We start from the raw sequence: 72,089 nt of genomic DNA, 5'->3' as shown, positions 1-72,089 counted from the left end.
TCTTATTACCTCTATATACCGCTCGAATGTTTGGTATTTTTGAAAGCCTTTCCACCTGGTCTTTCATGAGGGCAATCAACGGACAGCAAACGATTACAGTAACACACGATTATAGCGATCACGCTTATAATGAATTGACGCTTACAGCGAAGTGAATTTCATTCACCAAGTCTCTATATCATGTTGTAAACTTGACGGATATAACGAATTACGCTTATAACGAAGTTAAATTGGCCGTCCCTGGGACTTCGTTATAAGCGTGTTTTACTATATCTTCTTTGGCTCTCTCCCCACCGCTCTCTGTTGCGGAATCGCAATCTGGTACGGTAAACTCTTCCCGTACTATGTGGTAACATGGCAAAACAATCCTTGTCGTCCAAAATGCACCTTAAAGCTGACGTGAATTCATAAAAGCATTTGGTCGCCATATTAGTTTCGATCGCTCCTCTACTGCCACTGGGGTATATATACCGGTTGAGAAAGTTACGGTCGGTTGCTTTCCGATCGAGGCATTCGCGTTGCACGGACTTCTAAATGCATGAACTACACATTGTAGTTAAATGTAGTAATAAAGAATAAAGAAAACAATAATCAATGAAATACAAAATATATTTAATCTTTGAAAGGATGTCAAAGGTATGCGTAGTATTTTGCACAGACAGTGCTGCCTTACTTCGCATGCACATCGAACACGTGTGTCATTCATACAGAGTGCATAACGTCTGCATCTTCTTGAAAACCCCGGCGACACTACATCCATGACAGTAGCTGAATGATAGTAAATCCAAGAAAGTAACAAAGTTTCCATACGTTCCTACAAAACCTCACCGTTTCTAAAATCCATGCGATAATTGACATTGCTCGATCTGCCACAGTGTGTGGTTTGCGCATGTGCGATGTTATAACATACACAGAAAAACGGTCTACAATTATCGAGGAATTTTCGAAATATCTGCGCATGGATTTCAGTATTTCTTGTTTCGTCGTTAATTGGATATATCTTGCCAGAGAAGTGTTTGTCGTATTTTTTTTGTTCAAAACGCGTTTTTACAAGTCTTTTCGTCCAGGGTAACGTGTTCGGATGTATGAAATTCCTGAATGTTTATTAAAATTCTTTCTTTCATTAGGGCCCCGCAAGAATTTGCGGGTGCCCTATAGTAATCACTCTGTCCGTCCGTCCTTCTGTCCGTCCGTCCGTCTGTCACTCTTCTGTCCACAAATTTCCTGTTTTTTTCTAATAACTTTTTTTATGGTTGCCCAATCAAGTTCAAATTTGGTATGGTAGTTCAGTAGGCAGAAATACATATTTTGATGCTAAGTTTGGTTCTCTATGTCTTCTGGTTTGGAGCTGGGGTAGTGGGGTAGATTCCTAACTATGCACAAGAAAAATGGGCAAAGAGAGATAACTGCTGAGAATGAATGGGCAAAGAGAGATAACTGCTGAGAATGTTACCATTGTATACATGGAAGGCTGTGCAATATTTTTCCTTTGGGATTAATTAACCTTCCACAGGAAGAAAATCCTAAGCTTTATCTTTATCTGTCACATTGAGATTAATTACTGCACTGCCTGTGTCTGCAAATGAACTTTGTTTTGAAGTTAAGGTCAATTTTGAATGATGTGTAGTATTGTGTACATTTTTTGAAATATGGATTTAAAATATAATATTCATATTTTATTTTGCTTAAAATACCGTACACAATGATTTATAATAATTTTATTGAATAGAGGCAAAGCCTAGGTATCATTGCATTGGTATCAATTCTTTGTTTTTTTAACAAATTTTATTTCATCCCATGTTAACCCACTTTATCCCGTGGATATGACTCATTGGATATTTTTTTGATATCCCACAGTTGTGACTTTACAATGGGATTTGCCTAGGCATAATGAAGTAAAATAATGTAGAGTTTTATAAACAGTGTAAACATTGATTGCGGTGTATAAAATATGGGATAAATAGAATCTCATGATTTGTAGTATAATATGATTTTTATCCAACTTGTGTGTTTTATCCCCTCACTAAGGCTCAAGAAAAAAACACTTTAATTGTTGGATGAAAATCATATCCAACTACAAATCACGAGATCCTATATATTCCAGTTCTTTACATCTTCTGCCGGGCATTTATTTTTCATCATTGTTAATATAAAGAGGATGGAATTCAATTTTTTTTTCACTTCTCTATATTAATTGTCATAGCGGGGCCCTTCCTGACTGGTCAGTTTTCTAGTTCTTACTGTAATTGGTAAACATTTTCTTTACATACATGTAAATGTAACAAAATCAATATCCAATTACCTATTTAGTATTTACCTTCTCTACTATAGCCCTAGCTTTTTGGCCTCTAGAGGAATCCGAAACACACACACACCAATAATTAAAATAAATAAACGTACATGTATATATTGTTTACCCTGATGTGATTGTCATTTCACATCATTAAGTAACACATTTATAATTGAACATGTATAAGAATATAAAATGAACATGATATTTTTAAAAAATGATTTCTTTTTCAATTCAGTATTTAGCATATTTGACAAATGGTGAGATTCAAGAGAGCTATGGGAATTCTGAAAACATGCATACAAGGGTGACATAGATCCCATGAAGTTATGCTGCAGAATGAAACCTCAGTGATCTGATTGTTGCTGTTTTTCTTACTAAAGCTTGCAAAGGAATAAACAGTTCCAAGCACACGAATTATGAAAGTGATTGATATCATATGACATGGTAAATTATGACAATCTTGATGATCATCTGCCGATATGGATAGTCACTACATTTCAGGAACACAATATCGTTTATGGATTGAACATTTTTTCTGGAGTCATTACTTAATTAATGCATGTGTGGTACAGCCAATGTCGCACTGGTGTGAAAGTTGATGGGGTCAGTTCTTTGATACCTTGATTACTAAAGACACTTACTCTCTATGGAAGAGCTACTCAGGACTGTGTTTTCAGCAATTTCGGGTAGTTCAAAAAGTTAACAAAGTGAAACATAAAAGTGACAGCAATTTTAAGTTAAAATTCATTGTTCCTTTTTTTAGCGAACATGAGCTGAAAGCTTGAGTGAACTCAGCTATTCTGATCACTTTTTGTTTGGCGTCCGTCTGTCTGTCAGCTGTTACATTTTTAACCGGGTTATTAAAATGGTGAAAATGGCGGGCGGGCGGGCGGCTGCCAAAAGGGTACCCTCATTGTACGGATAACTCCTCCTTCAGTTTTCAAGACAGGAAGTTGTTCTTTTGCAGATCAATTGTACATATATCAGAGGTGTGCATATTGCAAGGATTTTGATTTATGATAATTTTTGAAAAAATACCAGCTATTGAACTTGGTCATTTTTTGGCAAAATTTTGCATATAGGGTAACCTCATTGTACGGATAACTCCTCCTTCAGTTCTCAAGATAGGAATTTGTTCTTTTGCAGATAAATTGTACTTATATCAGAGGTGTGCATATTGCTAGGATTTTGATTTTTGATAATTTTTGAAAAAAATACCAGATTTTGAACTTGGTCATTTTTTTGCAAAATTTTGCATATAGGGTACCCTCATTGTACGGATAACTCCTCCTACAGTTTTTAAGATAGGAAATTTTTCTTTTGCTGATCAATTGTACATATATCAGAGGTGTGCATATTGCTAGGATTTTGATTTCTGATAATTTATGAAAAAAATACCAGCTATTGAACTTGGTCATTTTTTTTGGCAAAATATTGCATATAGGGTACCCTCATTGTACGGATAACTACTCCTACAGTTCTCAAGATAGGAAGTTGTTCTTTTGCAGATCAATTGTACATATATCAGAGGTGTGCATATTGCTAGGATTTTGATTTCTGATAATTTATGAAAAAAATACCAGCTTTTGAACTTGGTCATTTTTTGGCTAAATGTTGTATATAGGGTACTCCATTTCACTGGATACGTGTTGACATGGATTATGGATACAATTCACATTAAAAAAAACCCGGTTTGCTGTCACATTGACAGCTTTTCTCTTGTTCGACTTCTTTTCCCAAACCACTGTGCCAATATCAACCTAACTTTGGACAAATCATCCTTATTTAGGTGAAGTGATTTAAGTTTATTAAAACGAAGGACCACACCTTCCCTCAAAGGGAGATATTTAAGGTGGTATGGGACTCTTCCATGTTGTGACGTATTGTTTATCGACATAAACAATAAAATAAAGTGTAATTATATAAGTAGTTTCTTTCCAAAAATGGTTACCTAACTCCGTAGTGCAGTGAGTTAGAGGCTTTACTTCGAACCTGTAAGTCATGAGTTCGAATCCCGCTGGGGTTTTTACAATTTTTACCTTTTCAAATATTTTTAAAAGCTATTTTTGGTTAAATATTGTAAAATTTGAAAATTCTAAACTGGTGAAAGTTTTTCAATTATATAGTACTTTAATCCACATTTATATCGACAGATGTCCCATACCACCTTAAGAATTTTTAAAATTTGTTGGTACATGTTTCTTTTAAAAATCCTCTTCTCAAAAACCATTGGACCAGATAAGGTGATACAGAATGTACTTGTGTGAAAGCATCCTCAGGTAGTGTAGATTCAAGTTTGTTCAAATCATGGTCCCTCGGGGTAGGGTGGGGCCACAACTTTTTGTGCAAGATCTACTGTACTTATTTGTCAACATATTTTGAATTTGATATTGTACACTAAGTGCTTATTTGAAAAGCTTTTGTCGCTCAGGTGATGGGTGTGACCTCTGGGCCTTTTGTTTAATGATTTAGAAATCTGTGATATTTTCATTAGAACTATTATACTATTTCACCCAACTGTATAAACTTTATAGATAAAAAGTTGTTTTAGATTATGAAATATTTAATTATCTGATGTGTAATTTACTAATGCATGCACTATACAATTATAACAAGGAGAAAAATATGCAAAAATTTAAGATTTTTTGGGATGAACATTAGTCAGTGGTGGTTATGTTTGTTAATAATGTAATGTGTGAATGTTAGAATTCACCTTCATTGAAATGAAGTATCAATTGTTTTATCAATAAAAAAACATTTTATTATGAAATTGAGTTTTAGTCATCTTTAGAAAAGGGGTTAACGTTGTGATTAATATGTGGTAATGAATGATGAACTATGTCATTATAAATTATTAAACAAATATTGTCCCATTAAATCCTCCAAATTCTTAATCTACATTGTCTCACTCCACCCAGCTGAACTTGGGTATTGGCATATGCTGGGGTGGACTGGTGTTCCATTCAGGGAAAGTGTATGACTCCCATCCATTTAGCACCATGCACAGATACTTGGGATAAGCACCGGCTGTTTAGCCGTCATGGTTCGGACAAGGATTTAACTAACAACCCATCCACCCCCACCCAATCCAACCCCCAAAACTGCTTGTTAATTTTGTTAATTAAGTTTTTTTTTTTTTTTTTTTCATTTAAATTATATGGTAATTTTTTTTTTAAATATCACAGGACTTCTTTTCTTTACGGAGCAATAAGTGTTAAAAACAAATAATCACTGAAATTCATGAGTTTTTGTGCATAAATTAATATATGAATTTAATTTTTACTGCAAATTCAGATTTTGGTCATTAATTTTCTATCTGCAGTTTTTTCTTTGAATTCATTGTGTTCTACACTCATTTTAATACCAAATAAAAGAAGCATACATATGCATACAGTACATAAATATTCTATTCAAAAGGTACTGGTATATAACATTTCCTTAAATCTTTTCTTTTAATATGAAAAAAAACCTTTTTATCTCAAAATTGAAGTTTTCGTCATTTTTTTGGTAAAGATTTTGTTTTCATATGAATTGTTTTATTTTATTGTTGTAGGAATCACGATATTATCTGATATAATTTTGAAAAGACGAGATATTTAAAAAAATCCCGAAATTAGTGATTTTTTGGCTTTTTTCATATGTTTGACCTCAAAATGACAAAAATGTAATTTTTCATTAAAAATATGGCTGTAATAGGGTTAACAGATCATAATTTACTAAAAAAAAATAACCATGAAATGTTTTCAATGCATTGGGAAAATTTTAGGTCTTAATGCTCCTTCTTCTTAGTGATTTTTTGGCTTTTTTCCTATTTTTGCCCTCAAATTGACAGAAATGTAATTTTTCATTAAAAATATGGCTGAAATAGGGTTAACAGATCATAATTTACTAAAAATTACCATGAAATGTTTTCAATGCATTGTGCAAATTTTAGGTCTTAATGCCCCTTGTTCTTTGACCCCCGGGTATTCTACAGAGTCACTTTTCGTCGTTACACCGGGTATATCGAATCAGTATTAGTTAAAACTACGAAAATTATTTGATACTATAAGCAATTTTCTTTTATTCCTAGAAATGCACTAAATCAGTTAAACAGTAGTCATATGCAAACACACTAATTATTTATCAGTATGTAATGTAATCAGCGTACTACATGTCATGCATGGATCGGGGGGGGGGGGGGGGGGGCGTCTGGTCGCCATCAACTTTTATTTATTTAAGGTAGACCCAGCCTTTAAGAAATTTGTGTCAAAATTTGTTTTTCTTTGAAACAACTTTAAAACTTATTAAAAAGACCGAAATATTTATACATTTGCACGTTTGTTTTAAAGGCTTTTTACAGCAATCAAACATTGAGAAGTAATTAATATATATACAAGAAAGGCAAAAATGTAAAATGTCCCATACTTTAGAAACATGCAATATGTCCTTTGTATGCACTTGTTCTTTTTATTGGTCAGTTTGGACTAATTGGTCATAGATTTTATTAGTCAAAATGAAAATATGTTAGTCTGAGACTAACAAACTAACGTTTATGTCAAATCCGCCCCAATATAAACATTTTTATTTATATTCCTACTGTACCATACATGTTTAAAATTGGTTCCTTAAAGTAGAAAATTAACCAATTTGACCTACATGGCACCCAACGGAAACTAACTTGAGGAAAATGCATTGCATTCAATGCAAACATCAAACCTTTTCACAAACATAGTTACTTCACTTAATTACATACAGATCTTTTGAAAAATGTGATTTAATGACAGTAAAATAAAAAGAAAAGTGATTAAAACCTGTCTTTGCCTTGCTCATGAAAAGGTTGTGAAGTTCGTGACTATTTCCTCGAGTCACTTGTGCATCACCATGGGACAAGACAACGGAAAAAAAATCACATCTATGAAAAATTTGGGTCAGCACTTATAAGTAAAGTAGAATTGTTCGAAAAAGTGGAGTCAAACTTCTTTTTTCCTCAAACCTAAAAACAAACTCAAACGTCAATCTTGCTATAATTTCTCTATTAAGAAAAAAGATAGGTTATGTCTTACAAATTGAGTGAGAACTTCAATATTTATAATAACAATATTCAAGATGCAATTCAAGAACTTTTTTTTAAAACTTGTAGGCAACAATTAACGTCAAACTTGTTGGTTTCATTGAACATCCAAAACAAATAAGAAAAGCTATCCTTGCCGATGACACTAAAAGCATGAAGATATCTTTCTGGAATGAAAAGAGTGATAATGTAACAACAGGAGAAAGTTATTCTATCAGCGGCCTTGTTGTGAGAAGTTTTGAAGGAGCACTTGTTTTAAACACCACTACAGACACTACTTGCAAACGCATTCCCCCTATTAAAATTATCCATGATGCCAAAACCTTGTTTAATGAAAAAACACATAATGTATATATACAACAAATTCATGTCAGTGATCTTCGCCGCTGCCAGGCCTGTCACAAAAAAATAGAAGTAAATACTGAACACGTTACTGTCAGATGCTCAGCTTGTATGACCAAACAGAAAACAACAGAGTTGAAGAAATCACTCACTGCATCTCCTACCATTCAAGACGAACAGAACAATGTTTCAAAATTTTTTGTTCCACATGTTCTGAATGACTTCCTACAGTCATGCAACAAAGAAAGCCTCATTAATGAGGCTGATGACCTTGAAGACTTTTTCCTAGAAATAAAAAACATCAAGATAACCCACGGAAATGACAATGATGCCGTCACAAATATCAAAAAAGTTAATTAAGTACAACTTCCGGTCGGAACGTTTTTGTCTGCCTACAAAATTCCTTAAATTGTTCCATAACATGAGTACATGTATTAAGTTTCAGGTGTTGCAGTAATCATATCTTGGGTTTGCTCAAAGTGACGGTACTCAGTGATTGTTTGAAATGTTCAATTATGATCAGTTTTTTATTCTTGTTGCATTTTTATTGCACGATCTATTGGACCGTCACATTTAAATGAACATATTGTTAAAATATATCAGGACATGTAGAATATTCAGGTTAACACATTTGTTGTAGTAATAATACTTTTTGATCAATGTACTAACTGTCTGTATTGCTGTAAGAGTTCGATTACACCAGTACAGTTCGCACATTCAGGTTAACATATTTGTTATAGTAATACATTATAATACTTTTGAATCAATGTACTAATGGTGTGTATTGCTGTAAGAGTTCAATTACGTCAGTACAGTTAGCACATTCAGGTTAACATATTTGTTGTAGTAAAAATACTTTTTGATCAATGTACTAAATTTGTGTATTGCTGTAAGAGTTCGATTATATCAGTATAGGTAGCACATTCAGGTTAACATATTTGTAGTAGTAATAATACTATTTGATGAATGTATTAAATCTTTGTATTGCTGTAAGAGTTCGATTATATCAGTACAGGTAGCACATTCAGCTTAACACTTTTGTTGGATCAGTATGTGTAATGCAATAACTTTTGGTAATTAAAAAAATGAAGAAAAAAAATTGCTCTTTAATTTTCTTTGATGGTACTTCTCAAAAAGGACATTGGTTGGTACAGAAGTTGGTCATTATCTTTAAACTGAACACATATCACCAATATCTTTAAGCTGAACACAGATCACCAATATCTTTAAGCTGAACACAGATCACCAATATCTTTAAGCTGAACACAGATTACCAATATCTTTAAGCTGAACACAGATCACCAATATCTTTAAGCTGAACACAGATCACCAATATCTTTAAACTGAACACAGATCACAAATATCTTTAAGCAGAACACAGATCACCAATATCTTTAAGCTGAACACAGATCACCAATATCTTTAAGCTGAACACAGATCACCAATATCTTTAAACTGAACACAGATCACCAATATCTTTAAACTGAACACAGATCACCAATATCTTTAAACTGAACACAGATCACCAATATCTTTAAACTGAACACAGATCACCAAGTTGAAGGATAAGGTTCAACTGGACACTGAAAGATCTTGCCTACCTAAAATAACTTAGGAATTCTTTTCTTTAAAAAATTCATCCTTGTTACATGTTAATCATTTTGGAGTAGATGAGCACTGTAGGTACACATGTAATATAATTGCAAGTTTAAGGGACAAACTAAACATTCATGTAGGAATAAACCTACTACTCAATACTTTTTCACTTGACATATTTCAATTAAACTATGTACATAAAGACTAGATTAACCCTTGCATGGTTAAAGTTACTGAAGAAAAAAGTATTGCTTCAACCAAAAAAAAAATTAACCCATGTCCTTCATGTCATTATAAATATTCAATTTTTCTACAATCCAAACCTCATTCTACTAATTACAAACGTACTTTAGTTATTGGAAAATTCTTTCACGATACTTATGTTACGTAAAAGGCCAATGGGCCTCTTGTTTATTAAAGCTCTTGGGATCAGAGTGGGTAACCAATGTTGCTCAGGTGAGCGATGTGGCCCATGGGCCTTTGTTAAAGATTGACTTATAATTAAAACGAACGCTTGCTGATAATATATGTACATAAATAAGTCAGCTGATGCTAACAGCTTACATGTATATACATGCATATGTATCTTTTTGCATTGAACTATTCTGGACTGTTTTGGCTTAGTTAAAATAAATGCTTAAATGATGCAGTTATGTACCAGGGGAAAGCACAGAGTCTCCCACGAATCTTTTTTTTCAGTACTAAATCGTACATCGGAAGTTTTCCTATTCGACGATATCTCATAAATATGCTTAGCAGCGTTGAGTAGAAGGGAACAAAAAAAATAATACAAAGAAAGGATTTTTAAACTTAGTCTTAACAGAAAATTTTTGGAAATTTCTAGAATAGCGATTTCTTTACTTCCGAAAAGAAAATGTGCGTAGTGTCGATTTGCGTCCTTCGTTAAAAATTTTACATTATTAACTTTGAATCTACAAGGTACATGTACCCTTTCTTAATGTGAATCAGCTCTATGGAAATAAAAAAGGCAACTCTAGCCATGTGGACATGTTTTAATCAAAGTACTTGTTTTATGCGAGCAATCCATCTGCTGTTTATGTGTATAACTTTCCAGCAGAAACATTCATGTTTTGGACAAAGCAAAGAACCCGTAAGACATTGCAAATTTGCATCTCCTGCCAAGTTAGCAGCATTGTCTTCAGTAATGGCAACTACGTTTTCTTTGCTACCAAATGAGATAAGACATTTTATTTTATCTTCAAAGATATTGTAAATCCAGTCCGAGACTCATACCCTGCCTTACTTTGTAGAACTTTGTTTCCTAGAGTCCAGTCTTTAATGAAGTGAGCTGTTGTAAATTCAAAGTAGAACGCCACTCAGTTGGAACAAATTGTCATTCCGAGGAAGTCATGATGTTGAGAAAATATTTGTACAAATTTAATTGTAGTTTCCTAATTTTACGCGAGAACTTTATTCCGCGATTCAAGCCATCTTTTAGGGATAGAACGGTTTTAGAAAGGCACCACATCCTCTGCCAAAGGAACATACATCGGCTTCTTGAATTTGTCAATATGCAAAAATGTCTGCAATTTTCATTTAGCATCATTCTTTTCGATTATTGCATTTAACTTCAAGATTTTGGCGCGTATGCTTAGGCTGTGTCCCAGTTTTAAGTGTTGTGAGGGAGTCTTGTAAGAGTTGTCTTTTTCGTCGTGGCCAGCTAACGTTTTGATTCCAAGAATAAGTGTGTCCTAGTTGTCTGGATTTAGTGCAGACTTAATTGAGGTGATTTCAGTGTAATCTTTCCTATTAAAACATAGAACTTACAATTAAACAGTTTTCTTTTTTCAACAAGATTGCAAAGATATTAATTTAGGGCATCATGTAACAATTACAATGAAAATTTAAGAAAAAGTGGCCAAAACAAGAAAAAAAGGAAAATTATCCGGATTTTGTTCTTCAATAACAAATTTAACTATCATATACTAGTGCGTACCAGTATCAAGCACACCAAAAACATTTTTAATTCCTTCATTTTTTAGAAATCCACCTTTCCTGATTGGGTAAGTAAGAACAAAATATAACTAGTGGGTATTGTTTTTTTATACAAAAAAACACATGTCTCCCCTTCTCCCCAAGGATTGTAATATGGGGCAAATTTAATAAGTGAAAAAGAATGAAGTCAGCTATATGTTAGATATCATCCATATATGATACAGTTTAGAAAATGAATTAACTTGAGACACAAGATTGGTCAAGGTAAAAAATTATGGAGGCGTGCACTCCTTCTCAATACCATCTACCTATGTTCCAAGTTTGAAGCCTTAATGTCAAAAGGTATCCAAGTTACCACCCAGACAAAATTTAATTATTTTTTCTTAATTTGACCTTGAGTAAAACAAGGTCAAGGTCAAATGTTTATCAATAGTACACCTCAGTGTATTATAATTGTTCTTTGTGTAAAGTTTGAAGTCCTTCTGTCAAAGAATATTTAGGAGGTGAACAATGAAGTTTTTTCTAATTTGACCTTGAAATGAAATTTTTAGGTCAAGGTAAAAATTTTTGGTAAGGTTGAACTGGACTATATACCATCTATGTATGATACAAGTTAAAAGATTGTATGATTAAGGAGTCTTGTGTTATGGTCCGGACTATATTTTTTATAAAATGCTTGACCTTGAAGAAGATAATAGGTCAAGGTCAAAAATTTTGATGGCGTGCACTTCTTCTCAATACCATCTAGCTATGTTCCAAGTTTGAAGTCTTAATGTCAAAAGGTATCTAAGTTACCACCCAGACAAAATTTAATTATTTTTTCTCAAGTTGACCTTGAGTAAAACAAGGTCAAGGTCAAATGTTTATCAAAAGTACACCTCAGTGTATTATAATTGTTCTTTGTGTAAAGTTTGAAGTCCTTCTGTCAAAGAATATTTAGGAGGTGAACAATGAAGTTTTTTCTAATTTGACCTTGAAATGAAATTTTTAGGTCAAGGTAAAAAATTTTGGTAAGGTTGAACTGGACTATATACCATCTATGTATGATACAAGTTAAAAGATTGTATGATTAAGGAGTCTTGTGTTATGGTCCGGACTATATTTTTTATAAAACTCTTGACCTTGAAGAAGATAATAGGTCAAGGTCAAAATTTTGATGGCGTGCACTTCTTCTCAATACCATCTAGCTATGTTCCAAATTTGAAGTCTTAATGTCAAAAGGTATCTAAGTTACCACCCAGACAAAACTTAATTATTTTTTCTCAAGTTGACCTTGAGTAAAACAAGGTCAAGGTCAAATGTTTATCAATAGTACACCTCAGTGTATTATAATTGATCTTTGTTTAAAGTTTGAAGTCCTTCTGTCAAAGAATATTTAGGAGGTGAACAATGAAGTTTTTTCTGATTTGACCTTGAAATAAAATTTTAAGGTCAAGGTCAAAAATTTTGGTAAGGTTGAACTGGACTATATACCATTTATCTATGATACAAGTTAAAAGTTTGTATGTTTAAGGAATCTTGTGTTATAGTCCAAACTCTATTTTTTTATAAAACGCTTGACCTTGAAAAAGAAAATAGGTCAAGGTCAAAAATTTTGGTGGCGTGCACTCCTTCTTAATACCATCTACCTATGTTCCAAGTTTGAAGTCTCAATGTCAAAGGGTATTTAAGTTACGGCTTGGACAAATTTGGATGAAGAAGAATAAGAAGAATATGAAGAATAAGAAGAATAAGAAGAAGAAGAAGAAGAAGAATAAGAAAGTCGACAAAAACAATATGTCTCCCCTTTGAAAGGGGAGACATAATTAAGTGCTCTGTATTGATTTAGGAGACACTCAAGCCGCACATATTTTTGTAGAGTTTTTTGATGGTGTTTGAATGGCAGAAAAGCAGTGAAGAAAGATATGACAATTTTATTTTATTTGAAGATGATTTTATTTCATCATAGAGATAGGTTTGAATTTGTGGACCATATCAAAGGAAACAGAAAAATATTGGGCCCAGTAATATGCCTGTAATAAGTATATTACTAAAGTTTCCAAAATTTAGAGTTACCAAATCTTCTAAAAAGAATAGGTGTTTTAGAAATTCAGTTAATTCTTCGCGGGCATGAACAGACAACTCTAGATAAGCGATTGTGTAAAATTCTTCTGATCGATATTACATCACAATAAGCAGCATGATGTCAAAGTTTGTATAGTTGAGCAATATGGCACATGGGCCTCTTGTTTTTATTTTGCATTTGAGCTTGCTCACTGTTTTATCCATTTTAAAAATATTTTTGCTTTTCAGAAATGGCAGTCTTGATGCATTACAACTTCATTTTTCAGGTGGTCGTAGAGGCAATGTAACATTAAACCGTATATTGCAGTTTGTTACCGGAGCAGATGAGGAACCAATACTTCGATATGCACTGCCCCCATCTTTATGTTTTGTCTTGTCTGCAACTTCATTTCTACCTACCTCCAACACTTGCATCAATAAGTTAAACCTTTGCATTCTAGAGAAACTTGAGGACATTCCAACTACTGATGTTTGATTTTTATGATTATTCTTTTCGCAACAGTTACTTTCGATTGAATTATGGGGTGGGGTATGGTAGGTTAATTGAAATAAAAGGTATAAAAGTCATCTTGTTTTATTTTATGATCTATGAAAATCTTGAACGTTAACAAACGTGGGTCCTAACAGTCTTGCACGTTTTCCGTATCAGGTTATGCAGCTCTTTAATGATCTTAGACCGGAAGTGACGGCCGATCATGGTTTTACCTGATCACCCCTAGGAATTCAAAAATATATTATTCCTGAGAATTTTAATGATCTATCTTTAATCGTTTTTGAAAAAAAGGGAAGTATAAATCACTTTAAAAAAAACCTGAACATAACGGTTGACCAGAAGTGACGTCATCAACAAAAATGCACGTGATAAAAGATCTCGAATTTTTGTACTATTCGTGAAAATTTCTTAAGAATCCGCTGTAGCATATTTGAGTTTCAAGAAAAATGTCAAAGCTGCTTTGTCCGATTTTATATCAAGTTTAATGCACGCTTTTGAACGATGGCTATCCTTAGTATATGTATAATAATAGACATTGCAGTAGTTTTAACCGTCAAGTATGCCAAATTTCAATGAAGAAAAATACATACAAAATTTGCTAACAAAACAAACGACATTAAATGGTACCGCGTTATTTCGCCTCATGTTAAATTTCACCACTGACGACAAGATGGGTATGGTTGTATTACGAATTTGACATCGATTTAAATAAAGGTCGAAATGATCAGACAAATTACAAATAAACATGTGTACGTTTTGTTCGCTAATATTTTTTAAGTCTGCTTACTTTACAATCGATGCATAGCATGCGGGTTGAATAACCCCAATCATTTGGGGGACGGAACCAAGCGGTTTCATTTTCTAAACATCCCCGTGATGCATTTTGGTTTGTCTTTTCGCTTGCCCAAAAAGAAACTATTTTTATTTACTTTGAATATTTCTAACTTTGAAAGGAGACTGATTCTGCTGGTGTAAATAGATAAATGATTTGTATGAAAAAAAAATTGATACTGTGATAACAAAAAAATCGGACAAAGCAGCTTAAAAAAAAGAAAAATAATGATAATAGTGAAAAATATAGAAAAAGAAACCTTACAAAAAAAAAAAAAAAATTGGGTCTTCCGTTGGAAACGGAAGGCCATAATAATAGCTATAATATAAGCAAAAAAAATTAAGCTAGTTAACGCACTAAACACCAGCAGTATTGTTATAGTCTTTTTGAACGGAAAATACAATTTTTGAAAAATAAAAGGAAAGGAAAAACAGTCTGCTCGAACTTCAAAAAAACTTTTTTTTTATGAAGATAATCTTTTACAATATTTTAATATCTTACTTGAAAAATAGACTTTAATTTGCAAGCAATATGTTTGTCTAAATGCATTGATTTTACAAAAAAAAAGTTTTGATAAGATATTGCAATGAGATAGTGTATATCCATTTTACCTCAAACTTTGTTAAGGTGTGGAAGAGTAGCAACGCTGTTTGTTGAAGTCAACACCGGTCTCACCAATCTGAATTTGAAATCAAATATGAATATATTATGTACGCTTGTACATACTCAAAAAGACACCGACGTACAATGTACATTATTTATACATTTACACTTTTTACTTGTACCGGGCCAAGGCAGAGTCTCGTGCAGTTAGCCAACGAGGATACTTCAGCCATAGTAAATGTAGTCGGGAAAAAGAGATATGTCTTTATTTTCTTCTCATCCTCTGTTAACTCAAACAGGGTGTCCATGATCTACAAAACAATATTCAAATAAACTACACAATATTCCTATAATTCATATAGATATACATAGTGGGAGTTAGTATTTGTGTTTATTTTGGTATGTTTTTGTTTAAAATATAAGGACGTAAATTAAAAACAAAACCCAAAAAAGCAACTTACGATTGAGTCCGCCTAAGTTCGTTGCCAAAGGTGGGGTTGCACGTGGCATTTACGAGCCTATAATGCCTCCCCGGCTTCAGGGACTCGATAGGCGTTTTCTTAAACGTAGAAATGTTTTTGGTTGTTGTCTCCCCCTGGACAATAGCCGGAACGTAGTATTTTAAACTTCTTCCAGACTTTTCATAACGGCTTATAATTGTCCTTATAGTATGTTCATGAAGAATATACACTCTGACATTCTGAAATGCTTTGAATAAATAGAAAGAAATATTCATTTATTGATACTGTTTGGATGTAAATTATGCTTTCTCAGGCAAACAAAGTCACCAAAAGACAACAGCACGTATTAACAACAACTCTTACTTTTTTGTAGCCTGATCCTCCATACTTTCGTTTCTTCAGGAAGCCGGAATGAATTTAACAGATTTATGGTGCAATATATATACATGTAAAAAGTGCTGACTTGGCAGTTCTTAACCTTAAACTGTTAAGGGTTTTATTTTTATTGGCCAGTTGAATAAAACAGTAGTTTTTGATTGGTTGTTACCAATCGCTCTATTAGTTGTGTTCGAATGGATCTTTGTGAATGACATTCATGCTCCGCGTGCTTACGTGGAAAAGTGCTGAGTAGACACTTGTAGACCTGAACATTTTGTTTCTTTGCTTGAGTAAACGCGATGAATGAATTTGCAACATAAATGACCGCTGTAGCGGGCTATTTATTCCCACTGATTTCTATGAAATCTAAGAATGCAATACACATATTTATGTACATATAACATTGACATATTAACATTGTTTTGTAATATTTTACATATCCACTATATGTTATTAAAATTAAAAGCACAATGACCATATTTTTAAGTTACAAACAAATTCCTTCATGAACAAACATTGCATGATAATAGGATAGATATACAGTCACCATGGCGCATTTAGTTAAGCGTCGCCTCTGTAATATAAGGGTCGTGGGTTCGAGTTCCGTTCGGCGTGTTCACATACTATTATTTAAATTGTGAGTGTAAAGTCAATTTTATGAATTTGTAACTGTTTAAAAAAAGAAACGAATAAAAATCTAAAATAAAAGAAATCCTTAAAATAAGTATGCAAGTTTATTAGTAAAAAAATAATTCAGGGATGAGGGGACTTTTTTCGGAAAAAGTTCGGATGTTACGCCAACATTTTTCAACTATTGAACTTGATTGAGTGCGCATCTTTCAAAGAAGATGGTAGGTAGATGACATGTGGATTGTCATTCCGACACTTAATTATTTTTATATTTTAGTATGGCGGGGCTTGATGGAAAGAAAATACTTGTTAGATTGTGAAAGGTGTAAGATGTACTTAACTCACGATCCATTTATTTTCCCATTAAAAGATCGGATTGCAGACGATGATTATCTGTCAAAGTGTCATACCCCGCGATTTAATTTACGGAACACGAGGTCACACTTTTTTAGTTGATGCATCGCATCAAAAAGTGGGGGGAAAAGGAATAAACAGTAGAAAGTTAACATATAAAGAAGAGAATACCTTGTGTTTTGTTATAAAAATACCTGCATATTTTTCAACTCGATTTACCATTCGAATTTCATCATCGATTTTTTGGTAACAAGATGATGCACGTGGGGGCCAAATTCCGATAAAACATTCACACCTTGATTTTCATACACCTTACCAAATGTATGAGTTCTACTTTTTAAAATTTAATGCAGAATATATATTAATTATTTTTATAAATTATTATGCAGAAAAATATAATATAATACCACACCTAGGGCCCCAAAAAGGAATTGGTAAGTGTAATATTAATTAATATAATAATTTCAGGAAGGGGAAAGGGGTAATCTGATCTCATAGTAAATATATCCAATATTTTCACTATTTATAAGTTATCTCTCTTTTCTCAGTAAACCAAGAAGACTTAACCGGGGAGAGGACAGTTCCCTTCAGTGGGAACTGTCGCCCATTGGGTTAGATTTTATTTTTATTTATTTTTTATCGCTCACAAGTCTTTTTAATTTAAATATTAAATAAAACAAAAAACTAATTCCAATTATTTCATAAAACTTATAAATATTAATATACTGTTTTACAGTGCAGACTCCAGCATCATCATCAATTCGTCGTAGGTTTTAATCTTCTTTTGTTTCGTATAGACTATCAATTTTCATATTCTAAAAGAATTCAACTAAGGGAAAAAATTGGGGTTGTTTTTCACTAAGATTTTATTTTTTTTTCTCAGTTCGGAAGTTCTAGCAATTCCCTTGTAAGTTTTTTTTTACACTACCTAAATTATCTAAAAAAAAAAAAATCCTTATTATTTTTAATACTCGCTCTTGTTTCTAATATAAAACTTTTCCTTTGTTTTTTTATTTCATTGCAACGATAGAGACCTCTCAGAGTCCGACGAGATCCCTGTGTAAGTTCATTCACTTAAATTGTATATATTGTCTCTCATTTCATAATTGTTTTGTAGTATTCGTAACGACTTTTTACAACAATTTATATTTCAGATCACAGGACTGCGTGGACGAAGAAAAGAATTAACTATTGTACAATTTAATGTTAATAAATTATCAATGTGATCTTTTAAAAAATGTGTTTTTCCCTTTATCATATATCAATGATTCCATTACGAGAAGATTGGTAAACTTTACTAGGAGGGTTAAACCTCTATAATTTTACGACTTGTGGACGGATCACTACGCAACATTCATGCACGGATCTAGAAAAGGAGGAGGAGGGGACGAGTCAGAGATACCCTTCAAAATTCCATTTTTTTAAAAATTATATTATAAAATTTCCAAAAATACACCTCGAATCCCCTGGTATTTCAAATAACTGTCAGACACCCCCCCCCCCCACCTCCTTTCGATTTTTTTTCTTGGATCCGCGCATGACATTCCTTCCTGTTCATTTTTAAAAAAAAGAAAATACTGAAATCATGTAAAAACAAATTTAATTATTTAAAAAAAACAATCTTCTTGGAAGACCTTGCCGATTGGCCCCATGTACTCTGTCCTAGGTCTGAAATTAAAAAGAAGAAAGATATATAAATATATATATATATAATTGGTTTTGAAAAAAATGAAAATTAAAAATACAGTTCGACATATTTTGAAAGAGAAATGTTAAGAGCTTGTTCATATTTTCATGTAAAAAAAAATACATTGGTATGAGAGAGAGAGAGAGAGAGAGAGAGAGAGAGAGAGAGAGAGAGAGAACGTTAAACATTGAATTACCTCTTTGCTGAGAGGAGATTTATTGAGCATATTTTTGTTAGTTGTGCCCATTCATTAGCTATGTGGAATCAGTTTAGTATTCACATTTATAATACTACTTCAGAAAGAGTTTGTTTCAATATATCAAATGTCCTCTTCTAGATACAAACATGGTTGTGATTTTCCTTATTTTATATGGAAAACTGTTCATTTTTTATTGCTCTAAACAAAACAAACTTCCATGTTTATCTGCTTTATAATATTACTTAAAAGTGAAATATGAAATTGAAAAATGTATATCTTATAAAAATTCTGAAATTAAAATATGGGACTCGTATACTTTCTTTTCTGTACGTTGTATCAACTATATTCCTCAAGCTATCTATTGTATATTCTTGTTGAGATTGTATGAGTGTGTGTATGAATGTCTATGTGAAGAATTTATAAATTGCAAATAAAAAAAATAATTGGTGAGAAATAGGAAGGTAGATGCTGCTTATAAAAGTTCGGAAGTGATGCTGGGCAAATTTTTAATTTGACTTTCTTAAAATTACCTTCAAACGTCTCCTCGCCACTGGTCAATTTGCATATTTGTTGCAGAAATAATACTGTCCACAGGCGGCATGTGAAAAGTTGCGCATTTCCCCAATGAACTCTAATGTGATTTCTTTTCTCTGACTATTAGGTGATGTAAGTATGTCTGTGTACTAGAATGAAATGCATGTATGTTTATTTAATGGAATGTATGGATCTCTTTGATAAAACTGTGCTTTTATACTGCAAGAAAAATTACATGGGTGTAAAATTAAGGCCATATATAATTAATATTTAGATTCTCATCTTGATTTGCAAAAAAATATGGGGCATATGGGCGGATTTTACCTTTTTCACTGTTCATGATCTATAAATAACAACTGTTCAATTTTTTTATGTTGTTGATACTACTTTGAGTACACAAACCCAGTTATAATATTTTATTTTCATTTTATGTCTACTTAACTGTTAATTCATGAAGATATTTGTATCTTTATGATAACAAACATGACTGGAATCCAAACGATAATCCATATGGTCAAATACCAAATAACTTGCAATTCACCACAGCTTGAATGACTTGTTCAGGTGTAAGTTGACTTTGACCTGTTGACAATTTTCTCAAGTTTACAAATTTTTTCAAGTAAAGGTTGGTGCGAATACTGTTGCGAAAAGTGCTTTCGCGCATTTCAACGACCTTTCATAAAGTATATAGGTATCTTATCATATACTAGGCCATAACATAACAAAGATAAAAAATCATGAATCGTGAAAGATCATTTTTTAAATTAAGTAATTATATAGAGGAGCATATCTAAAATTCTTTATATTAACTTAGACTGAACATTTTAAATTTCATTTTAAATTTCATTTTTCATTTTTTTTCTTTATGTTCAGAAAGGTTAATTTGGGTATTGTTAATGTCTGGCCAAAATTAAAAGTCATATATTGAGCACGATACAGAGTTTTTATGTGGTATGGTAGACCTCCATCTTTGTAAGAAAGCTCGAATACCGCGGTTCGCGTTTTCAAAATATACTTCACCGCATTCTTGATAGTCTTTTCCCATTTCAATGTCATTATAGGAAATTTTGGAACTCAGCATTACATGTTTGGCATGCTCCTCGTCCTGTCCCTCTGTGCACTTGTCAGCCCAAGTGCAATAGAGCCTACCATGGATATCATCATTCAAAGAATCAATTATGGTGTAATTTTCAAGGAAGAATCGAAACTTTTGTTAGCCAAGGAAAATTGGTTGCACACTTTTCATGTTGAACTACCAAAACGTGTTCAATTGTCCAAGGTACCTTTTTGCAATGTACAAAATAGAGTAGGAGAATCTTCTTGTACTTTACTTGATAATATGGTTAACTTTATCCATGGTCTACATGAAGAAACCTTAGCTCATCTTAATCAAACCCTTTTGAACATTCGAACCATGATCCCTCAAACCCAGATTTTAAAAAAAAGGCAAGCTAGAGCATTATTACCCTTTATTGGATCCCTGTCAAAAAGTATATTCGGCACAGCAACCATGGATGATGTTAATATATTAGCAGGTCACATAAATGCTTTAAACACTAAGACTGAGAAAATGGCTAAAGCTTTGGAACAACATAGGGCCCACTTATCATCATTCATTTCTTTAACCGACAACAGAATTAAGAATTTAATAAGGGGAATCAAAGACAATTCAAATTTCATGTTGAAAATGACCACTGCATTTAATAACAATATCTTTGAATTATGTCTCCCCTTTCAAAGGGGAGACATATTGTTTTTGTCGACTTTCTTATTAAGGTCTTCCGTCTTCAGCGGAAGACCTTACTGTTTTTCTACGCGTTCTCATTCTTCTATATTATTATTTTTTTTCTTGGTAGTCACCCTTAATTTCTCAGCCATTTCTCAATGGATTTTAATGATTTTTACAGGGATAATGTCTTAGGTGAATATCTCTTTGCATCTTACTTCCTGTCTGAAAATTCACTTCCGTTTCTGAATTATCTCCCTTTTTCATGTATTTTGGAACATGATATTGTCCACGCATCTCCTCAAAAACTGTTATAGTTAGGGACTTGAAATTTATATGCAAGATAGAGTGGTTATGGTAGATTTGCTTGCTTGTTTTAGATTTGACCAGAAGTCATCATCCTTGAAGCTCGCCCGGAACTGAAAATGTTGATGTTAAATTTGTTTGACAATTTTTACGAAATTTGAGATTTGATCACGAATATCTTTCTTCTAATCAATATTTTGCTAACACATGTAGAGCATCAAAAATTAATCTATAAAAGATCTTTCAACTGACACCAAGCAAAAGGGGCAGACCCCTCATATTAGGGGCCACAAGGGGTCTAAAGTCTTTTATCTATATCTCTTTAATGAAAAATATTTTGTAATGTATTATAGAAGCAAAAATGTTTATCTTCCAGTTATCTACCTATATTTGTTAAAAGTTTTCTGATATGTTACATAATTTGGATTTTCAAGGGGCTAGAAGTCCAATATTTTGATCATTTATTTCTTAAAAAGGAGAAATATTTTGAAATGCATTATAGAAGAGAAGATACTCAGAATAATATTCGTAATAATATTTAACCACCAAAGTTTCGTTTAATGGTCCTTATAAGCAGATAAAGGGTCGGCCCCTAAAACAATTTTTCCCTAATATCTCAAAAACAGTAACAAATTTCTAAACACTTGTTGAACAAAATGTGTTTTATATTAAGGGACCTCTCATTGATATCAAGAAAAAGGGGCTAGCCCCTCAAATTACATGATAAGAGGGATCTAAATGTTTCAATCAAAGCTCTTATACATATATCAGAAACAAAACAAGGGCGAGAAGTCCAATACATTTATGATTTTTTTGTAAAAGAAAAAGAGGATATAGAAATTGAAGAAAAGAGTCTGTTTAAAATCAAAAGATTTTTCATTCTATTTCCAAATCATGTTTAGCTGGTAAATAGCAAAATAAAGGTCAAGCATGTATCTCAAACTCTAGTGATATTGGGAATTTAGTATTTTCCGTTTAATATAGAAGTCACCGACCCCCCCCCCCCCCCCTTTCAAAAAATCATTTAGTTTTTCTGGCCCGATTTTACTTGATCTTTTATCTCGGACCTTTAATTTCAACTTAGTACCATTCTAGATTACCGTACTAATTACCAGACCAATTCGTTCATTATTAACAGAGTTATGAACTTTTTGGCATTTGAGTTTTAATTTTCGTGTTTGACATGTACTGTAGAAACAAATTCTAACTCCCGAGCTCTTCACTCATTCCTCATGAAATTTTGTGTAAATGTACCTCGGACCTCATTCCGTTTTTTTGCCAAATTTGCAGCGGATTGAACAATTAAGAAGAAATTTCCGATATCAAGCCGCGAGTATAGCCTGTATGGGGACTTAAAATTTACACAGTGCAAGGGATGTAAGCAGCCGCGTAATATTTCTGTTGCATGTATAATTCTTGTTTTCCGTTTAGTCTGTATCTACGATAGCGTGTGAACTACTTATGAATGTTAGAACTGTGGAAATTACTGTCATCCATTTTTTTATGAATAAATTTACGTGTTACTGATTTCGTTATTTCTACATTTAAAAGAATTTTATCAATCCTGTTGATATAAAACAGTCAAACATAATAGTAAACGACACAAAACAATCTCTACTCTGAAATACATGTCTAAAATGCATCAGTCATTGTTTTAGGACTTCCCCTAATTGTCGTTAACCGAATCCGAGATCCACACCTCAAAATTCTACTTTCGATTTATTTACGACGAAAATCAAGCTCGGTCCTTTTTATCCCCCTCCAGACACAAACACGCATTAATATTTCAAATGACCTCGCACTGTTACCAAACCTGAGTAGTGAGACATCTTACACGTTGTTTTTCATCTCATACAAAAATTCAGCTCCTGTCCCGGGCGGAAACGCCCCAAATTCAAAGAGAAAATCGGGAATTATTTCGCGTCAGCCATGTTTTGACGCGAACCTTTGATGAAATACTGTTATGACACCTGCAAAGGCTGTGTGTAGCCAAGATTTGTTCTTTCTCTCTATTTCCTTCTCTCCATTTTTTTTGACTTTCTAACTAAGATACTCAAAATAAAGGGGTTGTTGGACTGAAGTACAAGTTGAAAAACACTCTTCCTTTAAGATTTAGACAAAAACAGTCCTTTATTATTAAGGTCTTCCGTCTTCAGCGGAAGACCTTACTGTTTTTCTACGCGTTCTCATTCTTCTATATTATTATTTTTTTTCTTGGTAGTCACCCTTAATTTCTCAGCCATTTCTCAATGGATTTTAATGATTTTTACAGGGATAATGTCTTAGGTGAATATCTCTTTGCATCTTACTTCCTGTCTGAAAATTCACTTCCGTTTCTGAATTATCTCCCTTTTTCATGTATTTTGGAACATGATATTGTCCACGCATCTCCTCAAAAACTGTTATAGTTAGGGACTTGAAATTTATATGCAAGATAGAGTGGTTATGGTAGATTTGCTTGCTTGTTTTAGATTTGACCAGAAGTCATCATCCTTGAAGCTCGCCCGGAACTGAAAATGTTGATGTTAAATTTGTTTGACAATTTTTACGAAATTTGAGATTTGATCACGAATATCTTTCTTCTAATCAATATTTTGCTAACACATGTAGAGCATCAAAAATTAATCTATAAAAGATCTTTCAACTGACACCAAGCAAAAGGGGCAGACCCCTCATATTAGGGGCCACAAGGGGTCTAAAGTCTTTTATCTATATCTCTTTAATGAAAAATATTTTGTAATGTATTATAGAAGCAAAAATGTTTATCTTCCAGTTATCTACCTATATTTGTTAAAAGTTTTCTGATATGTTACATAATTTGGATTTTCAAGGGGCTAGAAGTCCAATATTTTGATCATTTATTTCTTAAAAAGGAGAAATATTTTGAAATGCATTATAGAAGAGAAGATACTCAGAATAATATTCGTAATAATATTTAACCACCAAAGTTTCGTTTAATGGTCCTTATAAGCAGATAAAGGGTCGGCCCCTAAAACAATTTTTCCCTAATATCTCAAAAACAGTAACAAATTTCTAAACACTTGTTGAACAAAATGTGTTTTATATTAAGGGACCTCTCATTGATATCAAGAAAAAGGGGCTAGCCCCTCAAATTACATGATAAGAGGGATCTAAATGTTTCAATCAAAGCTCTTATACATATATCAGAAACAAAACAAGGGCGAGAAGTCCAATACATTTATGATTTTTTTGTAAAAGAAAAAGAGGATATAGAAATTGAAGAAAAGAGTCTGTTTAAAATCAAAAGATTTTTCATTCTATTTCCAAATCATGTTTAGCTGGTAAATAGCAAAATAAAGGTCAAGCATGTATCTCAAACTCTAGTGATATTGGGAATTTAGTATTTTCCGTTTAATATAGAAGTCACCGACCCCCCCCCCCTTTCAAAAAATCATTTAGTTTTTCTGGCCCGATTTTACTTGATCTTTTATCTCGGACCTTTAATTTCAACTTAGTACCATTCTAGATTACCGTACTAATTACCAGACCAATTCGTTCATTATTAACAGAGTTATGAACTTTTTGGCATTTGAGTTTTAATTTTCGTGTTTGACATGTACTGTAGAAACAAATTCTAACTCCCGAGCTCTTCACTCATTCCTCATGAAATTTTGTGTAAATGTACCTCGGACCTCATTCCGTTTTTTTGCCAAATTTGCAGCGGATTGAACAATTAAGAAGAAATTTCCGATATCAAGCCGCGAGTATAGCCTGTATGGGGACTTAAAATTTACACAGTGCAAGGGATGTAAGCAGCCGCGTAATATTTCTGTTGCATGTATAATTCTTGTTTTCCGTTTAGTCTGTATCTACGATAGCGTGTGAACTACTTATGAATGTTAGAACTGTGGAAATTACTGTCATCCATTTTTTTATGAATAAATTTACGTGTTACTGATTTCGTTATTTCTACATTTAAAAGAATTTTATCAATCCTGTTGATATAAAACAGTCAAACATAATAGTAAACGACACAAAACAATCTCTACTCTGAAATACATGTCTAAAATGCATCAGTCATTGTTTTAGGACTTCCCCTAATTGTCGTTAACCGAATCGGGGATCCACACCTCAAAATTCTACTTTCGATTTATTTACGACGAAAATCAAGCTCGGTCCTTTTTATCCCCCTCCAGACACAAACACGCATTAATATTTCAAATGACCTCGCACTGTTACCAAACCTGAGTAGTGAGACATCTTACACGTTGTTTTTCATCTCATACAAAAATTCAGCTCCTGTCCCGGGCGGAAATTCAAATTCAAAGAGAAAATCGGGAATTATTTCGCGTCAGCCATGTTTTGACGTGAACCTTCGATGATGAAATATAGACTGGCAATGCCTGTCTGATATGCGCGATATATATTTCGTATGATAGAGACAGAGGACCAGTCTACGATGAAATACTGTTATGACACCTGCAAAGTCTGTGTGTTCGAATCTCGCCGGAGCCAAGATTTGTTCTTTCTCTCTATTTCCTTCTCTCCATTTTTTTTTTGACTTTCTTACTAAGATATTCAAAATAAAGGGGTTGTTGGACTGAAGTATAAGTTAAAAACACTCGTACATTAAGATTTAGACAAAAACATTCTTTAATTATTAGGGTCTTCCGTCTTTAGCGGAAGAACCTTCTAGTATTCTATTGTTTCTTTTTAATTTTTTTTATTATTAAGGTCTTCCGTTTCCAACGGAAAACCTTATTGGTATTGCTTTGTTTTTTTCCCTTTTCTTCTATATTATTATTTTTTTTTCTTACAAATTTTGTGCACGCAAGATCTCGAAAACTACTCAATTGATTTTTACGAAACTTGTCGATCTTATAGATGAGATGTGAACCGTATTTTAAATTTTTTTTATTGAAGACGTCACTTCAGGTTTTGAGATATAGTCGTTTTGTCGATTTTCAGAGAGATATTTTGTCGGCAGTACTCCTTTTTAACTATAGCAGATATACACTTGAAATTTTCAGTGATGGTAGACGGAAGACTGAAATTGTGCATGAAGGTTTAAAATCATTTCGATCGCAAAAAGCGCCGAAGCTCGCCTGGACCCAAAAATTGAGATTAAACAAATATCATAATTTTTTCTGGTTTTCTTTGTGTATCTCTTTTCTGAATAATATTTTGTTAAAACATATAATGTTTTTTTTTTTTAATTTATAAGACCTTTTTTTTGATATCAAGACAAAGGGGCTGGCCCCTCAAATTAGGGGACCAAAGGGCTCTCAAGTCTTTCATCTATAGCCCCTTTACTGAGATATATTTTGTGAAAGATTATAGAAGCAAATATGTTTATCTTACCGTTATGTATCCAAGCAGTGTCATGATTTTATAATGTGATACGTAATTAAGATTTTTTAAGGGTTCAAAATTCAAAAAATTAATCACCGATATCTCAGAAAGGAAAATATTTTGAAATGCAGTATAGAAGAAAAGATACTCAAAATGATCTACTAAACAATATGGATTCTTCAAAATTTCGTTAAACGACCCTTATAAGGAGATAAGGGATCGGCCCCTTAAACGCTCTTTCTGAGATATCTCAAGAATGGTAACAAATTTCTATACACTTGTTGAACAAAATATCTTTAAAAGTAAATAACTTTTCATTTGATACAAGGAAAAAGAGGCTGCCCCTCGAATTAGAGATCTAAATGTTTTCAACCAAAGCTCATACATCTAAAACAAAATAGTATCTGGCCCTTAGAATGTAGACTGTTGTCTTATATTTTAAATCACGTTTAGCCGTTAAATAGCAAAACCAAGGTCGAACATGTATTTCTTGTTCTAAAACACACGGAAGACCTCCTCGTTGCTCGCAACGAGATCGTGTCTAGTTCTTCTTATTCTTCTTCTTCTTCTTATTCTTCTTCATCCAAATTTGTCCAGGCCGTAACTTTAATACCCTTTGACATTAAGACTTCAAACTTGAAACATAGGTAGATGGTATTGTGAAGGAGTGCTCGCCACAAAAAGTTTTGACCTTGACCTATATTGTACTTTAAGGTCAAGCTTTTCATAAAAAATATTGTCTGGACCATAACACAAGACTCCTTTAACATACAAACTTTTAACTTGTATCATGGATAGATGGTATATAACCTAGTTGAACCTTACCAAAATTTTTGACCTTGACCTAGAATTTTTATTTCAAGGTCATATTAGAAAAAACTTCATCGTTCAACTCCTGAATATACTTTGACAAAAGGACTTCAAACTTTAAACAAAGAACAATAATAATACACTTAGGTGTACTATTGAATAATATTTGACATTGACCTTGTTTTACTCAAGGTCAAATTAAGAAATAAATAATAAAACTTTGTCTGGGTCATAACTTTAATACCCTTTGACATTAAGACTTCAAACTTGAAACATAGGTAGATGGTATTAAGAAGGAGTGCACGCCACCAAAAGTTTTGAACTTGACCTATTTTGTTTTTCAAAGTTAAGCTTTTTATAAAAAATATTGTTCGGACCATAACACAAGACTCCTTTAACATACAGACTTTTAACTTGTATCATGGATAGATGGTATATAACCTAGTTGAACCTTACTTAAAGAATTGACCTTGACCTAGAATTTTTATTTCAAGGTCATATTAGAAAAAACTTCATTGTTCAACTCCTGAATATACTTTGACAGAAGGACTTTAAACTTTAAACAAAGAACAATAATAATACACTTAAGTGTACTATTGAATAATATTTGACATTGACCTTGTTTTACTCAAGGTCAAATTAAGAAATAAATAATAAAACTTTGTCTGGGTCATAACTTTAATACCATTTGACATTAAGACTTCAAACTTGGAACATAGGTAGGTTGTATTGAGAAGGCGTGCACGGCACCAACAGTTTTGACCTTGACCTATTTTGTTCTTCAAGGTTAAGCTTTTTATAAAAAATATTGTTCGGACCATAACACAAGACTCCTTTAACATACAGACTTTTAACTTGTATCATGGATAGATGGTATATAACCTAGTTAAACCTTACCAAAATTTTTGACCTTGACCTAACAATTTTATTATAAGGTCAAATTAGAAAAAAAACTTCATTGTTCAACTCCTGAATATACTTTGACAGAAGGGCTTCAAACTTTAAACAAAGAACAATTATTATACACTTAGGTGTACTAATGATTTATATATGACCCTGACTATGTTTTACTCAAGGTCAAATTAAGAAAAAGATAATAAAATTTTGTCTGGGTCTGGGTAACATATAGCTGACATCATTCTTTTTCAATTGTTAAATTTGCCCCATATTACAATCCTTGGGGAGAAGGGGAGACATGTGTTTTTTTGTAAAAAAAAAACAATACCCACTAGTTATACCATTCTTTTGCTAATGTGTCAGAAATTTTAATTACTCAAGTTCATAAAGCCACAACACTGAAGTCAAAATTAGATAAGTTAGAAAACGCAATTTAAAGTCTTTTGGAAGGAAACATTTCTCCATGTTTGGTAGATTTCTCTTGCGGAAATCAATCATAAGCTTAGAAAATCTTACCAGAAATTTTATCTGGTACGCACGGATCCATCCTATTACTATTCTAATGGACAATTCATTTTTGCCAGAATCAAAAACGAGTTGTACATTACAGTTAAATTCCCTATTTCATCCAAAAGTACCCCCCTTCAACTGTATAAGGTCCTAAGTTTACCTGTACCAACTTCTGAGAATGTAACAGAAAAGATGCAGGCCACCCAACTTTTATCTCATTCCAGTTATTTTGCTTTAACCAGTCATCATGATTATTTTGTCTCTTGGAGTACTGAGGATCTTTCTAATTGTGTACAAAGTTCTGTAAGGATGTGTAATTTTAATGTTCCGTTGAATCTTATTACTATTCCAGACTGCACTATGGCTTTATTTGCAAACAATATCAAACAAATTAAGGAGCTTTGTAATTATAGGTAAATACCTACATTGTTAAGCTCTGATATCATTGAGCTTACAGCTACGTAAGTTCTGTTATACAACACCCCTACTGTTATTCCAGATTGTCATGAGGAGAAGAAGGTATTGAAAGGCTGTGCTTTTTGTGTCATATAGATTCCTTGTCGATGTTCGTTATCCACAGAATCATTATATTATGCCCCATGTTTAGTAGATTGTTATCTATCAACAGATAATTTTTCAGTTATTCACCAAGTTAATTTGGCATTATAACAAGAATTTTTTGACGAGTCTAAATTAGGCCATATTTTTGGAAATTCATTCTTACCTAATCCAGTCAACATGACAATTCCAGACTTCAAATTGTACAACCATTCTATATCACAAGTGTTAGCAAATGATCAGAAAGCACATCTCAGTTTGAGGAAAATAGCAAGTGCTGTAAAGAGTGATAGAAAAATATTTCGAACTTTAGCTGAACCTTTAATTGATTTATGTTTTTGGTTATGTTCTTTTAAATTTGAGCTTTTAGGGACGAAAGCAGTTATAGCAAGGGAGAAAGTAGTCATATTGCAGATATTATTTGAAAAATAATAAATGTCAGAAAGGACGGTTACATGTATAACTTAATGACCTTTGTGTACAAAAGAATTTAATATTTCATTTATATTTTTTATGATACATGTATTAATATAAGTTCCTTTTTTATTCATTAAGAGACGGATTAATTGAAGGGAAAGATTTGTTTAGACAGCTGTTCTTCCCACAAGGAAGAATGTTCTTGGTGTCATCTTTTTATTTGATAAGTAAAAGGTGTAAAATGATAGGTTTCACGAATGTTTCAAGTTAATCCGTAACCAATATATAGAGATGTCATTTATTTGTTTAGTTCATTCTAGCTGCTAGATTTAATAGGTGTTCATCTGTTAGTAGTTGTTCTTTAGGTTCGCTTTAATCTTTTGTTAATTCCGTGGTGAGAGTAAGTGCCATCCATTAGACCTTTTGTTAGGGGATTATCCTGTAGCGTCAGGTTCTAAGTCGAGCCTCGGTCAGTTTAGAATAAATAAATACATCACGTGATCACCAAATTAAATAGAATTACCTATTCAGAAATTAGTTTTGAACAAAGAATTAAGATTTTGATTGGTCAGTACCTGGGCAGGGAATCGCGGGTCTCCGATCTAGATAGCGTCCCCTCCGTGGGTCACTCTGATCGGAGACGCTAATAAAACAAGTTTAATTTTTATTACCAAAACTTAAGGACAGAACTATTTAAAAGTTGGATATATCTCAGTTATAATGATTAGAATTGATTTCTTATTTAATTCAATTATTTTTCTTATTACTGAACTTTGACCCGGAATATTTTATGTTGATCGTAGACGTTTAGATTTTACATTTTACACTTTTAATATTGGAAAACATTCTACAGTGGAGTTATCGAAAACACAATTTCCTCTAAATCTAGCATTTGCTTGTACAATACACAAGACCCAGGGAATCACTACAGACAAAATAGTTGTATCATTTGACGGATCATTCAGACCAGGTCAAGCCTATGTAGCCTTGAGTCGATGCAAGGACATAGATGGATTATGTCTTACTAGTTTTGATAAAACTAAAAAAAAAACAAGTCAACTGGTTCATTCAGAAATGAAACGACTGAGAACCCAAATGCCGTTTACTACAAGCTCGAGAATTCAAGACTTTGATGAAATTCAATTTCTGAAAATTTCTCACATTAATATAAGATCATTGAAATGTCATTCACAAGATCTTAAAAACGATGCATGTTTGTTATCTTCACATATAATTTGCATTTCAGAGTCATGGTTGTCAAAACAAGACAAGGATAATTCATTACAAATATGTGGATTTTACATGTATAGGAAAGATAGAAAAGACAGCTATAAAAATCTCAAAAGTGCTCAAAAGAAATATGCACAAAATGTAACCAGAAAGGTGGAGTCTCAATGTACGATAAAAATACCATACAATCTGAAATAATTGGTTCTTCAGATCAGGACTCTTCTGAAATGCTTGTCGTTAAAGTCTTCAACGATGAAATGCCACCGCTCACAATTGTTTCCCTTTATAGACCAAATCATGTCAATATGACGTCTTTGAAAAATACTTTGCAATTAGTATTACACAAATGTCAAACAAAGGAGGGTTTATGTTTGCTTATTGGAGATTTTAATATTGATTTCTTACAAAAGAGAGACTCTGTAGTAAGCAAATTCTGTTCTGTAAGGCAATTTCGGCAAATTATATCTGGTGCTACCCATGTTTCTGGCTCTCTGTTGGACCATATTTATATAAACAATGAAATCATTCATTATTTCTCGGGGATAATTCCAACATATTACTCTGACCATGGTGCAATTTACTGCTGTATTCCAACCAAATCTAATAGCGTACACATTTCAATCAATGGGAAGCACATTTCCATCAATGATGAAGAAAAGGATGATAATGTAATCGCAAAATCACATGATGAAAAAAGAGTATATAAATCAACCGTAAATCCAAAACATAAAACAAAGAAAACGACCAAAAGATCTCAAACAAACAAAAATGTCTCTTCACATATCAATATCCAAGAGAACGTTAGCATCATCGATGAAAATTACAATCCTCTTTCTGTGCGTGAGCTTAAAAAGGAAAGAAATAGCACAAAAATTACATGTTGATATTCGATCAGATGAAATAAGAAATCCAGCATTATATGATCTCAGATATATTGGCATAATCCGAAATTTACAATCTGTAACTCAAAATGTTACCATTGATGCAACAGAGCCAGATGGAAATTGTTTTTTTCGTGCAATAAGCAAGGAAATATTGGGGTCAGAAGATTATCATCGACTAATTAGAATCATCATTTGCGATTTCCTTCTAAATCACCAACAAACATTCCAAACATGGCTGGAAAATGGAGCTTATCAATATCAACACCATATAGAATTGATGAGAAAAAAAAGAACATGGGCAACCGAATTAGAAATTTTAGCAGCATCAACAATTTTCAACTGTGATTTGTATATATTTACGAACAGCTACATCCAAAATCGTAATCAGGGTTGGAAATGGATTAAGTTTCCTCCACAAGAAATACATAATACAGATATAGCTTATCATTTGGATGGCAATATTTATTTGCATCATACATGGGGAAATCATTATGACAGGGTTGTTTCAGCTATATCACTTTATTAATGACCACGTGTCTCTATAGAGCTGGGACATATTTGATTCCCTTTTGTATTCTTGATATTTTGCCTATTTTTAATATTAAATGATGCATATGAATATCAATGCAGACATATCACAGTTTATCAATGTTCAATGACATTTGTTTTCATACTGAGTATGAATCAACCTAAATATGGGTCAATTTTATTACCCAACAACAAACCCATGACAAAAATGATTTTTACATGTATCAAAATATCCTGTATATATTAATGTTTATTCTCTCCTTGTTTCTTCCTGTGTTCCTTATGTATGTTGTTTATGTGAAAGATAAATACGGGAGTCTTGTTGGGGATTCCATTAATGAATACAGATTCCACATATTTCAGTTTAACAACAGAGATAATTATGATGAAAACCATGTTCAAATGGCTAATGAATGCCCTATCTGTTGTAAGGTATGTGTGCCAAATTGCAGACATGCATATATTGTAATTGGTTAACATTATTCAATGAACGCCCCATACCATAGTGAATCTCAATGCCTTTTACTTGTTTCAATATAAAAAAGTCTAAATTTTAAAAATCTAAAAACAACAAAATATTTGTCTTTTGCAGTAAAATTTGCTCATAAATCAATCTAATAATCTCCCATATTAGTTATCAATCCATTATTTTCAAATTCTAAGAAGAACTCAAAAACAATTTATCCTTATAGAATTTGGAAAATCAAATGCAGAAAACTTACAACAAATAAGTTTTAAATGAAATTTTAATCTTTTGAATAACAATCTGCAAAACTAATGTAAAGTCAAATCAAAAGTGAAGAGTTGAAATTTTAAGGAATTTTGGTGACTGCTATAATAGGATTGAATCATGATATTTTGAAGTACTTATACAGTCTCATAACTGCAGCGGCGTGGGCATACAAATTGAGTAACACGTGTTAACGCGTTATGAAAATTTGCATACACACATCACTGCAGTTATACTGTATACTTAAAAAAATCATGATTTATTGATTATATTTATATTTTTTTTTAACTTCTTGCCTTGTCTGCAAATGTGATATATACCTTTTATTCCTGTCTTATCCTAAGGGTAAATTAATATTAATGTAATTAATAATATTAACATACATCTACATGGTCATCTTAAAGAAACATGTGTGTTATGGCAGTATTTATGGGTTTTGGGCTCTTAGTTTTGAACAATTTAATGGTTTCCCAACCAACAAACGCTCAGTGGAAATCAAGATAAAGCGAAAGTTTCTGCAGATTAGATTTGCCGCTGACATAAATCACAAAGAGTGAGGGGAATTTTCTGATTTTTTTTTTACAGAGTTTTGTAGAGAGGAAATTGACAGCCCAAAAATTCCAACTCCAAAACTACAAGTGGCTTCAGAGGAACCAATCAACGGACAAGACCCTCTTGTATGGACTGATTTGTCACTTTTGCAGGTGAAGCAGGAGGCCTATACATTGGTTACCATGAGCCAGAACGAGCGTGATGACCTAAATGAAAGGAGTGTTTATTTGAAACTTCATTTCCAGGTGATGCAATAGCAAGGGTAGCCAAAAAGTATAGCACTGTCTATTGGACTAATGAAATGTATGGTTCTGTTTCTAGTTCCAGGTGCAAAAACTACAAGATGCTGATGCCCAAATTGGAAGAAGATGATTCCAAGCTTGATCCTGATTTCGGTGATATTAGGCCAGGAAAAGTTTCACACTATCTGATGCATTCAATCGAATTAAATGGTTGTATTAAAGTTCATCTTTTGGCTGTTGTAGAGTGGTTCAGGAAAACAAATGCAGATCTTGGTTACCTCCATCCTATCACTGGCTGGCAGAGCAGAATGATGGCCTGCATCCTACATACCGATTCAGAGGATACTCGGAAAGTGTGCTTGGACCTTAAAGAATCATGGTATTCAAAATTTCATCGTTGTGTCGCCATTACCACGCCATGTGTTTCTTAAAAACAGTGAAGTGAAAATCATTCATATTAATTTGAATTAATTTCATTTTTGTGAGTATTCCAAATTGGAAAAGGAATCAAACCAGAGATAGAATATTGATAACTCTATTGTATCACTGAAATGAGGATTAAGGTATGTAAATAATGTGTACATATATGAAAATAAATCACAGGGCATATCGCTAAATATATCCACTTTCAGTCTCCCTGCAACTCAGTTGTTGCACTTTTTTTGTACATCAATTGTTACAATGTATTGTTTTAGTGCAGATTTTAGAGTGGTGAGTGATAAGGATGTATTTGTAAAATGTGATAACTGATATTTGTTGAGTCTTAATAGTTTGAACAAATTTAACTGCTATATTGTTGTATGTTATTTTAAAATGGCTTCAAAATAAGTTTTTTTTTATATCGAGTTAACAAAAAGACAAAAGAATATTAGTTGATGTGTTGTACGTCAATTGCGATGAAAGTGAAAAAAAAAGTAACTGATGAGGTGGAATTGTTTGCTAACACGCTTGTTTTAAAAAAAGTATAACATCTGTTTTGAAGCAATATATGTATTAATTCGGTGTTAAAATTCGAGAATTATCACATTGTGGAAGCCAGTCGTTGCTCGTTCTGTTTAACCTTTAGCTCCATTAGCATATATTGTTAACTCGTACCAAAACATAAATAGTTCCTTAAAATTACAAACATACGATTTTCTTCAAATTTTCTACAGTGAAGGGGTAACTTATGATTAAACACTATGCAAAATTAAAAAATAATTGACCGGATACTTTATCTGTTAATCTCAAAAACGGTAATGACGTCATCTAAATATAAAATAACGTATTAAGTTTAGAGCAGTATCTATCATATTTGAAAGTTTAATGAAAATCGGTTGAGTCGTTTTTAGAAATCGCGTGCACAAAATTTGTTGGAAAAAAAATAGCCACAAAAAAGAAACAAAACGAAAACAACATGGTCTTCCGTTTGAAACGGAAGACCTTAATAATGAAGAAAGTACAAGGTCTTCCGTTGGAAACGGAAGACCCTAATGACGAAATTCCAGTGAACTCTCAGTCTGTAACTAATATGTGTGAGGACATCGCAAGTGAGGATGAGTTTAATTTAATGGATGAAATGGATTATTGTATGGACTCCGAGTTCCTGGGTTCTATCAATGAGACGGCTGAAGACATTCAATGCATTCTAGACGACATTATCGCCACAAACCCGGGACTAGTGGATCACGAAGACCCCCCAGTTGTCGCAGCCACTGAAGAAGACGACGTAAAAGAAGAAGAGGCCGTTCAAAATGATGACAACGGCCAGTTAATCAACACATAACTTTACACAAAGGATTCTACCTAACTCATACTAATCCCATATACTATTACTCACATGCTAAATTCCTCTACGCACGAAATAATAGGCATGTCTACCTATCTGTAAAATTTCCCATTTCCACTCACAAGGCCCCAATGCAACTCTACGAAGTTACCTCCCTTCCTGTTCCTATTAATATTTCCTCATCGCATGCTACCGAACTTCTTAACATCCCAAAATACTTTGCAATTACCAAGCACCATGACTACTACCTAAACCTTAAATCTGATGTTTACTCAACTGTGTGCATGCAGGTCCCACTATCCTTTGTGATCATAACTTACCATTGAAGCCTAACCAGTTAGGATTGCTCCATTGCAATTTTTAACAATGATGTCAAGGCGATTCATAAACTTTGTAACTTTAAGTTCATTCCAAATGTGTTGAATTCCAACATCATTGAATTATCCCCAACATCTGTATTGATTTATAAGATTCAAAGTTTATCACTTGATTGCCCAAAAGAAAAGAAAGTGATTTCAGGTTGTGCATTTTGTATCATTCATGTACCACGCAAATGTTCATTGTCAACTGATTCTTTATATTTACCCCCTCGTTTAGTGAATTGCTATCAATCCCAGCAAAATTTTACAATTCTGCATTCTTTCAACCTTGCTTTACTTCAACAATTTTTTGATGAAAACAAACTTGCAAATTTATTAGGTGATACTATATTCCCTAAGCCTATTGATTTGAAAGTCCCATTGTTTAAAATTTTTAACCATTCCATGGATAAAGTCATTCCTTCTTCCTGGCCTGACACCAATGCTATTTTAATATTTACCACTATGGGAGGAACACTTGTCTCTCTGATATTCTGTGTTTTGGCTTTAATCAAATTAAGAAAACTCAAAAGTGAATTATTAATCTTACAACAAGTGGCACAAGCAAATTCTCAAACAATTCCTTTATTTATTTATCAAGCTAAAACAACAGCACCTGTTTTAAAAGCGCCAGTGTCTTTTGAAGAGTTGTTAATTTCCGAGATTTCTTGGATTCATGCAGTTTTCACTGTTGGTTTCATCATAATTATTATTTTGTGCATTATTATCATTTACCTTTGGAGAGCAAGACCATCTAAAGAAACAATTTTACAATTGGAAATTACATCTGGTGGTAAATGTGCAACAATTCCTCTTTTGACCTTGCCTTTGTGTCCATCTTATTACAAATTTCAGAGCCCGGTCATTAGAAATTTAACAACTTCCCCAAATTTTCTAAATTTCAAACTTTTTGCAGACTGGGATCAATTCGACGTTATTGATAAACAATCTTCCAAAACAATCCAAATTCCGAAAGTAATTACTTTGAATTGGCTTAATCATTCAAATGTGACAAAAATTTTAAAACAACCATATTGTGCATATGTTATGGTTACACACCAAGGTTTTAATACAATCATAACTCCCTCCTCCTTAAGTCAAAACTCTTGTGACTTGCTTACAATTGTTTAGTTAATTAATCATACCTTCATTTTCAGCAACCAACATGAGTGAGTTTTATCTTTTTATGGGCATTAATTGACTTGAATGATAAACAGGACTTAATGAGATTTGAATTCTTTTTCTGCAAATAAATATTTTTTTATACTGTGCAACATGTAGTGTAGTTCTATCTTATGTATATATGTTTTATTTGTTTGCTTATTTGTTTTATTTGTCTACCATTTTTGTGTTCTATAAATGCTGTTCTTCTTTTTAATAAATCAAAGAAGAAACTTGATTGGCATAATGATACCTGTGAATTTTCACTATATTCAGCAACAATTTTTTTTTTTTTTATTGCTCAATTGTACATACTTATATTAGGTTTTTATTTTAATCTCTACTTGTTTTATTTTTGGTTTGGGGACCAAACCTATTGTGGCCAGAGGGGGGGGGGGGTAATTTGTCATGTAATCATTTTCAACTTTAGATTGAAAATTAATAAAAGACATTTGTCGTGGAGAAAAACTTACAGTTTTCAATATACTTATTAATCTCTGAAATATGTATTTAAATTAAGTAATTCAAATAGTTAAATTTTCATTTCTTTGAAATATATTCTATAATAAATTAAACTATTACAGAATTTAATGATTTTAGTGCTTTAAGAAAAAACGTTCAGAAATTTTTATGTATTTTATTTTAACTTTTGTCTGGTTACTCTGAGGTGTCATTTTATTTATTGCACATGTCAACTTTATTTTATCGGGTATGCCAAACTGAAGGTTTCTTTGTTCTTCAGATAAAAGTTTTTCGAACGTAGGCTTCACAAGATTTTTGAGGTAATTTTGTTGTAAATGTTTTTATAGCATCCATTTGATTAAGTCCATGAGTGATAAGTTCTTTGTTTTGGGATTAACGATGCCCCTAAAATTATTTACCTGGCCAAGTGTTGTTTAATTAGTTGCGTCACAAAGACTTATAGATTAAGTGGACACGCATTGACCAAGTGTTCTTTTGTAATCTAATTCTTTTTTTGACAACCAATATCTCCAGAATCATTTTTGATTGGTTAAAAAGGACATCTTAGAAATTTGATTCAAACAGGTTGCGCGTCCCGGCTGGTCACTTTTCATTGAATAAAACCAGCCGGACGTTTACTTTATTTCTGCCTTCTTTTAATCTATCTAGGTAACTTTAGTTTTATTTTTCTTAGGTAATTAATTATTGTGGTTAAACTTTTAAAATCATTCTAATTAAGAAATTTTAGAGCTTGAAATTAATTTAGTAAAGGATTTAATTAAAAGTTTTTTTTTTTTTTTAATTTTGGTCATTGCTCACTTTGGTCTTTGTCTAAGTTAGAAATAATTATAGTGTAGTTAGTAACTTTTGTATACATCCCTAATGCAAACCTGTTTACAAAGTGAAGGTATGTAGTGAAATAGTTTTTATGTTGCACAGTAAAATTTGTAAATTTTTATGTTCAGTGGGATCGGGATCGAGGTGCAAATTATTGCCAAAAATGGACATACTTACTTTCATTATTGTTAGAAATATTAGTGAGATGATCGCCGATGTGTTATTAATGATATATTACATAATAATGGCATTTATATTCTCAAAAGTATTTAAGCAATATGCATGTTTTCGCATTTTTGAAGCAATGTCAGGTAAAGTAGAATTTGCAAAGATTTTCAGTTTATTTGTATTACGTAATCAATCGCCGAGTCTCTGATCCCAGCTTTATTGTTTACTTTGTTTACATGAAAAAGAATAGAAAAAGGTTATGTCAGGTTGTTTATAGCATTGTTTTATTTTTGGTTTGATTTAATCAAGATATTGATTTACGATTTGTTGTTTAATTTCTAAACTTTAACATGTTTAAATTAGGTAACTTTGATGGAATGAAATTTTTAATAACATTGGTAAATTTATAAGGCCTTGAGTCGCTCTCTATAGCTTGTTTTATGTCACTTTTCATCATTGAATAAAACCAGCCGGACGTTTACTTTATTTCTGCCTTCTTTTAATCTATCTAGCCTCAACAAACGGATACATCCATTGGGTTGAGAAGCTGCCCAAGTCTTTGTTTATAACCAAAATAACAAGACAAATAACAAAAGGGTGTGACTGGTGGAGAATAATTTGTCATGTAATCATTTTCAACTTTAGATTGAAAATTAATAAAAGACACATTAGCATTTTACATGTGAAATTTTGTTTTTATTGCGCGTTATTGATATATATTGATATGTTGCTATATTTTTTTTTTATTTTGTTAGGTGCTATCTTTATATTTAAACGGAGTCAAATCTTACGGCAGGGGAGTTGTAACGGTTTAATATCTTATCTTCATTGATATAATTTTTCATTAATTGTTTACACATTATCTTCATTTAGGCTGTAAATCTTATCAGTTTCTTAATCGTCCCTCTAATCTCACCTCCTGCTGACTCCACACTGACCATTAATTATATAATTATACAGTGTATCGACTCCTGATAGTTAGGATCCTAAAAAGTGCTCCTGATCGTCAGGGGCGGATCTCTGGTATACATAGCGCGACAATAGCTAGGACAGAAGACACTTACTTAGAACTTACATGTACTTAGTCGCAGAACTTACTTAGATACGACTCACTTAGGAATTGGATTTTTAAATTCGTCTATGTTTTGGATTTACGTGTATATGTGATTGTGTTTACTTGGATTTTATACTGAGGATTATTTGTTCGGAATGTTTATATTTGTGATGTGTAATAAACTGTAGACTAGAAATTCGGCGTCTATTTTCAAATGTGAAGAATTAAAGGTATTGTAAGACCACTCGGTGCGGCGCTACACTTGTATATGTGATTGTGATTATTTGGATTTTATAATGTGTATTATTTGTTCAGAATGTTTAAATTTATGATGTGTAAATAAACAGTTGACTTGAAATTCGTCATCTATTTTCAAAATGTGAGGAACAAATATGGAAACTGAAATCATGAAAGGTTGTTGTAAGACCGCTCGGTTCGGCGCTACATTTGCCCTGCAAATGTACGTATATGAAAAACTTCATCAGTACTTTGTTACTTCTGATGACTGTGGGACATACTGCCGTAACACTTAGATTCAGCTGATGGCCGATTGTGCTTCACGCCAGAAACAGGTACACCATTATATCGGCCTCTGTGTCGTATTAAATTATATCTAAATTAAGGTACGAGTTAACAAATTATGCCAACAGAGCTAAAGGTTAAACTGAACGAGCAATGACTCGTTATCACACTGGGATAATTTTCGGAGATAAACACCGAATGAATGTCTATAATGTTTCACAATATATATATATATATATATATATATATATATATATATATATATATATATAAAACGTTTTCAGTAGACGATAACACAATTATCCATTTTTTCAAATTTACTCCAGAGCGCTTTCGCCTGATCGGCTCTTCAGTGGATTTCAAATTGTAACAGAAATAACAAACGTTGACATCGTTATTATTACGTCATAAAGTAGACAACGTCATGCACAATGTAAACAATATTTGGAGATGGCGGCAAATATTTTTTACAAACATATGTAAACGTAATAAAATATGTACAAATGATATTGTTTTAAGATAAGAGGTTAATAAAATGAAAGCTAAATAAAGTCAATGCAGAATAAATAATGCAATTATCGATTATCTTTTGCAAGTCGTAGCTGATCACTTTCCTCGCGTACTTTGTACAATGGAAAAATTTCAAATCGGCCTCTCCCGCACACATCAAAATGTTCACTACACGGAGTGTTACGAACAGAAGGATCCCTTATCTGCTGCTTATGTACCCTCATACGGTCTGCTAATTTGGTCCCTGTTTGCCCAATGTAATTTTCTCCGCATCCATCACAGGTCAAGCAGTAAAGATGATTTTGGGTTTGCAGACAGACAGGACAAACAATTTCATTCAAAAATGGTACGGTTTTCAAAGTCAACTCTAATATGAACTGAGAATCCAAAAACATCATTTATTGCATTAATTGTCTCCAGCTGGTAAGTTTTTGTATGTATTTTGTCAGTTTCATAGTATATTTACGGGGTGTGGTCTTTGTTATTTTCGTTGTATAAATGAATATGTCTATAGGTAATTATTGTTTCAGTGCGGGGATAGTTATATCGTTAAGGCCAGTGGGTCAGTGGTGAAACGTCAGTGAAGGCTTGGCGTAGCATATGTTGGGCAGGACTACCCCTGCGAGATGAAATTCATGATTTTAAGAACTTTAATGAACCGTTCATGAAGTTTCATGATGTGTTCATGACTGGTTCATAACTGGTTCATAAAGGGGGTTCATGAATTTTATTCATGAATATATTCTTAAAATGTAATTCATGAACAAATTATGAATATACAAGAATACAGGAAATTCCTGGTATTCAAATTAGTTCTAGGTATTGAACAATCATGAATTTTCATGAAGTTATAATTTACGAAATATATAATTAATTTGAAATACTTTTATAACTAACATAATTTACTCTAGTATTCAGAACACTATCTTTTTTTAAAAAAATTATACATCTAAAAATATTAATATTAAAACAGTCTTCATGAACATTCATGAATATTCATGCAAACACCGATATAAATGTGGCATCTTTAATTTTGAAAAAGAAAGATCTGATATATTATAGTTACTTTATTTATTCAATTCTAAGAAACATGTAAATTCATTGACAACAGCGAAGGTCTCAGACATCATGATCAAATGGTCATTACTAGATCCTAAATTTGACGCTTAATTTCTTCATTGTTCAATTTATATTTTTTTTAAAAATGACATAATTTATTAGTGAATAATCAGTCTTTGCAGATGATACATTATGGCTGTTTTATGTTGTTAAAAATCTTGTAAACTAAACTGAAAAAGTGAATTAATTTAAAACTTTGCATATTTCTTTGGAAAAAAGATTTAGTATACGTTGAATTCCAACTTGTTTGAAGTACATTGTATATCAAGTTTATCAAAGACGTGGTAGGTTGTCAGTCTATCATAGAAGCATAAATACACACAAGACGAAGTGCGTCTGTTCCTGGGAGAACGACAGAGAAAATGTTCCGAGCACATTCGGTTGAAATTTGGACCCCGTCGAGTTTAGAACCTTTGCGGTTTCTTTGTAAAAGGCATTACTTTTGCACACATTTGAAAGCGATTCATTCTAAGAAGTTACAAATCCGTTATGTAAATATTCCGTTGAGAACTTCCATCAATTCATTTATGATTAGCTGTTTAAACTCAGACAACTACCGTTACTACACTCCGAGTTTCGAGGAGTCCGCCATTGTTTATGAGGTGTCATGTCGATTCGCCTCCGTTACAAAAACACACTGAACTTCAATTTGTCAATTAACTTAATGATAAGCAATAATGAAAATATTACTTTAAAACATTAATGCAAATTATAGAAATAAAGAATGAAAGAATATTTAATTGAGTGTAAATTATTTTTTAAGTTCCAAAACCTTGAGGGTTCAAAAACGAAGGGGGTTGAAGTTTAACAGACACAACTTATGTAAACCGAACGATATTAAATCGTACGTTTCTTCAATCTCTGAAAATATAATAATGAAAACTTAAGCATTTTATAATTAGTTTCATTTAAAGATATTTTTTGATTATTATTAACATATGTTAAAAAATTTATTTAACTAATTGAAAGACAGTCAGCGAGTTGTTTTGATTCTTTTACGTCACTTCCGCCCAGTGATTACGCGTTTTGAATGAAAGCAGACGGATCTTCAACATGAGCGATGGATTAATTCAGCATGGAACATGCAAGAAGATAATGCAGCAGATGTAGTTCAAAGTAATGGTATTAAAGGTAATATAGTATGTATACATGTATATTGAAATAACTTTTATGAGGGAGTCAAAACGTAAGATTAAGTTTTGTTCATTTTTTCAAACATTTCAAAATGGCGGTTTTTAATTTGTAGTGAAATTCTTTTTTGACTAACTTATAAGTTTTAACTACATAATTGATAATAAATTACACATTTGATATACCAAAATCGGTGCAATTACAAGGTAAAGTTATATGCTGATGTCATTTGAGTTAATACAAATTTTTTTTTACTCTAGAATTATGCAGTGAAACCAGAATATTGGACAGCCCTAAAGATAGTGATCTTTGAACATTTTCAGTAAGTAATAAATAAATGCTATTGCAAGTATTGAAAATTTCTAATAGAATGGCCAGTATCATTTACAAATTTGAAAACAGTTATAGTTTCATCGCAACAAATTAAAGAAGTATTTTATTCGAGTATATAGATACATTGAAATGGATTGAACAGCAGGCAGGGATGTGGTAATTGAAAAAAGTATTTGTAATTGAGTGTAATTAATTACATTTTTCAAAGTAATTGAAAGTAATTGGTAATTGAGTCTGTCTTCAATTACAAGTAATTGAATGTATTTAAATACATTCCAAAAATATTGTGTATTTTCAATTACTTTTCAATTACATCTCAATTACTTTTCTCCAAGTTTAAGATATAATAAAGGTTTCTTATAATGATAAATAGATTTTATACATGTTTGGCATGGACTTTTGTTTATACAATAATTAAATGTCCCATAATGTTTCATATGTTTATACAGTATGACACACTGCCCAGAGCAATAGGTAAAGATCTAATTTTGTGGAGGTGTGAACTCCTTCAATACCCAAGAACCCCAATTGATTTTAGACTGAAATGAACGGATTTTAGACTCAAGGGAATCAAAATATCTCATTCTTGTGAATTATAGCAATTATGATTTATATACTGATATGCTGTACTGCCAAAAGTTGTACTTTCTGAATAAACATAGTTTTAATATGTGAATAAAAATTAATTCACTATAGAGAAAATATATTATTCAGAACCAAAAATGAACTCAATGGTACTTAATGAATTTAATGTTAAAGAAAATTTTTAAGAAATCTGATCTGAACTGAACTATACAACCTTTAAAAAAATAACCGTACATAGAGCCCTGTATATCTTATTGTCGTTAATATATGTATATGTTCTCAAGATTTAAAAAAATAAAACTAAAGTATTTGAAATGTAATTAATTACATTTATCAAAGTAATTGAGAGTAATTAATTACATTTTAAAAAATCAATGTAATTGTAATTGCAAGTAATTGATAAAATTGTCAATGTATTTGAAAGTAATTAATTACTTTTCAAAGTAATTGAACCCAACTCTGACAGCAGGCATAATGCCTATTTATGTTTTCTCCTGAATTTTTCATCTTGTTTCATCTTGAGTTGTTTTATTTTTCTGCGATATCACTTTTTCTAGGGTAGGCACTCTCATTCTTAAGCTCTAGTGCAATTTCAGCATTATCATTTGATAAAAATATTTGAAATGAGAATTAAATGAGATGATTGAATGATTAGTTGATGTTCCAAATGTTTTAAACGACATGTCATAATTAAAAGTTACTGCTATTTGTCATATTATTTTTGTACAGTACAGAGGTACAACTCTTCTGCCACCGAAGGGGCTATATATGTGAAGCCTGAAGAATTGCCACCAAGAAGTATTGTCACCAAGACACTCTGGGTTTGTAGAAAATAATCATTTAAAGGATGGAGCATTTTACCTACCATGCAGTAAATGCACATTGCAATATATGGAATACAAGTGAAATCAACATGAGCAGAGGCAAGGAAGATGCAACAAAGGAAGATTTCATAAAGAACATATTGATAGTTATCATCTAGTAATCATATAATGTCGCTTATATTTCAAATCATTGCATATTGGTATGTCAATTCTAATATTGTAACATTCCTTTAAAGCTAATGAGTTAGTATTGATATCATTACCTTTTGTTTTTTAAAACAACTTTATTAAACTTGCTGATTATTTAAAGTGATAGTCAGTACATAAGAATTATGTGATACTTAAGAAATTGTCTCATTATTCTTCAATTTATTATAATAAAGTATTTTATATTTGATTTTTTAGGAGATTTTACCTTTTTATATACAAAATGTAGAAGGTAAGAATTTTCATGAATAGTTCATGAATTTTATTTATGAATTATTCATGAATAAAATTCATAATGATATTCATGAACAGTTCATGAAGATTCATTAAACTTATTCATGAACAGTTCATGAAGATCCGATGAACTTATTATTGGACATTCATCAAATGATGAAGCTTCATGAATATAACTGTTCCTGAATTATTCATGAAAAATTATATTCATGAATATTCCTCAACATTTTTCATGAACAAAAATTCATGATTTTAAAATGTCCAATAATAAGTTCATGGGATCCTCATGAACTGTTCATGAACATTTCATGAATATAATTCATGAATCATTCAAGGGAAAATCATGAATTGTTCATGATCGTCTCGCAGGGGTAGGACCGAGTACTATTAACGGAGCAGCGCGTGACGCAATTGGGACGCACGGGAGCTCGTTTTTGAACGTTTATTGTCAGGAGGCCCTGTGTGGATAGTTTTTCAGTGAGAGACCTTCGAGTCTGGGACTGAAGACAGGGTATTTTGTTTACGTGTTTTGTGTGCTATGGAGGCCCAGTGGTTACTATTTTAGGGTGGCTTTTGCTATTATTTGAAGCCAATCTTTCAATTCTATTTTATGATTAAATGATTTATTAGTTTACCTAGTGATAAAGTTGATTGTTTAATTACAGATAACATTCCAATTTACTTTTTTTTCTGTGAAATTACATATAACAGTATTGGTAATTTTGATTTGTTGGTTTATTCCTTTACATACTGTTATAGCTATATTTAGCCAGCGTTTAAAGCATTTATTTGTTTCATATAGATACTGACAATTGAATGTGTTAAAGATTAATTCACTGTTGTTTCGTTGTCAGTGTTGATCGATTAACTTTTTAAAGTTATATTTTCTTTCTTTGTGAGAAAGTGAGGGTGTGTGTTAGTGTGAGTCTCTTCATATTCTATTATTTTATTTTGTTTTGTTGATAAATATATTCATTTTGTTTTGTTTATTTTACTGTTTGTCGTTTTCGCTATCACCCCCACAAAATTCAAAAAGAACTTCATTACACATGGCAAATAGTTTTTATATGTATTTGAATTACACATTTTTTATAACATAAATTCTTGGACTTTTCCGACAAGAATATTGAGAAAACCCCATATGAATCATGTTGTGCAATATTTAAAGATAAAATTATTTCCATCAAATCAATCAGTAATCGAAATATTTCAAGCATCTGCAATAAATAGTTGCTGAAAAATTTGTTTGAAAATTTACATTTTTGACCCTAACATATCCAACTTACCAAAAACGTTTTCAATTCTCTAATTTCAGAAATCCACCTACGACTTCTTTGTCGTGCTGGAGGAAGGGGAGGAGAGGAAGTTCCTGTCGAGGACTGGACAGGAATTCTCCCGTTTTCTAACTACGCTTCTCAACCTAAAAAACCTAAAAACCGGTAGTAAGATGATAATATCCACTAAGAAAAAGTTCTCTAAGCTTCCGGGTGAAGTGCTTAAGACTGCTGAAGACTCGTTCTATGCAACACAGTTCAACTTCACAATGAGAAGAGGAACCATTGTAAGTACCATCAACTACAAATTAAGTAGTAACTTTTAACAATTATAAACAATCATATTTACAATTAAATCAAAAAGATTTGTACAAAGCATATAAGGGCTTAAACAAAAGGCCCATGGGCAACATCCTCAGGTCATAAGCAATCTTTGTGTGAAGCAAGAATTTCCAATGTTTCTCTATAAGTAACATATGGACCAGATACAAATTGTGCACTTTTTCTGCCAGTGACCTTGACCTTGCCAGAATGACTTTAGGTCAAGATGATGACACATTCTTAGGTCGTAAGCATTCTATATGTAAGGCAAGACCTTCCAATGTTTCTCCATAAGAAAGATGTGGACCAGACACCAACTTTGCACAGACAGAGGGATTGACATGGTGATTTTCGTATTTAACATTTTACCGTAGATAAGGCCAAAATAGAATTCTTGTTTGTTTGGAATTGCCTGCCGCTTCATTGAGATACCTCCCACTGATAACATTTTATTAGAAAGAAAGTATAAAAAAAAATTATACAGAGATTTTAATTTTTCCATCAATTTATAATTACTTTAAAATATACCTCAGTTTTGAAAAATAAAAAAATATTGATCTTCCTCCCTCCTGGGTCTAGATACTCCCAGGTCGCAATTCCAAACAAGCACTTTTTTAAGGCTGGCCTAACCCCCATACAAATTATGCACATGTTCACAAAATTTAATTCTGTCATTTTGATTGAAAGATAGAAATAATGAACTATGACTTTTTTGTAATTATAAAACAGGTCCAGCAAAATCATTTGAATTTGATATAAAAAAAAGATTGTGTATAGTGAAATTAGCGGTTTGTAACTTTGGTGCAATTCCTAAAAAAAATAGAAAACAAATGCAAGTCACAGATTTTACCATAAGTTTAAATACTTCTTTTTCTCACAGCTCAAACAGCTCCCAAACACTGACAAAGATGTTCTCATAAAGAAATGGGAAGAGGACATCAGACTGTTCCTTTCTCCTGAAGCCATTTCTGTTGGAGATGCTCTGGAATTGCAAGAAGGGTCCAGAGTTACTGTTAGATGTACAGTTAAAGAGAATTTTTTGGCCCATGTTCATATGCACTAAATAACCAGAAAATGAATTTTTTTATATCATGTCTATGATAACTGTATAGATGCACCTATACCTGACTTGAGTCTAAAAACAAATATCAATGGTGTATGAATGAACCATAACAGGAAACCATAGACAATTATAAAATGTCATAGCTGACATGATGTACTATTGTTTATATTTCAACAAATTTGATTCAGACGAAATATAAGGAAATTTTACTTTATAGGCTGTACTTTATTAACCAGTACTTTTCGCTTTTTTGCCAACCTTCAATTGAACGACTTAATAGTAATTGATGTTATCCTTTGATTTGGCAATTAACAAGTATCCAACGTCTTTTCAAATTTGGAATATACTATCACACAACATATAATTGCCGAAATTGTTAGATCGACACTGACAAGTGACGCAGCTAACCGATATATAAATGCTTTAACTGCACAAATAAGTAGACCAAAAAGCAACCTTTTCTTTCATCACTACACGCTACAGTTTATACTTTAACTGATGATCTTTGTCTCTTAGAGCGACTTCGGTTCATACTCGAGTACGCACTCGAGTAGGTCATCACATGACCGGATGTTTACAGCTACACGTGGTTTTCAACCGAACTAACAGCTGACTACTAGAGTTACACGAGTAGTGTACTGTCATGGCTACCTTAGGTGTGCTATATATTATTCTGGAGAATTTTTTTGACGATGACCATGACATTGTACACTTTTGGAGTCTCAGAAATTCGACAATAGGGCATCTTATTGCCCAGAGTCAGTTTGCTTCCAGGCGACCATATTTGCCTCGGATAACAGGGTTTGCCGAAGATATTATTATACCCCAGTTTAATTCATGCGACTTTAAATACCACTTTCGCCTAAGCAGAGAGATGTTCGAGGAAATCCTTGTTCACATTGGACACAGGCTAGCTTCAGATCACTGTGGAGGACTGGTCGAGACAGAACCTACCAAACAGCTGCTAATATTTGCATGTTACATGGCTAACACCGAGTCCATGAGAGAAGTTAGCCTGTGCTTCAATGTTGGTCTTGCAACTGTGCATAGAATTATTGGGAGAACCTGCAGAATCATAATTGAGTGTCTTGCTAATGTATGTATAAAAGTAGAACTTACAAATTAATGTATTACTGTAATTTGAAATGTGATAACAACTATGTTAGCACTTTTTAATTACAATGAATACAGCTTATGTACAAAAAGCTTCGAAAGCAGAGTTCTGAAGTTAACATTATTCAAATTGTACACATGTACAAGAATTTAAAGTTTTTATTATCTTATTTAAATACCAGGTAATCAGATGGCTAAGTTCTGCTGAGCAACAAGTCATTGCTACAAGGTTTCAGCTGAACTACATGTTTCCTCACACAGTTGGTGTCCTTGACGGAACACATATTCGCCTATCTTCCTGCCCTGGAGGAGATCCCGATTACATAAACAGAAAATCGTTTCCCTCTATGCAGCTTCAGGTATTTGCTTTCTTTGAAAATTCTTTAAAAAATAGGATTTTTAAAAAATTAAATGTATAAATAAAAATCGGTATTAATACGGAAATAATTCTGTAAATTTTTTTATACAAGTTGCATATCAATGGGGATTTTGCAGGTTGTGTGCGACGACACCCTTCTTCTAACTAACATCTACACTGGGTGGCCTGGAAGTACCCATGATGCAAGAGTATTGCGGAATTCCGAGCTGTTTACCAGAGCTGAAGCTGGCAGCTGTATTGACCCCGATAAACTCATCATAGGTGATAGTGCATATCCGCTAAAGCCATGGCTTGTAACCCCATTCAGGGATAATGGCAGACTGAATTTACAACAAAGACGCTTCAACCGTGTATTATCGTCAGGACGACAGGTTGTAGAGCGTTGTATAGGACATCTTAAAGGGCGATTTCGTCGTTCGCGAGAAATACCTGTTCATAAACCTGAAGATATTGTTTCTATCATAGTTTCAGGATGCATCTTGCACAACCTGTGCATTATACACAAGGATGATGTAGAAAATTTCATTGAGGAAGATGGAAACGGTCATCCAAACAATTATCCAAACTTATTTAGAAATGATGTGAATGGGATTAACAGAAGACTACAAATTATGGCAGGACTACCATAAGTGTATTTGATGAAACAGTCTCTCTCAAACGCTGGAACTGACAGTTGCATTCATACCATTACTTTAAATTTTACAATAAAAAATAACAATAAAATAATGAATATTGTTTACGTTTTCATTTTCCAAAACAACAATAAAACAACAAACAATATTTATGTTTTCATAACAATCAAAAAATATGTGAGCTAATGCTCATTACCAATACCCCTGCTATGATGTAAATACATAATAAACAACCAAAGTCAAAATTAACAGGAAATTGAGGTCAGATTTGTTCCATTCCCACCATATGGCTGTCCGTTTCAAAATTTCAAAACTCTGCAATGGGTACTTGGTGAAAAAACTGTGACAAAAATTTGTTCGAAAATTCAATTGTGAAAATAAACAGTCATAAGTTAATAAGAAGCCATCATATTTGATATATCTGATTACACTGCAACGAAAAGTTTGTTACGGACAGAAAAGCAGACGTGTAAAAAAATAAATCACTCTCCTTCGGAGCAAGGTAAAAAAAAAAGTTCCATTTTTCTTAGTGACCTTCAACTGGCAAAAATGACCAAAGTTCACAATCAATACTTATTTACAAATCACAAGAATTCTCAGTGTCAACTTTAGCTTCGGATCCAATCAATTCCATTACAAGGTATAAACTAGAAAGGAATTATGCATTTTTCTTTAAAATGACATAACCGACCTTTATGTAAAGTAGGAACATCCAATGTTTCTTCATAAGAGAGATATGGACCAGACACGATTGCACAGACAGACAGATGGACAAGGTGATTCCTAAATACCATCTGAAACTTTGTTTGCGAGGAGTATAAATATAAACCATTCATTAAATATACAAAACATATGCTTGGCAACATTGAATGAATATTCCTTAAAAGAAAAACTTCCAAAAAGCTTTCATTTTTTTCCATCAAGAAAAATTCACAAAAATGATGGACAAAGTCTGATGTCATATTATAAAACAAAAGAATTCACTATTGAACTAAAAAATGTGAATTTGATCCTTTGACAAACATTAAATAATACAAAATTTGCTGGGCAAAATGGAATGAATACAGTAATTGAATGAGAAATACATTAACGCAGATTTAATTTCTTTTTCCTAGCAAGTCCAGTAGCTTGTCAAAGCGATTCATCTTTGCCTCATGTTGTTTTCGCATTTCTTGGATCATTTCATCGCCTTGTGCAGTTAATTTGTCAACAACATTTGCCAACTTTGCTTTTTTGGGATTTTTGAACTCTAATTCATGATCACCAGTTACACTTGTTGATGGTTTTCTTTTACCAGTATTCTGATGTGCAGATGTGGATGCAGAACAAGCAGGTGCTCCTTGACCGTGTTCACCAGAACTTTCTTCTGACTGTGGACTGTTCAGTGTCCCCTTTACACTGTCATATGTTACCTTAGCAGTTGTTGAAGCTCTATTTCCATACAGTAAATTAAATTCTTCAAAATACTTCCATGTAGTTTTCTTGTTTCCCGTTTTTTGATTATCATCACTACTTTTTTGTAGGTTTTCTTCAAATTTTTCCACTTGTTTTTAACTTGGTTGCAACTAACAGGGACTTTGTGGTTATTTAATGTTTTTGTTATCCGATTCCACAAAACATCATGGTTTTTAACTTGTTCAAACTCTTCTTTCATGTCAGATCTGATGGAGATCAATTCTTTCTCTTCACACTCCTTCCAAATATGAACCTACCGAAAAATATAAAACTTATCACTAATATAACTCAAGGAAATGATTTACTAGAAGAATGCTGTATCCCAATTTATGTGTTTAAGGTGCATGGTCTTATTGTTTCATTATAACTGTATCAAATAATTTTCTATCGAAACAAATTATCTTAGACAGTTATAGACGTTTGCCTATTTACACCAGCAAAATTGGTGTCCCTTCAAAGTGTTAGAAATATTCAAAGTAAATACAATAATTTCTATGGGCATCCTAAAAAAAAAAACCAAAAAAAACCCAAACTGCATAATGGGAATGTTTAGAAAAGGAAACCGTTTAGTTTCATCACCCAAATTATTAGATTTAGTCAAATCTGCATGTTATGCATCGATTGTAAACAATTAAACTTAAGAAATATTAGTGAACAAAATGTTCACAGTTTTTTTATGATGCGCTAAAACATTATGACCTTTATCTATAGCAATTTCATAGTTTTAATACCATTATAGCCGCCTCAGCCTCAGGGGCGAATTTTAATATGAGGCGAAATAACATGATACCCTTTTGTGTCATTTGTTTTTAAGTCAAATTTTGTAAATAATTTTTTTTTATCTAAATATCACTAAATTTTGATGGGAAAACTATTGCAAAGTCTATTTTTTTAATACAAATTACTAGCATAACCATCATTTAAAAGCAGTCATAAAATTTGATGTATAATCAGACCATGCAGCTTTAAGAATCAAATTGGTTGAATTAAATTATGAATCATTTTCTCATTAACATGACTGTACATTTTATTAAGTTAAACATGTATTTATTCATTCAGTGTCAGTAGGAATTATACAAGTAATATGGAATGCATGGTTATTTCATTACCTTTTCAGGTCCGTTTACTGGGGAAGAGCAACTACTGCTACTTGTACTTGGTCTACTTGTGTCACTTGACGTTGTACTTGGTCTACTTGTGTCACTTGACGTTGTACTTGGTCTACTTGTGTCACTTGACGTTTTGTTGTTAACCGCAGCTTTATATACCTGCTCCTTAAGATTTGGGTCTATAATGTGAAGAAATATTTATGTAAAAAATAATGAAGTATAGATACTAGTCTATAGTCTGTCCCAAGATATTTATGCAGCACATTTTGGACGATTTTTATTAAAAATACAAATACCTGTGAAAGAAGTGCAATTGAAATAGTTGAAAGGGATATTTTATTTTCATTGACACTCTATCATCTTTCACTCGGAAAAATTCACAGGAACGAAAACACATTCCTTACAGCGATTTATAATGGGGAATGTTTACATCTTTTCTCCATTCGGAATACATCCGCAATTTTTCAACGTTATCATCCGGGCTTGCTGCAATAAATAATCTCTGTAGACATCACACTTTTAAGCATTGGATTGAAACCTGATAAGCTAACAGGGGCGTTTCAATTGAGAAATCTTGGAAATTTTTCATACTTTCGAATGAACATCGTTTGAATCCTGAGGTATTTATAATTATCAAGCAATTAAGCCAAATGTGAATCCAGGATATCTTGGGACAGAGTATAGAGCAATTTTCTGTTCATTAACAATTCAGATTGTGAATTAATTGAAAGCTAAAAAAGATTCGTTTTTATTGTTTTACACAAAGTTATGAAAGCAAAGGCATATAAATACATTTACAGTACTTATGCAACATAAATTAATCAGATATTTATATTTTCTATGTCTCAGAAATAAACCAAATGCATTTTTCAAGTCATTTTTGGTATAAACACAGTCAAAACATAATTAAATCCTATATAAGGCATTTGGCCTTTAATTTATTTGATTACATTTTGACTATGTTTATCTTAAAAAAAAACTTGAAAAATGTTCCAGATTACAATTTTAGCAAAAAGTCCCACTAATGTAAATCAAGAAATGTTACCGCAGTTAGGGTCGTTCACCATCTCGTACAAGTCTCTTGATAAGACTGCTTGCAATTGCTCTGTACCTCTATAGAGTGTTATGTGTACCCTACAATACATTTAACATATTTTAATCTACTAAACTGTCAAGTTGTCAACATCAATAATCTGGTTCTGTGATAGTTGGTACATTGAATATGTTAAAAGCAAAATTAACCCTAATTTAATGCTTTCAAAACTTTTATTCAAGGTGGCCAAAAGAAATTTTGTCATATATTCAGTATTAACTTCAAATTATTTATGCATAAATGTTCCAAGATGTCAAATTTTCTGAGTATAAATCCCACCCTGTTCAAGATAGTGCGCAGGTCGATTAAAATGTACGCATAATAACGAAAAATATTCTACATATTCAATATAATAAAAGATAAATGCGACAAATTAAAACTTACACATCTGCATTTGCACTTTCCAACGCCATCTTAGAACTCGAGTGATTCTACAGCGTGCTTGGGTTTTAGAAGGTAGAGTTCATTAGGTCAGATGACGTAATTCGGGTTGAAACTACCGGTGTTCGGTTGCAACTCTAGTAACTATAGTACGTACTCGAGTATGAACCGAAGTCGCCCTTACATTATGTCCGGATTTCACCGAGACATAAAACAGTTATCTGCTAATTCGGCCTATTATATCAATGATTTCAGCAACCATGTCAGGACCAAAATGCTTTTTAAAGTCAGTATCAGTTAGTCTCTCATTCGATATTTTTGGAATTAGTTCTGTTTTCTCTTGCGGAATGCGGCACTGTCTCCATCTGTAGTCAAATGCCTAATGAGGGTAGGTCTGTAAGTAATTTATGACAGATTTCCTCGGTGGTGAAGTATTCACAGCCGATGGGTGTACCGTTGCTGTCTCAGCCGTTGCTGAGAATTTTCCTAAATGATATGTGCATTTGCTGTTATAAGTACGCTTACGACAAAGCTTGTTTTTTGCATGGAACCTATGATTGTTTTCTCAGTGGCAAGATTTTTAGTTATGGTGTAAGTACTCTGTGGTGCAGGCTGGAATGGATTCCTGTCCCGATACCAGTATAGTGGATTGTTGTTGTGGCCGTTACTTTTAATTGGTATGGGTGTAAGGGGTGGGTATCCGCAGTTTCCACAGTGTCCTTCAGGTACTTTCTTTAACGTCTCTTACCTTCTTCAACCATCTCCACCATCATGGGACCATTATTACTCCCACTGCATTGCAGTCCGGTGTAGGATAGAGCTGGACAGTTGAGGGCCAGGAATATTTCTTATAGGGTGGTCCCCATTATCGAATTTTCCATTAAGGATACCCATAGGCTTATGTTTGGTTTAAGCAGTCTTTGTACCCCGGCTATCTGTCTGCATTTCTTCCTACAGATTATTTTGTTCGGACCAGAAGTTGCAGTACAGGCATTTAAGGGTCTATTTCCAGGAAATCTCTTTTTTGTCGGTCAGCTTCAAAGTCAAATTCAAGGTAGGAAGTACATTCAGGACTCTGTTGTTTGTGCTTCTGGTAGGCAGCGTTGAATATCTCGCACGTCTTCCCCATGTGAACCATTCTGTAGGAATTCTGCTCCTGTTTGTTAGGGGTTTTATCTCAGGTAATGTGCATGCAGTTCTTGGGCGGAGTTGCATGAAGGGTCATGTGGTCTCTATGGTTAAAGCCACATCCTTGAGAATGCATATCATGTCTTGCTTATATGTGTTCTTGTTTGACTTCACGAATACCTCTTTGTATCCCTTATGCCCAGGGCCTTTGCAACGTCAATCTTACTTTTGCTCTGTCCCTTAATTTTCTAACTTGCTTAGTACTCTGAAGAATATTTTGTGGTTAAGCATTCTGCGGCTTTTTAAAGTTATCAGGATTTTATGAGTTGACCATGACTAATTTATAATTCTTTAGCTTCCAGTGCTTGTCCCTTGTGTGAGCACAATGGCAGATTTGACCTTTATACTACATCTACCCGTTAATTATTAAATTCCTCTTGTTCCTTGTTGATTATACAGTGATTTGGTAACAACTAAGAAAAAATTCGGATGGACGACCATGGAGCTTCAGTGCCTCCCATGGTAAAAATCTGCAATTTACGGCGCACAAAAATCTGCGCTAGTTTTGGACCGATTTACCTTAAAAACACACAAACTCTGTATAAAAATAGTACCATTAAATTAGTCTTGCAATTTTCTACTGATATCGCCTCTTTACTTGCCTCAGACTTTTCCCGAAACACGGTTCCCGACCTAAGTACCATTAAATTAGTCTTGCAATTTTCTACTGATATCGTCTCTTTACTTGCCTCAGAATTTTCTCGAAACACGGTTCCCGACCTGGGAAAAGGAAGTATGTTAAATTCACCTCGAGATCGAGAGTCGCCATGTTAACAAACTGCAACTCTTCACTTCACGGAACTGGTGATGGTGTGCCTGTATTTCGACGGGTTTAATGTACTTTACAGATGAGACGAAAACAATGATTAATGCTTATTTACTTGTGGAATATGTGTGCAAGTCCATTTGTAGGATACAGAGAGATGCGACATCTCCAGTTATATCATTCAATAAAGATCATCTCAAACAATATCTGGGTAAGAATCCTCCTGTTAATTGGGTTTCAGATGATGACTCAGTAATCTATTCAGACTCAGACACTGGGGAAATAGATCAGCCACCCCCGAGGAAGTGTACAAGAGCGGGCCGCCTCATAAAACCGCGGGATATCCTTGATTTATAAAATAAAGCTGTAGATAAAATTAATGTATTCAGTGTTTTGGTTTATGGTAAATGTTTATTATTTGTTTTATCCTAGTGTTGAGATGCATTCAAATTCTGTATAAACTAAACATGTTCTTTATTCATTTTAACATATATGGATTTCCAGATGGACTTTCTCGACATTAATGTTTCAAACGAGGAATTGCAGCAATTCCAGGAGAATGAAAGAAAGCTGTGGGTCGACGGCACCATCTGTGAGGTGGAGACGTGTAGGAAACTAGGCCCTTTTTCTACTTTCCGAAGATATATTAACCATTGGAACAAAGTCCATACTAAATATATTAATATCTTCAAATGTTCTGTGTGTCATAAGAACTTTGTGTTCCAAAAATTAAGGTCGCGTACACATTCGCATACACAGGGGAGCCATTTTAGAGTTTCAGGAAAAAGAAAACATTTTTTACGTTGAACCTGGACATTGTGTACCTTTCCGCCTTGGTGCGCCAGAAGAAAGAAAAAGAAAGAATTTAAAAGAAGAAAAGGCCCTGGCCTAGAGGAAGAGAGGGGCACAACAGAGAGGCCTATTTGCGCCATCTTTCCTGGAAGAGGAATGTCGAATTAATTGTCGAGATGAGGAAATCGATATTTTCCTGGGAGAAAACAACGGCAAAACATCAGTCATCAAAAGTCTTCGAGAAAACGGAAAGAAAGTTAAAAGTGAAGTGATTGGAGACTACTGCATCATTCCAAACTTCGAAAAAATTATTGAACATTAAACTGATTAAAGTAATGTATGTCTAAAGACATTTGTTGTACAGTTAAAGTTACAATTTGTTGATTTATTTATAACATGACGTATTGTTACAATTATTAATTTTATTGAATAAAATGTAATAACTGTTTAAAGGAGGAGGAGTGTAGTAGTACCTACTTAAATTATTTCCTAATTCATCGGGTTCGTTATTCATTTTCTCTTTCATCTATTATAAAACGTAAATTCTTACTGGCCAATTCTGTTTTAAGTGTTCACTATTGTGTAACAAGTATGTAAACCCGAGCACATTCTCGGGGCTTCTTCACTGAACTTTGCATCAAGGTACGAAGTCGCCCTCCTTGTGGCAATTTTAAGTAGACTCAAATTCCATATTTATTTTGGAAAATTACTTTTTTCTTTGATTTTTCGTTATTCATTTTGGTCACTAAGGTACACTAGCTCCTCATCGTCATCAATTATTATTTAATTACGAATATATTATATTTTCAACTTATCAAATTCTTCTGTTTTTCTTCGTTAATAGCCTTAACAGGTGGACTCAAAATTATCTGGGTGAAATATCATGTAAAAACACAACGCGAAGTTCAAAATATATCATATACAGTAGTGAAAAAGATCAAACTACTACAGAATGTTTTCAAAAATAAATATGTGAAGCGGCTTATGGTATTGGTGTTGATTTCTGTTTCCGACTTTTAAATTAATAAAGATATATTTAGGCTTGAATATATCATTGGCTTGAATATATCAATGTCCTCATCTTCTGCTGGTTGTGAATAAAACAAAGTAAAAACTCTAGATTCAGAGTTTTGTCGATCATCCTGATCATGTAAGCTTTTGTCATCATCACCTTTGCACAAGCAGGAATGATTTTTACGAATTTGTTTAAGAAAGATTTAGTTTAAATTTGTCCAGTTATGACTTGTTAACTCGTTCATAAAATAGTCGTCATATGATCGAGTGAGCCTCAGTTATCTCTCTATCCATGCGTCTCCAATTATCCTCCAATGTGTGTTGCTTTCAGGAACTGCGGATCTTAATAAATCCAAACAATAAAATCCCCAGAGTTTCTTCCGTAGCAAGTATATTATGAGGTTGAATATACTCATAAGCTCTGCAAAATTATATAGTGTTACCGAGTTTTAATCGACTTTACTATTGTCCTTATGTTTGGTGGCGGAAAGTCAATATCAGTATATTATTCCGGTAGTAATTAATTCCTTCTCATGAGATGAACGCAATTCAAAAAGATACAAATGTGTATTGAAATCCAGAAGTAGAATAAAATATAATCATAATATAATTCACCTAATAAATCCAAAATAAATGAAAGGCACTAACGTTAAAATCCAATTTAACAATCAAAATATCTCTCTTCCTCTTGAATTACTCCGGCTATATGTACCCAATTACTCCCCTCACTCATCCTTCACTCCCCATGAACTTGCCTAAGGCCAGGCTATAAATCTTAAGACAATAAATCACTACTCCCTTTGCTCTCCACACTCTATTATCTAACACTCTCCTCCTAATGCAATTAACTGCCCCCCCCCCCCCCCCCCCTCATGACCTGTTCGCAGTCAGGGTTAATCTGCTGAATAAAATGGAAAAAAAAAACAGAAAAACTATGAAAATAAAATTAATTATGCTACAGTTACCACTGCTTAGATTTTGTACACCGTTCAATTAAGGAAATGCAAATAAGAAAATGCTATGCTTAAATAACGGATGCTTTTCAAACAAAAAATGGTACGAAATCATTATAAGAACAAATACGTACAGTTTATAACTTGTGTTTTTAACATAACGTTTACAGTTTATTTACATAAGTCACTCTATGGTAAGTCATCAGGGTACGCGAGTAAATAACTGTTATGGAAATAGTTCATCGGGTCAGATATCTCAATTGGCTCAGATTCTCTTGAAACAAACTCCAACTCGTTTTAGAATTCATCCATAAAATCGTTAAGAAAGTTCGAAAATACTTCGAGTGGAGAAACTTCCCTCATTTCTTCGGTGTATGAAAAGTTAATTTCTTTGATAACTTCAGTTCTTCCGTCCCCATAAGAAACTGTTTTCTTGATTAATTGAATCGTAATCGAATTTTTCTTTTCGGATGTTTGAATTCTCTGATGTTGGACTTTCGGATGTTGGAATCTCTGATGTTGGACTTTTGGATGTTTCCTCATACTCGGGAACAAATTCTTTATCATTGTATTCTTTAAGAGATAAATCTTCCTCAAATGACTCTTTATCAGACTAAATGTCCTCATAGATTTCACTTTTGATGGTATTATTACACAAATTTATTTTTAGAATTTGTGCTTTAAGGACAATAAATTGTTATGTGATAGGTAAATCATATTTTAAAGATATACATGTATTCTGAAACCCAAGTGTCTTATCATTAGTTCACAACTGTTTATTAATGTTCGATTACAATGTAGCAGAATAAAAAAATCACTTTAAATAAAAAAAACCTTTACTGGTGTTTTGGACATTCTCGACTTGTACAATTCCGATAATCCATGCGGCGGATGTTGGGGTCAAGCGAGGTCAGGGGTAAAGCGTCATTAGATACTGTTTTCGAAATGGGCAAAAATGACTTTTGTGTTGCATACGGCAACTTGTACATTCTTCACATTTCCCGATGACCCAGAATATTTTCAAAGGTGGACCAATGCCTGCAAACGAGAAGTTGTTTACAAAAGTGGCAAGAGAACGAAGTGGACGCCATCAGAATACCAGAAGCTTTGTAGTTGTCACTTTGAAAACGACCGGTGCCCGGACCCAAAATCAAGAAAACCGGGGAACAAAAACAAAATTCCCACATATTTTCACACAAGGCAAGAACATGTAATATGTATATATTTACACATACACATGTACGTATGCAATCACCAAGATTATAAATAAGTCAAAACATGTAGGTTTTATATATGATATACAAGTACAATTGAGGAATATAACGTTAGCACTAAACATGACGTAGACTTGTGCATCCTTTTTAAACTTTATCTTGTACTTTTGTGCACTGTTTACAAAATTGACTCCCCGAGATAATCAATTTTTTTTTACTGATTTTATATAGAAATGAAGTGAATTCTACGGGGAACCGTACGCGCATAATTTACGCACATGTAACAATACGTTGTGTTATCCATTGCCCAGTGTGTTGCTGAGGGTAATAGAACTGATTTCCAACTGCGTCTAAACCAATCAGATTTCAGAATTTAACATGAAAGTGTAATAAAACTGTTTAAGAACTGTTCTGTTAACTGTTAAAAACCACCAGTCCATAAGCAGTTACTTTAAACATCCATCAAAATAACTGTTAATGAACTGCTATGAAAACTGCATCAATTAAATACTTTCAATAGCAAATTTCCTAAAGTTATCACAATTAAGCAAACAAGTATAATCAACAATTTGTTTTATTACAAAATGCACACATTCGAAGCAAATTTACTGTGACGGTGCATTTTACAAGACAAAGGTGCATTATATCAACAATCTAAATTCTACAATATATTAAAAAAAATATAGAACTTGATAAGTTGACCACTTTGTAAATAAATATATTTTTGCAATATGTTCATGCTAATGACAAATTATTTTGATATGTTATTCAGTTCATTCATTATAGATTAAGAGGACACGTCTACTGGACCGTAAAAAAAATTGTTACCACTGTACCACTTACTCGATTTCAAAATTAAAATTGTAAAACAAAAATGACATTGCAAAGGTTGTACAAGTTTTTAAATGCCAAATAAAGTCACTGAATCCCAACTACTTTCCATATGGCATGGTTAATGGACATTTTTTTTTTTAAAAGCCACTTTCGTTTATTATTATTCATTATATATTGCCTTCCTTGACAATTTCCATATGCGTAAACATCCTGCATGCACATGCAAACATATACATACAAAATTACAAATTATTCCAACTGAACAGTTAACCATCTGAATGATTACCTATAGGAAAAACCCTGGGAATAACAATAATCTTCTTTCACAAATGATTAATTTTACCCCTGCTCCGAAGGAGTATACTGTATTACCCTTGTGTGTCTGTCTGTCGGTCCGTCCGTAACAAAAATTTCTGTCGCATTTATCTCAGCAACTATTTATCGCAGATGCTTGAAATTTTTACACAGTGTTTGTTAAGGCATGCCATATCATGGGATATATTGTTGTACCAATCGGACGTCAACTTCCTGTTAAATGACGAATTTGCTTATTTTTAGCCAAAATTTTCAAACAAATTTTCCTCAATGATTTCTCAGCAACTGTTTATCGCAGATGCTTGAAATTTTTACACAATATTTGTATAGGCATGCCATATCGTGGGATATATTTTTGTACCAATTGGACGTCAACCTCCTGTTAAATGAGTACTTTGTTTATTTTAGCCAAAATTTTCAAACAAATTTTCCTCAGATTTCTCTGCAGCTATTTATCGCAGATGCTTGAAATTTTAACACACTATTTGTTTAGGCATGTCATATTGTGGGAGATATTTCTGTACCAATCAGATGCAAGCTTACCGTTAAATGTCGACTTTGCTTATTTTGCATATTCACATCAGAGCGGGGGTATCACTAGTGAGTATTGGCTCACAGATATCTTGTTCCCATTTGCAGAATATGTGTATATTTATCACATACGTAGTCGCTTGAATGAATGTTCACCAGTTATAGTCGAGCTGGTCAATTGACGATTCTGGTTTTTGGAAAGAGATACGGCCAAAGTCCTGGAATGTTTCAATTTTTGTGATGTGTACAGTTTTTTTCTTTTATTGGTCACCTTGTTGGCACTACTTTATTAAAGTCTGTGACGGAGAGTTTTTCCCACTGATTTTATTTTGCAGTAGCGTGTGATGTATCCTGCATAAAGACAAAATAAATACTTATTAATGTTGTTTTACATACAAACTATCCTAATACACGAATTGACAATTGCTACCAAACAAATGTATATTAAATTATTATATGAAAATTAATTTATTGCTTTAAAGCTGCGTGATCCGATTTTATATCAAATTTTATGCACGCTTCTAAACGATGGTTATGCTAAGTATGTGTATAATAATAGACATTGCAGTAGTTTTCCCAGTCAATTAAGCCATATTTCAATGAAGGAAAATACGTAAAAAAATTTGCTTACAAAACAAACGACATAAAAGGGTAGTGCGTTATTTCGCCTCATGTTAAATTTCACCCCTGACGAAGAGACGGGTATGGTTGTATTACGACTTTGACATCACTTTAAATAAAGGTCGAAATTATCAAATTACAAAAAAAAACAGTTGTACATTTTGTTCGCATGCTGGTTGAATAACTCCAATCATTCGGGGGACGAAACCAAACGGTGTCTTTTTCTAAACATTCCCGTGATGCATTTTGGTTTGTTTTTTCGTTTGCCCAAAAAGAAATTATTTTTATTTACTTTGAATGTTTCTACCTTTGAAAGGAGACTGATTCTGCTGGTGTAAATAGGAGAAAGTCCATAACTTTCTAAGATAAAAGATTTGTATGGGAAAATTGTTTATACTGTAATAACAAAAGAATCGGAACAAGCAGCTTTAAATACAGACCTCTGACTGCATCAACATTTTATTTATTAGGTGGTGGCTTTTTGTCATCTCCACTTTTCCTTAGTCCCAGCCCAGATGAGCTTGCAAGTTCTTCATCTTTGAAGACACAACCGAGAATTGAGTTCAGCAAGGTCATTGCAGGTTTTTTAGACGACTCTGCTAGAATGATCGCTTGTCTTTCTCTAATCTTGTCCACAAAGACAGAGTCGAACTTTCCTGGATTTTTTGGATTGGATCCTTGATCAGCAATCCAAGGTTTTCCTGATAAAGAACAGTAATCTGAAACTCTATATAAATCACTATTTACTAATGCACTCAAATTTACCCCTCATCATTCCTTCCCCTCATTTTTAATATGAATAATAAACTGTCCTCAGTTTATGACTACTATAACTGTAAACTACCACTACAAAAAACTACCACCAAGATACACTATTAGAAATAATAAAAAAACCTCCACTAAACTACTTAAACAGTAAGTATATACACTTCAGAAATTAACGAATTAACGATGAAATTCTCTACCCACTACCTTAATTTTTTTATTTCAGTACTACTAATAAATGATTCTAAATGATTAACATAAAAATCTATTAAAAGAAGTGCACAAACGAATTAAACAATAAAACATCAATTATACAATAGTATAATAATATCTTTAACTGTTCATAGGACTAGTAACAATTTTAACTGTCAATTCACGAAAATAAGTCAAAAAAAAATCCAATTAATCGAAATACTTGAATGTCCAAATCGGTAACAAATATTTTCTGCGGATACAAAACGATTTCTTACATTTTCCATATGTTCCGGTACTTCACTGAGAATGTTTTCGGCTACGGCGGAGAAGCCAACTTCTTCAGATACAAGTCCTTTACTGTAACTTATTTCAGTTTCTCTTTCTATCGATTGGTGCCCGTCCACATAAGGATGTTGAAATCTCTTTAAAGTCAAATTGATACGCATTAGTTCACGAGTGTCTACTTCACTAGTATGAGGAACATCTGATGAACTATCTGATTGTACTTCATTACACTCTTGAATCCTCACGTCTTCTTTTTCTTGGTACAGAGTATCTTCATCCTCTTCTAGATTCAGGATATATTCATCGTCTTCATCATTTTCTAGGTTCAGGGTATATTCTTCTTCATTCATATAGTTTACGTTCCGAGATTGATTCTTGTAAAGATGTTAAGGATATTTCACTTACAGGTGAATAGGGATTGTCTAAACATTCTTCAAAGTCATTTTTATTTTCGTCACAAGTATCTGAATATATATAGATCATTGGTAACAGAAACAAATACTGGATCTTTATAATGACGGCAATAAAGCCGTTTTTGAATGTTAAGTTAATGCATATTTTCTTCCAAAAGTTCTACCACAGGTTGTTACAGGGCATTGATGATGGAATCTTCCATGTCCATGAATTTCACAGTTGTGACGATAAAGATTTTGTCTGTGTTTAAATTTCCGATTACTTATTATTCAATCGGAATAAAAAAAATTAGAATAAATAATTTCAAAGTTATGTTTTTACACTAACTTTGTTCAAAATAGCTATTAATTTCAACATTAAAGTAAATTTTGAACATATTTTGTATTGTGTAACTATATATACCAAATCTTACTGTTTGTCATTGTGTACATCTGCCATGCTGACGTATTTAATTGCAGAGAGTATTTTTAAAAAGTGCAAAACTGATGGAAAGGGCAAAACGGAAAACAGAAATAGGTATGAAGACGAAGCAAGACATCGTGCTTTCCACAAACATTGACAGGTGGGTAGATCATTGCTCAAATGCGATGAGAGTGAAAAAATATGTGGTGCGAGGTTTGTAGAAAATTCTACAAAAACCCGGAGGGACATAACATCCGGGATCACTGTCATAGCACATCAAACTTGAGAATTGATGCTATTAAAACTCACGGAACCTCCGTCATGCATATTCTTTAGAAGAATTAAGATGGATTGTAGAAATGCAGAAGAAAAGCAGCATCAACAGTTTGTTGAAAGAGAGGTAACAAGATGAAACAACAAGGCAGCATGAGAAAGAAGGCATTGTGGAAGAACAAAGATAAGAGAGAGAAAAAGAACAGGAGAGATATGGTATTAAGACAGATCAGAGGCAAGACCAGGGCATGGGAGACACTGAGATAGAGAGAGAAGGGGAAGAAAAAGAGTTATATGAAAGTATTGAATCTGACTTTTAGCAAGATTACACTGAAAATGATAAAAAAAAAAAGCTGAATACGAGAGTGAATATGAATAAACTATTATACAGTTATATATTTAAAAGAAAAAAAATATAGGTGTACTCACAATTGTGTCATTTTTCAGCTCGTAACCGTATTAGATAAACGTGGTATGAAGAAGTGAAAAGGTTAAACGATATCTGACACTTTCTGATTTACTTTTTCGACAGCTTGTTTATGTGCATTTTCTCTTTGTAACCTTTGAAAGCGCGCTTGCCTAGAAAGGTTTAGTTCTGTTATCGATGACCTTGGTACATCCGACTTAGAAAGCCCCACTTTCTGGATGTGCTGTTGCTACCCAATATTATTTGCTTTATTGATATCTTTGACATTACTTTTGAACGGATCTCTGGATGACTTTCATGGGCGATAGCTACAGCACGGTAACGGAGAGACTTAGGTAGGACAAGACGACCATCTCTGAGTAGAACGGTGTCGGAGTATACAGCTAATTCGTCTTGATCATTTCGTATGATCTGCAATTCGAGTAAATCTACATCAGCATCTTCCAAGTGCTTGAGATTATACCACGTTCCAGTGCACATGTATTCAATTACTTTCTTTAATGTTTTATCGAGGACAGTTGCTCGCTTGACCTCATCCAGGTCCATGGCTTACATAACGACTTCATTAGCAACAAATCGCACATACTGCTCTGCTACATCTTCTCGCGATAGCTTAGTTGTCACAATAGGATGTCTCGACATGAAGTGCGCAGGAATGTCTTTGTCAGGTCGATTGACAATGTCTAGTGTGTATGGTTGAAGTCTAAATCCCAATCTGTCGATCCTTAATGGTGGTTTTGGACGTTTCCAGATCGTGGCCAAGGATTTGATTTGAACATATTTTATTATGCAAATATACATTTACATAAATGGATTAGACAGCAGGCAATGCCAATGTAAGCCTTCTCCAAGGGTTTGTGGTCTGTGATAACTGGAAAGTGTGATGTGCCTCTCAGATAGAAGTCAAAATGTTCACACGCCCAAATGATTACTAAAGCCTCTCTCTCTGTTTAGTACACTCAACGAACGACTTGCGAATGCCACTACCTTGTCCTCCTTGGTAAGTAATGCCCGTAAGCCGACAGGGCTAACATTTACTACAACTTTGATTTCTTCGTTCGGATGGTAGCTTTTGAAGGTTTCGAACGCATGTTCCTGTTCTGAAATCAATGCCAGTCAGTGTCAGATCGTGTTAGGCGGTGCAATGGTTTACTCGCGGTTGAGTGATCAGGTATGAACCTTGAACAGTAAGACGATTCGCAGTTCACATGCATTTGCTGGACTATTTGATTCTAGGATAGCAGATACTTTTGTAGGATCAGGTGATATCCCGGATTTCCTGAACAACAAGCCGAAAAATGTAATATGGTCACGATTGAACTCGCATTTCGATTAACTGAGCTTTAGGCCACTGGCGGTCAGTGCCTTTAGTGTGTCGTTAAGCGTGTTGTCAGGCTCCTCTTGCGTTCTGCCAAATATCAATATATCGTCTGAGATGTTTTTAGCACTAGCCAGGTTTGAATCACACAGTCTCTTGTGTCGGTTGATTCCAATAAGAGTGTTGAATTTTACTCGTTATAAAATTAAAAATTGGCATCTAACTTTATGTAAAAATTGGCATCTAACTTTAAGATCATCTAAGAGCATTCTTCTGAATAATTCGGGAATGCCTTAACATTAGCTGATCTTATAGGGGTTTTTTTCAGATTCTTCTAATCTGTGCTCTAGTTTCTTTGTTTTTCCATCTGTTTGAACTGAGCTCCGAGAAATATTTTTAGATACTTCAGCTCATATATCTTTAAAACTGTCAGTGAATACAATACACTTACCTCCTTCATTAAATTAAACGAATCAATCCTGTATACATGCTTCTCTCTCTCTTTTTAAAAAGAAAAGATGTAAATACTTAGCATGTACATAGAGTTTAGTACATGAGTGAGTGAAATTATGAATGAAATAATAATAAAACTGCTACCCAAAAGTTGACTTCATTTTCTTCTAGTATGAAATAAACTATCTATTTTTTTTTTATTCACAGAGAGTGATATTCTAAAAATAAAATCTACTTTAAAATACAATATGACAATCCATTCAAAATAATGAAACACAACATTTATTCAACAAATATATGTAAACTATATACATTCCACATTAAAAGTAAGAAATGATACATAAAATATTTACAACACGCATGAGGGAAAAAATAAATATATACATAAACAAAATATATATACATAAAAAAGGAAATTAACAGCGTTTGAGCATCCGTGTACTTTCACAGGTGGGTAGTCTTGGGTTTCGGTAGGGAGGTCTCCCTACCTCTACCACCTCCTCAGCCTCCTCCTGCTCTTTTGACGCGGAACAACATAAACAAAACACGGACATAAAACAGGACAACAACTATAATGGCAAAAAGGTGTCCTACATTCCTTTGTTGTTTGGAATGACCTTTGTTGTTCGTGGACGTGTACGATGAGTGGCCCGGTCTTGTAGGTTGGTTATGTAACGACAGAAGTTGTTAACTATGTTCTTGTAGCTCAGTCGTGTGCTTTGCCGTTATGGCTGTGATAGTCTTTCTTTTTTCAGTGGCAAAGGTATAACTGTCGGTTTCAACTTGCAGAATTTTTAAATGTGCTACCCTTGTTACTTTCACTTTCTTTTTTACTGACCTAGTGCTCTAGGTAGCTTAGGATAGAGTTTCCGAACGCCGATGTAGTTTCTGTTTGTAATCCATGGAGATAAGTGTCAAAGTTGTCTTTATCCTCTCTAGGGAGGTTTAACTAACAATGGAGTTTGCTTCCAAACCAAGATGGGAAGCGGCCCGTCCTTAATCCATGAGAAATACTCTCTTTACGTTTGGCGTAAAGTAGGCGGGTAAATAATATGGCGTCGGTAGACTCCGAGACCTTTGATTTCGTCATTGCCGATGTTCTATCAATATCTGGTAGATTAATAGACATGTCCAAGTCCTGTATAGCGGCTTTTTGGTTTGAGGGAACCTGGTTTTTCATGATGTCCATGTAGTCACATTCTGACATGTTTGTAGAAGATTTCTTGAGGGAGAGCTTGCAACAGTGCTGGTACATAGTATCAGAATGAGGGCTGATGCTGGAGGTGTGCATTTTTGAATAAACCAATGTGTTTGATTTATAAAAGAAGTATAATAAACCAACTTTGAAGAAGCAATCCAGTCCTTTGTATATTTAAGCTAATTTGGCAAAGTAAGTGCTGGTTGTAAAATGTCTTAGAAGACAATGAAAACAGGTGTGGATGGAGATGTTGTACGACCAAATAAACCACACAAGTCGATCGCTGTCCAATGGAGGGCGAAACACGGGATGATGCCGGAGGGACATTGTCCCTGGTAAAAGTGTGAAAAGTAGCGACATCAATCAACCAGACTTGATATTGAATTATTAGGACCCGACACTTTAAACCACCCTGATTGTTGCATCATGATAATATTGAAGAGATACATGTAGTTATAATGGTAGTGGTAGAGTGTTTCGGCGGTAAAGTAAGCCTCATCAGAGATCCAAATTTAATGTATCTAAAGTAAGCGATAGTTGAATTGTGTAACCATGACGTGTGGATGCTTGAGTTTTATTTTACCTCTGTTTTACTCAGTAAGAGTTTCCTGTCTTTTCCTGAGATTTCGTGAATTATCGGATGTATTTCCTTTTCTTTTTTCCAACCCCCTACAACTTGTAATGAGCTCGAACAATACATTGACAAAACGAATTGTATTCTATCACAACCAAAACACATTTTGGTAAATAGCAAAAGAAACGCCCGGAACCTATCATTGCATACAGCAAACACAAAAACATAGGAGATCTTTAGATAAAGTATCGCTTACTTTAGATACATTAAATTTGGACCTCTGATGAGACTTACTTTACCGCCGAAACACTCTACCACTACCATTATAACTACATGTATTTCTTTAATATTAGAGAGGTTAAGCATTTCAACGTGTACGAGTACGTGTAACTAGGGGAATCCCCTAATTTTATGTGTATTACGTCACATTTTCCGTATACCGCGTAATTATACAAGTTGTACAAAACGTGTAGAATCAAAAGTACACGTAGATGAAAACTTGTAGCATTTTGTGATAAGATAAGATAAAAAAAACCACTATAGTGGAATTTCGTTTCTTGACTACGAAAACAAGAGTTTATTTCATATCACAACACTTTGAATTTTTTTTTTTTATCTTTTGTTAAAATCATTCTCCATCACAAAACATACATATTTTGATACTCGTATCGTATTAATATATTATCTGTGATATAAGCATAGTTTTACATGCATGAAAAAATACTTTTGTTATACATATTAAATCTATTGTTCAAGAATTATAATAATTAGTATTCATCATAAACATACATCGTATTACTGTATCACATATCATATATCAAAAATATGGTACCTCATATACTGTTTTGAAATTATAGAAAGATTCCAACATTTTTATAAAAATCGTTTTTATTTCTACCAATACTGGTGATAATTACATTCTGGAGAAAACAAGTATTTTAAAGCTTGTGCCTTAGGTCTTGCTCACACATTTTTTCTTTCTGAATTCTACATTTCATTTTATATTTATATATTGTAAAACTATGAAAGACAAAAAGTTATTCAAAAAAGAAGTTTTTTCGCTAATTTCATTGTAAAAACATTGTAAAACAATTTTCCATGTGACATCAACTTTTAAGTACATGCTTATTCTCTCCCAGATATGTTTGACAATTTTGCAATCATACAAAAGGTGTTTTATATCCTCGTTAATATTGCACACTTCGCACAATGGAGAGACAGTTTTGTTCCATTTACTGACACATACATTATTGTTCAAGATACCATGAAGGAGTTTGTAATTAAATTCTGACATTCTTTTTTCAAATATTTCTTGATTTTTGCAATATACACATTTTCCCATAGACATAATGTGTCGTTAAAAACATTTCTCCATCTTTTTTCGTATAGTGGTTTTTTAAACTTTTTATCAGTAAACAATGAATAGTAAAACTTACTTTTACCATTGTTAACTGAATTAACAGTATTGTTTCGAAATAAAAAAGATAAACAATGTTTGATTTTGACGTATTTTGAATAGCTGCAGAGTAATTTTTCTTTAAATGCTTTTCTAAGCATGATATATTCACATAAGATATTGTTTTTTTCTAACCAGTTTTTGTGTAAAGTACATCTTATCATTAAACTCTCCATTTTCATCAAGAATATCTTTAACATACAAAATTCCACTTTTTATCCAATTTTCAAAACATAGTGGTTTATTTTCATACTGGAAAAGGTTATTGTTCCATATAAATTGACTAAGGAATTCTTCTCTATTAAGCGTATTCACAATGTTTTGTTTTTTACATCTGTTAAAAGCTGAAAATACATTTCCGTAAAAACAGGAAGTTTCAGCATTTTGAAAAATGATGATTCCAAAAAGTTGTATTCTGTTGTTTTTAAAATATCAGAGATATTAAGTTTATATTGTCTAATAACTGCACTAAGTGCCCTATGTATGACACTGTTTTCAATTAATATTCTACTTATCCATGACGCTTTGGCAGCATGGAATTTGCTTTCAATATCAATAACACCTATTCCACCTTGTTCAATTTTGCAAAATTGAAAACACTTTTGAATTTTAATAATAAATGTTGGTTTTTAAATTCGTACAACTGTCCACTTTCTGAAGATGTAAGGACTTCAGTTGGAAGCAGATTATGTAATTTGCTCTCTTGCTCGCCTGATGTCTTCGACTGACCACCTGCTATACACAAGTCTCTGGTACGACCAGTGTAGGTTATGTAATCCCCTCGCTAGGTTGTTGATGTCCCCAGCTATCCGCTTACGCTGATGTCTTTGAATGACTACCTGCTATACGCTTGACTGAACGCGAGGTATATGTATATATCCAGAATTCTGCGCACCCGACGGAGCAACAGTCTCACTGTCTCAGAAACACTTGAAGGAGAAAAATCATTAAGTTGAACGGGTGGATATATTTCACGGTGTGAGCGAGGAAGAACTCTTGCGATGCAGTGATGTTAAAGATACGCTGAATGCCATGAATTCAGGGAACGTCAGGTGATCCTCTGCAGAGTATTGAAGGGCGACACGCCGATTGACTTAACATTCAGCGACATAGCCAAGGTGCAGTTTTTCTATTCAGAAGTAGACTGTTTCCAGTTCCGAACAAACTCAAAACAACAGTCATCCTGTAGGACAAAGTTTGCGAGGTAACTATGAGAATAGTGCAATTATTCAACATTTTAAATGGACAAATTTTACATCATTGAAGATTTTAATTTAAGACACTGACCGTTAGTTTTAGTAAGTTAACTTTTTTACTTATACAAATACAAAAAGGACTATTTTATATTTAGAAGTTCCTCTGAAAGACATTAAGAAGTTTCCAATAAAGAGCATGCTGTCTGTCAGATAACAGGTTGTCGCTGAAAGTATCTCTCATTTTATCACACTCAAAATTAGGTTGTGAATACATTGTTAATTAATGGGCTTTATATTTCTATTAAAGAGATGTTAAACTATTTCAGGATGTTTTTAGTTCTTGCTCAGTTTTACCTGAAGTTTAAATAATGCTAATTATCCTTAAAGGAGAAAATTACCAGAACTGTTTCTGTGAATGGGAGGGATACGAAAGTGACAAGTGTTACCATCAAGGATGACACTGAGAAGTGCAAGGTGTCACTGTGGCGTGACCTGGCAGCCTCTGATATAGGGATTGGACAACATATTAAAATTTTAGATGTTGTGGTCCAAACTAACACGTTGAGAAGTCTGTGTCTTCGACATTTCGAACCATCATTGAAATAAGGGAATTTTTATAATTTATAATGTCTC

At 33.1% G+C, this 72,089-nt stretch overlaps 2 protein-coding genes and 1 long non-coding RNA gene across 3 annotated transcripts; 2 read left to right on the top strand and 1 right to left on the bottom strand.

The window, feature by feature from the left end:
- Positions 1-45,830: 45,830 nt before the first annotated feature.
- LOC136274028 (uncharacterized) lies at positions 45,831-47,665 on the top strand. Its single transcript, XR_010712289.1, has 3 exons — positions 45,831-45,963; positions 46,768-47,013; positions 47,239-47,665. It is a non-coding gene; the product is annotated as an uncharacterized lncRNA (long non-coding RNA).
- Positions 47,666-47,930: 265 nt separating this feature from the next.
- On the top strand, positions 47,931-50,315 carry LOC105346405 (putative nuclease HARBI1). Its single transcript, XM_011454952.4, has 3 exons — positions 47,931-49,206; positions 49,406-49,582; positions 49,719-50,315. Exons 1-3 carry the CDS (start codon positions 48,754-48,756, stop codon positions 50,229-50,231), a joined length of 1,143 nt encoding a protein of 380 aa, XP_011453254.3. The 5' UTR covers positions 47,931-48,753; the 3' UTR covers positions 50,232-50,315.
- A 126-nt stretch (positions 50,316-50,441) lies between these two features.
- Positions 50,442-54,449, bottom strand: LOC105346404 (uncharacterized). The gene is made up of 4 exons (XM_011454950.4): positions 54,276-54,449; positions 53,844-53,932; positions 52,799-52,977; positions 50,442-51,942 (listed from the first exon to the last, which is right to left on the bottom strand). The coding sequence occupies exons 1-4, from the start codon at positions 54,302-54,304 to the stop codon at positions 51,643-51,645; spliced, it is 597 nt and encodes a 198-aa protein (XP_011453252.3). The 5' UTR covers positions 54,305-54,449; the 3' UTR covers positions 50,442-51,642.
- Between the last annotated feature and the right edge of the window lie 17,640 nt (positions 54,450-72,089).

This window comes from Magallana gigas, chromosome 1 (assembly GCF_963853765.1).
Source record: "Magallana gigas chromosome 1, xbMagGiga1.1, whole genome shotgun sequence".
Lineage (NCBI taxonomy): Eukaryota > Metazoa > Mollusca > Bivalvia > Ostreida > Ostreidae > Magallana > Magallana gigas.
The sequence above is the reverse complement of the archived record's forward strand: the minus strand, read 5'-3'. Positions and strand labels throughout refer to the sequence as shown.

What these genes read in the sequence shown, in the direction of transcription:
- LOC105346405 (XM_011454952.4), top strand. Translation starts at nt 48,754, where the DNA reads ATGGCTACCTTAGGTGTGCTATATATTATTCTGGAGAATTTTTTTGAC. An exon ending in TAATTGAGTGTCTTGCTAAT is followed by an intron (nt 49,207 to 49,405) that starts GTATGTATAAAA and finishes TTTAAATACCAG; the next exon opens with GTAATCAGATGGCTAAGTTC. An exon ending in TTCCCTCTATGCAGCTTCAG is followed by an intron (nt 49,583 to 49,718) that starts GTATTTGCTTTC and finishes GGGATTTTGCAG; the next exon opens with GTTGTGTGCGACGACACCCT.
- LOC105346404 (XM_011454950.4), bottom strand. Translation starts at nt 54,304, where the DNA reads ATGGCGTTGGAAAGTGCAAATGCAGATGT. An exon ending in GAAAGTGCAAATGCAGATGT is followed by an intron (nt 53,933 to 54,275) that starts GTAAGTTTTAAT and finishes AATGTATTGTAG; the next exon opens with GGTACACATAACACTCTATA. An exon ending in CAGTAAACGGACCTGAAAAG is followed by an intron (nt 51,943 to 52,798) that starts GTAATGAAATAA and finishes ATTTTTCGGTAG; the next exon opens with GTTCATATTTGGAAGGAGTG.